Source organism: Rosa chinensis, chromosome 4 (genome assembly GCF_002994745.2).
Source record: "Rosa chinensis cultivar Old Blush chromosome 4, RchiOBHm-V2, whole genome shotgun sequence".
Lineage (NCBI taxonomy): Eukaryota > Viridiplantae > Streptophyta > Magnoliopsida > Rosales > Rosaceae > Rosa > Rosa chinensis.
Window position 1 is genome coordinate 61662918 of NC_037091.1, and position 71130 is coordinate 61734047.

General features: G+C 41.5%; 5 protein-coding genes, 1 long non-coding RNA gene and 1 pseudogene across 12 annotated transcripts; 5 read left to right on the forward strand and 2 right to left on the reverse strand.

The window, feature by feature from the left end:
• Positions 1 to 2562: 2562 nt before the first annotated feature.
• On the reverse strand, positions 2563 to 15216 carry LOC112199718 (phosphate transporter PHO1 homolog 10-like). Its single transcript, XM_040518823.1, is given in 16 exon segments — positions 2563 to 2822; positions 3862 to 3998; positions 4091 to 4372; positions 4560 to 4589; positions 4592 to 4717; positions 4808 to 4852; positions 4932 to 5036; positions 5202 to 5292; positions 5294 to 5458; positions 5532 to 5652; positions 5785 to 5914; positions 6097 to 6168; positions 6297 to 6345; positions 6461 to 6764; positions 11478 to 11732; positions 15027 to 15216. Coding segments are annotated over 16 exon segments (2196 nt in total). The 3' UTR covers positions 2563 to 2728.
• Positions 12072 to 14713, forward strand: LOC112196524. Of its 3 annotated transcripts, none has more exons than XR_005809486.1 (7): positions 12072 to 12304; positions 12847 to 12982; positions 13180 to 13277; positions 13382 to 13488; positions 13649 to 13778; positions 13934 to 14008; positions 14465 to 14713. It is a non-coding gene; the product is annotated as an uncharacterized LOC112196524 (long non-coding RNA). The 3 variants fall into 3 exon arrangements; XR_005809487.1 differs by having other exon boundaries at positions 13382 to 13428; XR_005809488.1 differs by lacking the exon at positions 12847 to 12982.
• A 3125-nt stretch (positions 15217 to 18341) lies between the features above and the next one.
• Positions 18342 to 20476, forward strand: LOC112199719 (annotated as a pseudogene).
• Positions 20477 to 27486: 7010 nt separating this feature from the next.
• LOC112197671 (galactoside 2-alpha-L-fucosyltransferase) lies at positions 27487 to 30164 on the forward strand. Its single transcript, XM_024338436.2, has 2 exons — positions 27487 to 27939; positions 28453 to 30164. Exons 1-2 carry the CDS (start codon positions 27681 to 27683, stop codon positions 29943 to 29945), a joined length of 1752 nt encoding a protein of 583 aa, XP_024194204.1. The 5' UTR covers positions 27487 to 27680; the 3' UTR covers positions 29946 to 30164.
• Positions 30165 to 40700: 10536 nt separating this feature from the next.
• Positions 40701 to 47667, forward strand: LOC112200230. 5 transcript variants are annotated; one of them, XM_024341254.2, is made up of 2 exons: positions 40701 to 41789; positions 47204 to 47667. In XM_024341254.2, the coding sequence occupies exon 1, from the start codon at positions 40874 to 40876 to the stop codon at positions 41762 to 41764; it is 891 nt and encodes a 296-aa protein (XP_024197022.1). In that variant the 5' UTR covers positions 40701 to 40873; the 3' UTR covers positions 41765 to 41789; positions 47204 to 47667. The 5 variants fall into 5 exon arrangements, with proteins under 5 accessions (XP_024197022.1, XP_024197021.1, XP_040375092.1 ...); XM_024341253.2 differs by lacking the exon at positions 47204 to 47667 and adding an exon at positions 42810 to 43173; XM_040519158.1 differs by lacking the exon at positions 47204 to 47667 and adding an exon at positions 42850 to 43172.
• Positions 47668 to 48322: 655 nt separating this feature from the next.
• LOC112197728 (peptidyl-prolyl cis-trans isomerase NIMA-interacting 4) lies at positions 48323 to 49926 on the reverse strand. Its single transcript, XM_024338532.2, has 2 exons — positions 49401 to 49926; positions 48323 to 48570 (listed from the first exon to the last, which is right to left on the reverse strand). Exons 1-2 carry the CDS (start codon positions 49790 to 49792, stop codon positions 48528 to 48530), a joined length of 435 nt encoding a protein of 144 aa, XP_024194300.1. The 5' UTR covers positions 49793 to 49926; the 3' UTR covers positions 48323 to 48527.
• Positions 49927 to 58481: 8555 nt separating this feature from the next.
• Positions 58482 to 60184, forward strand: LOC112198269. The gene has a single exon (XM_024339361.2). It carries the CDS (start codon positions 58613 to 58615, stop codon positions 60020 to 60022), a length of 1410 nt encoding a protein of 469 aa, XP_024195129.1. The 5' UTR covers positions 58482 to 58612; the 3' UTR covers positions 60023 to 60184.
• Positions 60185 to 71130: the final 10946 nt, after the last annotated feature.

Sequence of the window (71130 nt, forward strand, 5' to 3'; positions counted from 1 at the left end):
ATGGATTCTCGATCTAGGAAGAGAGCGAGTTTGGCACAACTTGATCCATTGATCATTGATACTCAAAATCCGTCTCATGAGAATATTCTAGATTGTGGTTATGTCCAAGAGACATCATTGGGAGACGCCTCAATGTTAGAACCAATTCCTGAGAATATAGAGATCTCTACGAATTACACTAGTGTACATGGAGACGTGGAATTATTGAGACCAATGACATCGAACCTTACTCTGTTGAAGAATGCCAACGTAGAGAAAATTGGTCTAAATGGAAAGATGCGATCTAGGTTGAATTGGATTCACTAACGAAGAAGAAGGATTTCGGGCCTGAGATGCCAACACCTCCTAACATAAAACCTGTTGAAATTAATAGGTCTTCGTTAGATAGCGTGATGAGAAAAAGAAATGATAATCTCGCCTTATGGCGCAAGGCTTCTCACAAAAACTCCCTGGAATCGACTACGAGAAGACATATTCTCTCGTAATGGATGTCATTACACTCCACTACCTTGTCAGTTTGGTAGTTTCCAAATAACTGAACATGCAGCTTACGAATGTGGTCACTACGTATCTCTATGGGGATCTAGATACGAAATATAATGAAGGTTCATGTGGACTTCATTTACCCAAATCAAGTGGCTATTGACCATGGAGCGCGTTTGCAATGAGGGTGAAACGCTCACTAAAGTGACTACTTGATTGGGAAGGGATATGATGAACTATGCCCCTGCGTTTTCATGACAAGTTCTGGATTTGCAATTGTCACGGTTTATGTTGATAAACATGATTGGAACCCTTGAGAGTTAAGGGAAACTGATGAACACCTGAAATCCAAGTTTGAGATGAAGGACCTTGGGAGAACACGGTTTTTTCTAGATTTAGAACTTGTAAGTGGGATCCTAAGTGGGATCCGTTTCGTCCGTAGTCTTGACCCTAAGTGGGATCCCATGGTAGTCCGTAGTCTTGACCCTAAGTGGGATCCGTTTCGTCCCAGGGATGATGACGAAAACGTGTTAATAGCAAAAGTGCTTACCTGAGTACAATAGGCGCATTATTGTACTTATCACAATACAAGACCAGACGCCTCAATTGTTACGAACTTGTTGGCTAGATATACCCCCGCGCCAACGCAACGTCATTGGACTAGTATAAACTATAAAGACAATCTTTCGTTACTTAAAATGTACGATAGATATGGGCTTGTTCTATCCCTGTAGAGAGAAAAGAATGACGGAAGAATGAGAAAGGATCTCATTAGCCCAAGTGGCGCCGTCCAAGACGCCATGATCGGCAAAGCTGCCACTGCCAAGGGTGGCCGACGTCATCCTCCTCCCTTACACCAAAACGATGGTGATGTTTGCTGATGCGGGGTATCTCTCTGACCCTTACAAATGTCGCTTCCAAATGGGTTATGTCTTTATCATGGGAAGCACTGCGATATCTTGGAGGTCTACAAAGCAGACCCTTGTTGCTACTTCCTCAAATCATGCAGAGATTATCGCTCTACATGAAGCCATGAGAGAATGCATATGGCTAAGGTCTGTAATTAGACATATTCGAGGAATTTGTGGTTTGAAATCTACCACAGATGAACCTATATGCATTTATGAAGATAATGCAGCTTGTATTGAGCAAATGAAATTAGGTTTCATCAAGGGCAACAACACCAAGCATATATCGCCTAAGTTCTTTTACAATCAGCAACAACAAGCACTTCTAAAGATTGAAGTGAATCAAATCCGATCAGAGGATAATGTAGCGGATTTATTTGCTAAGTCGTTACCTAAATCCACATTCGAGAAACATGTGAAGAACATCGGATTGAGAAAGTTATCCGAACTCCCATGATTGTAGCAATCAGGGAGAGATATTTGACATCAGGGGGAGACATGATATCTACATGTTCGATCTCGAAGAGTGAAGGACGTGTTGTGCTCTTTCTATCCTTCGACCAGGGTTAATTTTGTCCCACATGGTTTTTGTTACCTGGCAAGGTTTTTAGTGAGGCAACGATCAAAGCATCATCACCAAGTTTGAGCGGCACAAGGGGGAGTATTGAAGGATGTCGACATTATGTGTGCCTCTACAAACTAGGGTTTAGAGTTGTAATAGGAGAAGGTTCTAGGTATTCAATGTATTCGGATTCTATTACCTTTTATGTACGTTGTAACTTCCTATATAAGGGCTCCTATTATCAATAATAAAAACACAATTCCAATTCTCCTACAACATAAAGCTGTCAAGCTGTAATTTTTGTATCCCCTTCTATATTTTTCATTCATTTATGCTGTGAATCTAGCTGCATTGAGATTTTCTTGTACTCTTCAATTCTTTTAGTAAACAATTGTAAATGAAATTCCTAAAATTTTTACGTAATGGAATCAGATTGAGCCGTGAATATTACTGTAGCAAAATCAAGTTTAGCAGATGCCTTACTCAAGCCTTGACCAAACACAATTGAGCAAAATCACATAGCTGATCAAGAACGACACACTAGTGAATGTGAAGTTTCTCATTCAAATAAACTATAACCAGATAAAGTTACTGTGAATCACATGAACAGTTGTTCATGATCAATAAAGACCAAGCTAGGCAATTTTCATATGAGCCTATGCTGTCAATGCTGATCGGGGATGGACAAGAATTTACCACATGTTCCCAAAGGCTTGCGGCACAGAATTGTGGAAGCTCAACTTTCATGGTTTGAAGGAGCTAAATTGGTTAATGTTCAATCATCCTCCTCGCCATTGTAACTGAAAGGAAGAGGGACCGACTTGAACTCACGGTACTGACCTACATTGTTTAGGTGCTCATTCTCTAACCTGGTTCAATTTTTACACATTCATTATTAATTGGTTAAGCATAAATTAAACAGCATCAAACAGTCCTTGTGTTTCATAGATGTACAAGAACTAAGATACCAATCAGTTATTTCAGTCTTTTTCACCAATGATGACTGGAGATAGAAATATAACAAGCCTCAATACTGTTACTACATTTTGGAGAAGAAAAAAAAGATTATATATATATATGCTGCAACAAGCCAACAACTCTCTTTTTTTCTCCCCTTTTCTCCTCGTCTGTTGTCCCCTCCTCACCTTTTCTCCCCTTCTCTCCTCTTTTCTGTCTTTTCTCCCCTCTTATGTGACTCCTTTTCTCCCATTTTCTCCCATTTTCTCCTCCTTTCTGTCTTTTCTCCTCTTTTTTGTCGTCCTCTCCTCACCTCTCTCTGCACATCAGCGTCGGTCTCTCACCTCTCTCTACCAAGTCACTCACTCCTCTCCTCAGCACTCTGCTCTCATTCTCTCCACTTTATTGAGGTATGAATTTTTCTAATGAAATTAGAATGTGATTTAGGTTAGAATTTGGGTATTTCTAGTTTTGTTTATGTAAGGGATCATTAATATTGTTGATTCATCTTCTAAGCATGTATCTGAGTTAAAATCTATTCAAGAAGTTGAAGTTGTGGAACAAATTGCTGTTGGGGAACTTGAAACTGGAAAGTGAGCTAACCAGAGACATGCAATTTGCAAAGAGCTGGAGCTACTCAGTGGAGTTCAAGGTATTATTCTATCAAGAACTTGATGAAATTGTACAACTCAACTAGTTCAGTCTTGAAAAACGTGATAGATAATGGACTCAATGGGAAAAATACGTGGAGAGGTTTGGGGGCTTCTAAAGCTCTTAGATCATTTGACAAGTGTTATGCAATTGAGATATACCATTAAAACGAAGTAGAATCTGTCAAATTTTTAAGAATAATTTTTCTTGACAGCATAAGGTCAATTTAGCACACCTCAAATTTAATTCATGGTTCCGTGCCTGACTACATTAGATATGTCGATGAGAGGAAAATAATACCTGAAGAAGCTCCACATGTCACGACGAATGATCTCTAGGCAGGCATAGATGGTTGTTACTGTCATTTTATGAAGGGATGGCAATCTAAATTCCAACACCAACTGCATCCAAGCAAGTCTGAGTATTACATTCAAGACCTGTAATGAGTTCCCAAAAACATAATCAATTAATAGCACAACTTGTAACATGAAACCATACCACTCACAAAATTCATTCATTTAAACATTACTATAGCTGCAAAATACACGCTCTTCTGTGAAACTTGAAGTCTATCTCTCAAAAATTTGTTCTTTGATCGCTTTTGTAGAAGTCCCCAGTCTACTACAATGTCCCAATATGTATTCATCATTGTTGCAACAGCAGAACTGATCAAAGCTAACACCATCCAGGATGTCTTTCCTTTTTTCAGCTCATAAACAGTTCTTACGATAACTGCAACAATCGTCGAAAAGTACTTTAAACCATTGCACAAGTGCTTCAAATCCTTTTCTTCACACAGTCGACGAATGCACTACAAGACAAGATATGCAATCTATAGTGCATCTTTCCACCGAAAATACACGATTCTACAAATTTTAGTATACGGACTGGATGATAAAAATCCAAGTAATATTATGCATCTCAGATCGATACATTTCCATCGTGAATAAAGGTAGCATATGCCCAAAAATCACTATAAACTTAAAATATAATGGGACCTGCAGGAAGCGCATCCAAAATGGTATGACAGATTGACAGCAATAACAATATACAAAGTATTGTAGACGCCGTGCTCATGGCACTTGCTTTGCCTCCTTGAATATTCTCCCAAACCATAGTAGCAGATGTATAACACAAAACTCCTCAAGGCTTGCATCTGAGATCAAACAAGAGCAAAGAAACTACTAAAAAACCAGTCATCAATTATTTCTAATGGTAGCCGATAAGGTACAAGGGATCAGTATACCTGGCTAGTAAGCTGGTCTGCCAAGGAAAAGTCTGAGAATGTCTCCTGTGAAGAAAATCAATTAAGCAAGGCACTTCCATATTTCGGCTAGCTGTCTACTTATTTATGTTCAACTCTGCATTACCGGGTAAAGAGGGGCGCATATGCAGCGGAATAAGGTCCGAGTGAAGAAGAAACGACTTGAACGGTATAGGATGTCGAAAGGGCAGAAGGTGACGACAAGGATCAACTGCAAAGATAAAGGAAATAGTTTGCACAAACTATGAAAGTTTTATATGCAGAAGGTACCATGCTATAGTTCACTGTAAGAAGGTTATGTAACAGAGATCATGTGCAATAACCGAGTTCAACGGATTCTACAAAGTATACTGTTAGTATGTTTTGAAAATCTTACAATAAGTAAGCCCAAAGGAATCATCTGATTGACTGTCTTGTAATGTTTACCACTCGAGTCCATTTCCAAGTGTAAGTTTGCTAGGAACGCCCAATGCAAGTACTGCAAGACCAGTGCTGAGAAGGAAAACTTCTCGGTAACTCAACTCAGTTCCTTTCTCGAAACCAAATATAAATGGATAGTTTATCCGATAACGCCTCCAGAAGTATATATCGCCAGCATACATGAGCAAATGTAGGACAATGTATCCAAATAAACTGCAAGGAAACCCGCTGGCATCTCTGAGAAAAGACGGGTCAAATGAAAAGTAGAAGTACTGACAGTACTTACCTGTAAAGTGGGAAAATGTTTTCCATATACTGTGTGCCCTCCTTCTTATTCATTATTTTTCGAGCTTGTATTCTTAATACAATAGCAACCAGTAGAGCAATTGAGCAGCCAGAAAAGAAACCTAAAAGTCAAAACTGGGAAGTAATCAATGCACACTCCAGAAAACTGTTGACTGGTGGAGCAATACATGTTTTGACATTCATCTTGTACAATGGTGGAGCAAAACTGTCAACTGGCATTAATAGGTGCTTACCCGATAAAAACGATACTTTGTGCTTCTCTCGTTTTGCTTTTGGCCTCAGTAACTTCATACCTTTTCTACAATTTGAGTGTGAAAAATTCTTGATGAAGGTAGCCTCCACCCTCTCCATGAGGTTAGTAACCTATATATAAGGAAATGTAAAAGACCCAGTGAACTGTCAAAGATCCCACCTCTCCAACTAGCTTAGAAGACATTTTGATTAGAATTTTTTTTTTTTGGTGAATATTTTTATATCCCATGAGCATGAGGTAATCGATTATATTGAATACAATGCACAGCGAATACTTCTGATTTCTGACAGACCTCATCAGAATTTCCAAGATCAGAGTTGTCTACTATTTGCATGTATGACCTGGATGCTCTCCTTGATGAGGACTGTGTTAATGCAAAACATAGAAGTAAATGAGCATAGAAGTTTCATTAGACTACTTCGTTTAATTATAATCAATGAGAGTATGCAACTGAAAATTCTGAGACTTATAGGTTTGAAGTGTGTGCCTGACCTTTTCGTACTTCTTCATAATCTTGGAAAATGCAGAGAGGTTCATAAAACTGCTATCCATTCGCAAAAGTATAAGTACATAACAATTTAGCAACCCAAACAGGAAGACCACTATCTAAATTAAATGGGAATGCATGCTGAAAAATTTACTATTTGTCACCTAGCCTGTAGTGCTTTAGAAGTTGAAGCTTATGGTAAAATTCAATAAATGCCATCCTTGGTCGTTCTTCCGCTCTCCTCAGCTCCTCTTTATCAAAGCTCAACTGCTCTTCTTTTGAGTCCTTAAAAATACCTTTGATGGTTGATATTGAAGATTCTAGTGTATTATTAATTCTCACACCCTCAAGAATTTCCAGAGGATCTTGGCTATAGTCATAGGTATGCAACACCTCTCTGCTATCACTTCTAGAAATGTTAGCATGTGGTGGATCAGCAACTGAGGGGGGCATGGTTCTTGCTGATCCTGATCATTTGCTTTTACTTCAGATTCCAATGCCCTAAGCTCAACTCCTGTAAATTTCCCAGAAGATTCTATATTTTAGGAATTAGAAGATCAAATTAACATATAAAATTCTTGGGTGACTAAGAATATTTTTTAAGGAAAAAAGAGAAAAAACCCTAGAGAGAACGCCGTTGGCTGGGATTGTGCCTGTCCGGCTGCGCCTCGGCGCTGGCACAGGCCACTGGCCTTGTCTTTGCACTGTGCGTGTGGCCGGACGGGTTCTGTTGGCTGTGGCCAGGTCTGACACTCGAAGGCTATGGTGCGGAGGTTTTCTTTACCCATTTATTCTCCGATCCGGCGGCACCAGGGTTTGATCTGTCGTTGAGGGTTGGGATCGCAGTTGGGTGGATCCACGAAGCGGCGATGGGACAGGCGGCGGTGCTACCACGATTTGGTGGAGGGATGGAGAGGGGCGGTGTTTGGGCAGGTTTCCTCTCGGGTCTGGATCCCCGATCTGGATCCAGGTAGGGATGGGATTGTGGAGTTCGATGGTGTCCTCCTGTGGTGGTCCGACGACGATGTCAGAGCGGCGGTGGTGGAGACCTGACGTCGATGGCGGAGTGGTGGGCATGGTGGTGCAGACGAGATCTTGGGCTGGGCGTGAAGAATGGAGGCCGACTGCACTTGTGCTCTGGGCTCGGGCTTTGTTGCTTGGGCTAGATGGAGTTTGGGCCTGGGTCTGTGTTTGGGCTCAGGTCCCAAAATGTTTTAATTTTTGTTTTTTGCAAGTTAAATTAGGGTTTAGTTTCTTTTGGTTTGTTTCTCAGCAATAAGTTACTTTCTAGGTTTTATTTTAAGTTTTAGTTGTTGGGTCGGGTGCACTGCAATTTTGGCATAGACAATCTTCTATTCAGCGGTCTAGAGGTCGTTCCTGTTCTGGAGTTAGGTCAGCAGCGGTGGCGAAAATGTCTGGCGGTGGCATACTAGCATAGACAATCATCCTTGGCCTTCTAGTGGGATTGTTCCTGTCTGATCTCGAGTCGGAGGTGATGGCGATTTAGAGCATTTGTGGATTGACGGTGTTGACATTAAGGTGGCAATGGTCTTAGGTTTAATTTAGTCTCAGGTCTGACGGTCCAGCATTTCTGTTTGGTCGGGTTCGAAGTCACAACTAGTGTAGACTTGGTCGATCAAAGGCAGGTCAGGAGGACTCTGGGTGGCGAGTTAGTGTTGACAAAGTTGTGTGCTTGCGCCTATTGTCTTTGACTTTTAATTGTAGTGCAAGTTAAGTCTGTAGTTGAGTCGGGGTTTGTTTGGCTCTGTTAGTCAGTCATGTTGGAGTTCCAGTGTGAAGTCCAGTGGCCATTTCTGTGTATGAGATGATGCCAAAACTCATTGTATCCAGTTCATTATTAATGAAGTTTCTTCTTGATAAAAAAAAAAACATATAAAATTCTTAATGGTTAGTAAATTCCAATGAATTAAAAAACGCTCCTTGAGGCGCGTCTGAGGCCTAAAAAGCGAAAATCAGCACCTAAATTGAGTGAGTTTCGATGATAAGGCGACGAGGCTTCTGAGGCAGCGACCAAGGCTTAAAAAGCGACGCTTGAGGCATCTTAGGTGTACGCGCAGTGTTTTTTTTTTGGGTCTTTTTCCTAGACGACGTCGTTTTGGTTTTTGAGGTTTAAAGACTTCTAGGTAGCGACATTGAGCAGAGTATACATAATCGCCTCCCCTTTTCAGCTTTCGCACTTCCAAAGCTGATGCAAATCTCTTAGAACCCATTATCTTTCTCAACGATTTGGCTGTAAAGGAGACCAAGGAGACTATTTTCGAACTTGGAGTTCGATTATTGGAGTTTGATTTGCAGCCTTCGAGTTCGATTTGGATTTGGATTTGGATTTTGGAGTTCGATTTGCAGACTTGGAGTTCGATTTGGAGTTCGACTTGCAGACAAGATTTGAAGGTACAATTCCAATTGATTTTCACACTTTGAAAGTTTGAATGTTTAGGCTTTGCTTTATAAAGGCTTTGTGAATCATTGTTTTGGGCCCAACCTTCACTCTAACGAACATGGAAACGGACAAAGGCCTAATTATGGATTTTTTTGAGTCTTATGGCCGAGCTTCTGGTCAAGTTATTAACAAAGCTAAATCCCAAGTTTTTATAAGCAAGCATTTACGTCGACGAGGTCAAGCCATTGCATCCTCATTGGGCATCCCTCTGGGTTCAGCTCCTTTCACTTATTTGGGTATCCCTATTTTTCATGGCAAGCCTAGAGTCCCATACTTTAATTCTATAGTTGACAAAGTTCGTGTACGCTTCTCCAGTTGGACAGGTTCTTTGCTTTCAAGGGCTGGACGGCTTCAATTGATTAAGTCTGTGCTATATAGCATGTTTGTGTATAGTTTTCAAGTATATGAATGGCCAGTGTCACTATTAAAAAAGGTGGAAGGTTGGTGTAGGAACTTTTTCTGGTCTGGTTCAATTGATAAGCGTGGAATTCCTTTGATTTCTTGGAAGACATGTTGCTTACCTTATGAGGAGGGTGGCTTGGGTCTTAAACAACTAGTGGTTCTTAATCGTTCTCTTCTCTTAAAGCGTTGTTGGGATGTTTTTTCTTCAAATTCACCGGGTGGTACTTTTATTCGTGCTCGATTTTGGCGGAATGGCAATGTACGTCGCTCTTATGCTGCATCCTCTATCTGGCCTGGTGTGAAAAAGTTTTGGCAGATTGTCTATGATAGTTCAAGGTGGTTGATTGGCTCTGGTTCTAAAGTTTCTTTTTGGAGGGATAAATTCTTGGAGCGGCCTCTCATTGATTTCTTTGAGGGACATATTGGTATGGTGGATGATCTAAATGGTACAGTGGCAGATTTTATTTCTAATGGAGCTTGGAATCTTCCTCCTTTATTACAACTTCACTTCCCAGGTCTTTGCGACCTTATTGAGCAAGTTCCCATTGCTTCTGATCCTTTATCTATTGATGAACTTATTTGGTCTGCAGCATCATCTGGTAAGCTTACTGCAAAGGACTCTTTTCAATTTTTAAGACCGCATGCTCCTTCGGCTTCCTGGAGTAAGTCTATTTGGTCGAAATTCATTACACCCCGTATGTCTTTGTTGGCATGGCAGGTCTTACATGCCCGGGTTCTTTCTGAGGATTTATTGCAAAGGAGGGGTATTGCTCTTGCTTCTAGATGTGGTCTTTGTTGCAAGAATGTGGAGTCTGTTGAGCATATTTTTTTGAATTGCTCCTTTGCTTCAGCAATATGGCTTTTTTTGTTGCATAATTTTGAATTGGGTGCTTTGCCCAGTTCACTATTAAATGTCTACAATTGTGGTCTTCATGCTGGACGTAGTGCTCAACTAAAGGAGTTATGGATGGTGGCTTTTACTACTGCTCTATGGTTCATATGGAATTCTAGAAACAAGGTCAGATTTGACAGTGTAGTGGTTCATGCAACTAATGTGTTTGGGATGATTGTTGGGCATATTCAAGCTTCTAGTCGCCTTGTTACTGGAGTAATGCATAACTCAATTCTTGATCTTCTAGTGTTGAATTGTTTTGGGGCTAGTTGTAATCCTCGCAGTGCTCCTAGAGTTTTTGAGGTTATTTGGCGCCCTCCTCCTTCTGGATGGGTTAAGGTTAACACTGATGGGGCTTGGAGAAGAGGTTTAGGTGTGGGAGGCTATGGTGGTGTTTTCAGGAATGATCAAGGGTGTTTTATTGGAGCCTTCTCTTCTTCTCTTGATATTCAGTTGCAACAGAGGTAATGGCGGTTGTTAAGGCAATTGAGCTTGCTTGGGTGAGAGATTGGAATTATGTTTGGTTAGAGGTGGATTCTCAAATTGTGCTAGACCTTCTTCGTTCTCCCATGTTAGCTCCTTGGCAGCTTCGTGTGCAGTGGAAAAATTGTCTGCACCGGATTTCAATGATGCACTTTCGCTCCTCACATATTTATCGGGAAGGAAATCAAGTAGCCGATGCCCTTGCAGGTTTTGGCACATCATCTTCTGGTATGACTTGGTGGGACACGGCCCCGGATTTTGTTCATTCACTTTATAATAGAGATAGGTCTGGACTTCCTAATTTTCGTTTTCGATAGTTTGGGTTTCACTTTTTATATGAGAGGTTTTGGTGTTTGTACCCCTCTCCTTTTTATCTTCTTCAATAAATAACCTCGTTCTTACGAGGGTTAAACCAAAAATAAATAAAAATAAATAAAGGCTTTGTGAATATAAGATTGTTGAGTGTTACAACTATTAAGATTGTTGCTTTGTATAATTGACTTGTATCTGAAGTTCTGAACCATTAAGATTGTTGCTTTGTATCATTGACTGAATGCATATATGTTGGTTGGTATTGTTCAAATTCCCTGCCCAGATTGTTATTTTATATGTAATTGATAGGATGTTATGTTTAATTGTTTAGTGCAGCAATTAATAATGAGTGAATGACAATTAATAATGTTATTTTGGTTGCTCTTAATGTGGTATATATAAGAGTATGGCTTAATGTTCTTTTGGTTGCTCTTAATGTGACGACAAAAATTTATATCGTAAGGCTTACGCCTTATGCGCCTTATGCCTCAAGGCTGCAAGGCTCTCCCGAAAATACCTCGGGTAAGCCTTTAGCGTTTTAAAACATTGGTAAATTCTTGAACTAAACTTGCTTAACAGTTTCATATGCTCAACTGCTCCACATATGGCAATTCAACAAGAGTAGTTCACATTTACCTGAAGTATCAGGTGCATTTGTGTTCCTTGTAAGAGGCATTGGAGAATCAACATTGTCACGCCTCCCTGAACTTGAGCCATGTTGATGCGGAATCTTCATCTTAATCCTCAGTGCAACCAAAGCGTCCATTTGTTTATTCAACTGACTTGCTTCCTGCTTCACCTCCTCCAATTTTTCCTTGTAAAATGTATTGACCTTGTTGAGCTCTTCGTCAAGTTTTCTAAAGAATGTCACCTCAATTTCTCCTCCTTCCTCTGACGGCCTCAAGAACTTGGTCTTATAACACTACCACAAATGTGGGCTAAGGATACCAATGTATCCCCACGTTTACCCTAATGGTGACAACATAATTTTATTATTACCTATTAATCTCATTCTACCATTTAGTAGCGGAGCATTGCTTTTGATTGGTGTGAATATCTCCCACCAATTACTGCTAATGGTGCATGTCTAATTTTATATAATTTTGAACTTATCACTTGTGAAGATAAACTTGACACGTTGCTTGGCTCAGTCCTAATTAAAGCCTAACAGCAATATACTTTAAAACAATAAGCCTTTTTGGTGATAGCCAAAGCCCAAAGGACTGAAAGAAGAAAATTCTATCTTCTCTATACAGTGTTATCCAGAAAAAAAAAAAAGTAAAGAAAACGAAAACAGTTGAGGTTTTTTGGTTTCTAGATCTGGTTTGTCCTCATGGATCGAATGCCTTCAAGTTCGTTTCAGATTGAATTTTCCTTGGTCCTTACCGCTACAAGACACTGATTTGGAGCGACGAAGTTGCATGCAATCTCAGCTCTCTCTCAATCCTTCTTCCTCACACCAGGTTCAATTTCTTTACTTAATTTCAATTTATTTCTATTTGATTCCCGAAAAAGTGTTGGTGTGCTTAGTCAATCTGTTTGGATCTTGGAAAATTTTAAGAATAAAATCAAGTTTTGAAACTTAGATTTTTATTATCGATGATTGTGTTGGGATTCAATTTTTTGTTCCAATATGTCCTTATTTTTTTGTCATATTTTGTCCTTTCTCATAACACCATCGTTTGGTTCTCTCTGCTTAAACTTTGTATTTTTTGTTTTGGTGCTGGTGTTTGACTACATTAAATAGTGTAATCTTATGTGATTATAGTTCCTCTGGGCTTTTGATAAATATTTCTGGACACCACATTTCTCTACCTCCAATCTATTTCTCACATGTTTTGCCTCTAACTAACTTTGATATATCTAGTGAATTGAATTTCACTGATGCCTTTTTTCCTCTAATTACAGTTTATGTTCCACCAATGGCTGTATCTGGCTATTCCAATAATCTTGCCTATCCTCACATGTCTAATGGCAACACCTATTTTCTTGTGCCTGCATGTAGTTTAAGCCTGTCCTTACTGGAAGTCCCATGGGGTTTGGAAGGTTTACTAATCCAATTAATGCAATGAATGCCCCTGGTGTAGTTGGAGTTGCCATTGAGCTAGTTTTAAACTAGAAATCAAATGCAGAATCACTAGGTCAGATTTCTTAAACTGCACAAGATTATATGAGTTGATATACATGTAGGTGTTAGCATGCTTATTCCTATTATTATATGAGATTGTGATCGATGATCTTGTTTGTGTACCATAACAGATGTGCAATGTTATAGACTTGTTGGGTACTGTCAGTTTGTTATCTGAATACTTGCTCCTGTGTTGTTTCTTCCTTGCAGGTCTAAGGCAATTTCTTGATTGTGATGAACATGAAATTTGATGGAGAGCTTATATATTTGACAACCCATCGGCGTACTTGGGCTCATGGAATTTTTTGGTTATAATTTTTACAATTTCTTTCAACACTTCTACTCTAAATAGCCTACTGCTTATGAATTTGGTTGTGTATCTAACCAAGAGAACTTTGTGTTGTTTTGCAAGGTTATGTGAACATAATTAAATTTCACCTCATGGAGTGAAGGGTGGAGGTTAGAGAAGTACAAAATTAGAAAGCCAGCATTGTTTGTTCTTTAGGTTTCTCATAAATGGTTACTATCAAATTTTAAACTTGAATTTGTAGATCTGACCTTTGTATCAGTCTTAAATTTTATATTCTTTACACCAATTAAATAGAGAATTACTGCCTAACTAGCTAGATCTTTCCAGCTTTTGAGGCCTATTGTTAACTAACTAATATCACTGTATCAGGGTGATGAGGTGGATATAATTGTCAAAGTCAAAGGCTAAACGGCTCCATGGAAAGCTCTCAGAAGGGAAATACAATCACAAGGATATTATCTTGTCCTTGATTCGTCATCACTCTATTTGAACTTTTTAAGTAAGATTCTTAAATGACTGGTCATATGCAATTTCATTGCTAGTTTTAATCTAGTTTGTAGATTTTTAAACTTGATGAGTTATGTGGCGTAGCAAGACTACTTTTAATGTATGTCTTATATGTTAAATTGACATGTAGCATTTATTATTTTCTAGGGGGTTATAATCTGAAACAGAAAGCTGCAAGAGCTTACGAACGAGGAGACAAAAAAATGTTGTTCACTCAATAAGGTACGCCTAAAATCTATTCGATCTTATGTAAATGTGAATAATGATGTATAGTTCTAGTTCAAGAAAACATATTTATGGCCTGAGTATTCCTTGACCGTGGTTGGAATGGCTTTGCATACAATTGCAATAATTTTGAAAGCATAGTCTAATAAGTGGCCTGAGTAAATATGCATCCTCCATAAAAGTGGGCTAATACCACCATTCATATATATGATGGTATAATTGCAAGCGCTCAAAGACTTGATGCATAGTACACTAATGTTCAATATAACCTAGTTTTTAGCTTCAGGTTTCACCTTCTCTGTGTCAACCATGCTGATAGATGTTTAGCTCTAACCAGCTTTAACTACATAGTCAATGTGAATGATAATTTTTTGTTTTCAAGTTTCTTGCCTGAAAGAAATTTCATTGCAGGTGGATACTATCTGGCTAACTTGTGTGTTTTTTTGCTTGCAGGAGAAAGCTATGGACTTTGTAAACTGGACTTGCAGTTCAATGACGGAAGGAGAGAGATGAGAAGCAATTTCTGGTTTCATATGAAAGAAGACAGTAGTCAACTTTGGAGTCTTCTAGTCTAGGAGCATTTGTATTTATATAATATCCAAAATAATTAAGTTTTCCATGATAATTTTTTTTTTTTAAATGAAATATATTGAGTCACCAATAGAATTGGTGTGGTGCTAATTATAGTAATGTATTCAACCACATATTCCACCAATCACAGCATTGGTGTGTTGAGTCATTGTCACCAATGCATGAACAATATCCATCAGTTGAGGCACCAAAAAGATGACAGTGACCCATGGGTGTTTGTCACGGCAACTTTAGCAACCCATAAAACAATAGTGACTGGGCTGGTGAGTATTGCCTTTACACACCATTCATTGGTGGTCTGAAGCACAACACACACCAATAACAAAAGTGTCTAAAGCCCAACTTTGTGGTAGAGTAAAACTGCTTGGAACCACCTCCACGCAATGTGTTCACATCTCTTACTTGGTCCTCGACATCTCCTAGCCTCCTCCATTCAATGTTCCGTCAGGAAGCAGTTTCTGCTCAAAGTCTCTAAAAGATGTCACAGCAGGGTGCTGCTTACTTTGCTTGTACTCTCTTAGCTCTCGCAATATCCTCTTGAGGCCATTATAATCCATGTAGGCTTCTGACCACTCGGGCACCATTTGTTTCTTGAACTCCTTCCCAAACTTCATCTTTTTTACTTTCTTGCAAGTTTAGTTGCTTAAATTATGTCACAGTCTACACACAACGCCATTTTACCAGTTCATACAATGATACAAGTCCAAGGTCATAACATATTCAATCAACGGCTCAAAAAATCATGAAACAGGACAATCTCTATATATATTGTATATGGTAACGCTCAGATGAAGTAAATTTCATTCTTAAATTTAAGTACTGCTCAAAATGAAACCTACAAAGTTGAGGGAGCAAAAGATTACGGATCTAAACACATGTTGCCGCCAAAACCCAATGAGGGATTATACTCACAGACAAACAGGGTTTTTAGAATCATTCATTTTGATACTATTAGCATATTTCAAAAGGAGAAACTAATCAAAGACGTGATAAAAAAAATGGGTTTATTAGGGTAATTTGCGTTAATCGACAGCCATGCATCCACACAGAATCACATTAAGCAAGTTGATTAGACAGTGTGAGTAAATTGATGATACCTGGATTCAGTAAAGTTAACCAGATATGAATGAAGATTGAAGAGTGCAGAATTGAAGTATTCAGAGACCCATCACCGAAAACGCCATTTTAACAGTTTCTTAGTCTTGAAGAACTGGAAAATAAGTCTTGAGCTATGCTGCCAGAGGCACACCGAGTTGAGCAAGTTATGGCTATATATGGATACAAGTCAAGTAACACGTAGTCAATTACATGCGGCTCCGTGACTTAAATTCGTCTGAAATATTATTGCAATAAGCATAGAGTGATCTAGAATTCAGCATCTCGTATTTATTGGAGGGCTGGGTTCGAGTGCAACGCAGTTTTAAAAGTCAGTTCTACACGCGTCACCATTGACGGTGAATCGTATCTTGGAAGAGATGAGGATGATGAATGCCCAATGCGGTGCCCTAGGGATTACATGCAGATTCTCTGTGCTGCGGGTTAGAAAGTGAATCGTAACTTGTGGACTGTCAAATATTTGATTCAGGCCTAGACTTGAGGTGAGGCCCAAGAGGCGATCGTCTCAGGTTTTTGAGTTTGTTCGGGTCTCATTTGATATTTTAAGTTGAGGCCCAAGAATTCGTGGCTTCAAGCTCTTTCATAGTTCGTTTGTGCCTCAAAATTTTCTTTTAATACTGACGATTTTGTGAGGCAAGTATAAAATTGTGGATACTAATTCCTTGTTGCGCGCTAAACTGTTTTGTATTTTATTTTTCGCTACTACTTTTCTTTTCTACTATACATGTGTAGACTAAATTTCATAACTCGCTTGAAGTCTCAAAATTTCAGGTCTAGATTTGAATTGATTATCCATGCTTCTTGTTTTTCCTTTTTTCTCTTTTAAATTATACAACAAGTGATTCTACTTAGTCAAACTCAAAACCTCTCATTTTGTGTATGGTTCTAGAACAAATAATGGTAGATTTTTTTTGAATTGTGGATTTCATTAAACTCATGCCAAGATGACCATTACATATCCTTCTGTTGCCTTAGACTAGACAAATCGAGAAGTTGTAGGAGTATCTACTGTGATACATAGAAGATAGACCATCTATATTCGAACTAATCGCTTACTTAAAAAAGTGAGCTTATAACTATGAACAAGCTCATAGTAAATAGACACAGAACAACACATACAAGTGCATAGCTCCTAAAAAGGGAATTATTGGAAATAAAATAGCAAAACTATCTAAAACCTTAGCAGTCCCACAAGACCGAATCAAGTCCACCAGCAAGGCCTAGAGCCCAAGTTCGACCCATCCCCAAACACCCCCGCAAACGTTGAAGCTGCAGACCACCAATCCGTCGTCACCCTCACCGCCAACGATCTGGGCCCAACCAAAAAGCATCACCACGCCAACAACCCTCACAGATCTTCGCTGAGAGCATGATAGTGACCTAGATCGTCGAAGAGTTGGTGACCCCCCGATCTCGTCACCTATCAACCTTACCCCCACATCGGCCAACACCAGTAAACGCCCATGAAGAGAGAATACTAGATCGGAAACGATCTAGACATCCCAACATCGGCCTCCCCTCTACTTTTCTTGGACCATGCTTGAGCAAAAAAACCCTGCTAGTGAACACTTGGACCTCAGAAATATGAGGAGGAACAACGCCCGTCCGGCTGCATAGGCCACACGCCGACGAGGCCGGAAGCCTGCGCCGATGTGAGTGCGCCGCCAGATGAGACAAGTGTTTGAGAAGGGGATGGAAACCCTAGCTTTTTCTCTTTGTAGTACGATTGTGTCTTAATTCAATCTTTAGTAATTGGGTAATAATGGTAGGCTTTTCAGATTAGGAGACCAACTCATAAAGCCAACAGTCGATAAGCCCAATCCAACAGCAAAGGCGTGTGTTGGTATATGCACATACCTCCCAGGCATAAGTATTGGAAGCACAAGACTCGTATCACCAATGCAGAAGTAAGGAAAGCTCCCAGCTGAGGGTCCCGATAACCCTCGGGGAGATATCGAGAACCCCAAACATCCTACACCGAAAGAAACGGAACCAGACTCCCACAAATCTGCTACATTAAGGTCATCTCTAACAACCCAAAGAGGTAACTGTTTACTATCGCTTTCCATTATCATTATCTTATAACGATACTGACTTAGGCATTGGAGGGTTGAAGGCCGGCACACCTGGCCTTCCCTCTGACCTTATTTGTTGTTTTACAGATAAGCGAGACCGACAGCGATAGTAGCAGACCAAGACATCTTGTGGTTCAGTTGGATCAGACCCTTCTTGAGACAGCTGAAGCAGCGTGCATGCCAAAAATGCATATCATATGTTGACTTCCCTCTGCCGTCTTCAACGCCATTTGTTACGAGTTGAAAACCCAAAAGTCGAGTTGAGTCAGTTTGATATTTGGAAAATCTCCATCTCTCAACCATTTCGATACTCGTACTCACCCAAATAGTAAACAACTCTACTCCTTATCCTTTCTTTTTCCCTTGTTTTTTTGCCACGACTGTGACCAAGTGACTTCGTTGTTAAAAGAAGAGTATGAAGCAAAGTTGAGCTCAAGGTTGATTATGAACGAAATGTCATTGTGGATTTGTAATCCTTTGATACCAAGCATTCATCTTTTTATTAAACTACCTACTATACCTGTAAATGAATTTGATAAAGATCTTCAATGAATTTGATAAAGATCTTCGTTTCAATTTTCGTATCTCTCCCAGTTCTCATCACGCTTTCTCTAGTTGTCCAAAACCCACCTCCTGATCGAATCAATGCATTTGCAGATGCCAGGACTTTGCAAACACCCTCTCCAAATCCCAACTCATCCACCATTGCGGTTTGTGAAAGATCACCTTCATCAAATTTGGCAGGTAACATATTATTCACTGTAATTCAGTGCTCAAATTTATTCCAAAATCTGATCTCAATTTCAACACGCAGACAATGCTTTATATGATGGACTTGCAGCTCCTGGGTTTGATGAAGGGTCTTGTTTAAGCAGATACCAATCAAGTTTATATCGGAAAATCTCACCCCACAAGCCTTCTTCTTATCTTCCCTCTTCTTCGAAGTTATGAAGATCTTCATAAACGATGTGGGCCAAATACCAAACCCTACAAGACATTACTAAAACGACTCAAGGAGAAGTCTAATGGTAAGAGTACTAATGCAACATATGAGTGGAACTATGTGGTTTGGATAGCTAATAAGGCTTGGGAAACAAAATGCTGACTATAGCTGCTGCCTTCCTTTATGCTCTTCTCACAAACAGAGTCCTTTTTCTTGACCCCAGAAAAGACGTGCCTGACCTCTTTTGTGAAACAATTTCCACATAAATCATGGCTACTCCCCAACAGCTTCCCCATCAAAAATCAATTTTACAAGTTTGATCAGAACTCTCCTAGTTGTTTCGGGAATATGTTGAGAAAAACTAATAACACATCAGAATTATCACTACCGTCATCGTATGTATATCTCCATCTATACTTTGATTATGATGATGAAGACAAAATTTTTTCTGTGATCAAGAACAGAGTCTTCTTGTGAAAGTCCCTTGGTTGATTATGAAAATGGATAACTACATTGTTCCATCACTTTTCCAGACGCCATCTTTTGAGCAAGGAGCTTAACAAGTTGTTCCCTCAGAAAGAAACTGTTTTCAACTTGGGAAGGTACCTTTTCCACCCCTCAAACCATGTATGGGGACTAATCACAAGGTACTATCAAGCTTATTTGGCAGAGGCAGACCAGAGGATTGGGATTCAAATTCAAAGTTTTGAACCGCAGGGCTACAGTCGATTTCAGCATGTAATGGACCAAATTTTAGCTTGTGCTTTCAATGAGAAATTGCTGCCTCTAGTGGAGAAGAATAAGCCCATTGTGACAACTCCTCTGAACCCAAAATTGAAATCAATACTGATTACTTGTTTATTACCAGAATGCTTTAAGAAAATGAGGAATATGTATTCGGAATACCCAACTTTGACCGGTGACATAATTGCAGTTTTCCAGCCAACCCATGAAGAGCATCAAAAGACAGATGGAGTGCATGACAGAAAAACCTCGGCAGAAATATTGCTGCTAAGCTTTTCTAATGTGTTGGTCACAAGTGCGGAGTCTACATTTGGGTATGTGGCTCAAAGTGTTCTATTCATTCCTGAAAATCAAATGGTCTAAGATTCGCCTTGTCGTCGGGTCATGTCATTAAAGCCTTGTTTTCATGCTCCCCCAACTTGGGACTGCAAAGCAAAGAAAGAAAGAAATTGATACAGGGGCACTTGTACCTCATGTGAGACATTGTGAGGATTTCAGCTGGGGTCTTCAGGTAGTTGAGAGTCAATAATCTTATGAGTGAATGTAATGTAACATAATCATAACCAAAAAACAAAAAGCAAAAGGAACGTAATGATGTCATTTTCGTTTCTCAACAAGCTTATAGATGAATTTGATGAAGATCTTTGCTTCACTTTTAGTGTCCCTACCTAGTTCTCCTCACCTCTCCCTGGATGTAAGCAATCTAGCACCTCCGGATCAAATCAAGGCATTCATAACTGCCAATTCATCTGGCATTGAGGTTTCCAAAAGATCAGATCCAGATACCACCTTATCCAATTGTGCTGGTAACATAATCACTTTAGTTCAAACGCCTGTAAATTTATTCTTTGTTTGGCAGCTGAGTTTGATCGTTCTACTTCTCACACGCAAAAAATGATTTATCCAAAGGTACCTTCCCAAATCCTCAAAGAAGATGAATTACATGGTGGACTTGTTGCTCCTGGGTTTGATGAAGGGTCTTGTTTAACCAGCTAGGACCTTCAGCTAGTTGAAAGTCGTGCATGATGACTTGTAAGGCTTCTTTTCTTGAATGAATACAGTGTTTAAAGATTAGTTTAGTAAGAAGTATGTGTTTACTTGAGTTATACTCAATGGGATACTTCTACTTTAGAAATAAAAAGAAATGAATTAATTTGCCTTGCACTAACATGGTCAAGAGTTGGGTGTGTTGATTTTCTTACTATGGAGTATTTGGAAAGAAAGAAACTCACGAGTCTGGGAAGGGAAGAGTGCTTTGGCTTTTGATGTTATGCTTAGAGCTACAGCTCGTCTGCAAGAGTTTCGAGCTCACAATACCAAGTCTGCTTTTGCTAGTGTTCGAAGAAGAAGAGTGCAAAAATGGGTGGCTCCTTCAGCAGGGTTGTTAAAAATCAATGTTGATGGCTCCTTTCATAATGAAAGTAGGAAAGGCAGTTTTAGTTTTGTGATCAGAGATTCAAGTGGTGCAATGTTAGCTGGTGGTGTAGGTAATTTGCGCAGACTGATATCATCAGAACATGCCGAAGTTTGGCGTGTAGAAATGCAATGAACTTTGCAATTGATCATGGCTTCGTTCCAGCTTTGTTGGAGACTGATGCACAAGAGGTGCAACGTCAACTCGCTTCCCAGGCTAGCCTCAATACTTCATCTTTGGGACGATTATATGAGGACCTGAATTTACTTTTGGCATCTCATAATAATTTGAAAGTTAGTTATGTTAGTAGAAAGGCAAATGTAATTGCCCATATGTTAGCTGCACATGGTAGTGATCTTGTGCAGGATTATTTTTATGTTTCAGTCCCAAGTTTTCTAGCAGCTGCAAAGCTGCTATTGCAGCTGAAGTTCCAGCTTGGTAATCTGAGTATTATCAATAAAGGGCTTACTTCCTTCTATCAAAAAAAAAAAACATGGTCAAGAGTCGTTGGTAGTGGGATTTGAAATTCTAGAACCTATATAATTTTGTTGAGGATGAAGTGGAGAAAATGAATTAAAACACTTTCTAACAAATTAACATGGCCTCCACTTGAATTGCAACATTTTTATCTTTTTACAGTATACAAGATCAAATTGTTTCTGTTTGCAGAAATAATTAGAAATTTTCTTTCAAATTCAAGCTGATATTCGATCCCCCAACTTCACCCATACAAGTCAAGGTTTATAAAATTTATTTATATCCACTTGAGAAATACAAATTTACTTAATCAGTTAATGAAATAATAAAACAACTTATTAGTAGTAAGTGTCACTAAAGCATCATATTAACCATGATGAAACTAAAAGACTAAGACATATTATACACTCTCAAAACGCCTATTGACCTAAGCCACACAACTGCCTCACATTTAGTCCAAACCACTTATGAAGTAGCTAGAATTGCAAGAAAATAAAACCTTAAAAGATGCCAAAAGTGGCATGCTCTCGTAAACTCTCACTAAGTTCGATGATACTATCTCGTAATCCAATTAAGCCTTCAGATTAAAAAGAAAAAATGTATTAGAAAGCAAAATCAGTCACTTCCGCTTTTTTTCCCCAAATCTACTGATGAGTGGATTTGTATTTAAAGATCTCTATAAAAGAATCGGTTTATGATCCTTTGCCTAGTTAAGGACATAGTTTATGCATTAATTTGAGAAAATCTCTAGCTTGTTCAAGTAAATACAGAATATGTGTCTGGCCCAAACTCTAGGTTACTTGACCTAGTTGTAATAGAGTTTTGAATTAGAGATATTCTCAGAGATATTTATAGATATCCGATTAATTGTATGATTATCTTTCCTTGTACAACCTGATTCTATGTTTTGTAATCCTCTATATAAAGAGGCCCCTATTATCAATGAAAGTATGACTCAATTCTCTCCCAATTCAATTTTCCTTAAACATGTTATCAACATGAAGCCCTAACCCTGAAACCTTAAATTCATAGCCTTCAAACCCTAGCCACCACCCCGCATATATTGAAGCCCTCAATCCCAAGATTCCAGAACCGGTGGCGGAACCACGTGAACCGGTCAAAAAACCACCGAACCGGCCACCGGAAGTATCGAACCAGCCCTCCAAGAAGAAAAAAGAGGATCCCTGCACCGGTTCACCACCTTCCGAACCTCCGATTGCTACCAAATTTTGCCACCAGTAGCGTCTCGATCCCAGGATTTAGGAACCGGAAGCAGAATTTTAAAAACCAGTCTAGAAGTTGCTGAACCGATCTACAGAAAAGCCGGCAGAAGAAGAAAAGAAAGAAGGAAAAAAAAAAGGAAGGAGAAGCCCAGAAGAAGTCAAAGCCTGAAGAAATCAAAGCCCAAAAGAAGTCAAAGCCCAGCCAACTGCCACGTTAGCTCCGGTGCCACATCACCTTCGATGATAGGTCATCGCCGACGTCTTTTTCCAACCACCGCCGGTGACTTTTCCGGCGATCTATTTCAAGGTAATTTTTACTAAAAATTCCCCTTTTTTGAGTTTTTATTCAATTTCTCTTCTTTTTCTCGGAGACTTGCAAACTCCCTTCTTCTACCTTCCTTTCTTCATCATAGAGGAGACCTAATTAAGCCGAACTGTGGGGGTTCGTATTCACTCCAAGCTTGGAGCTTGTAGACTCCTCCAAACTTAGAGTTTATTGAGAAGAAACGATCGACCACAAATATCATTGTTTTGATCTAATCCAACCCCTCTTGGAATCGAATTTCTTGGAAGCGACTACGCTCAGAAATTCCTAATTACTTAGAAGCAACTACCCTCATAAATTCTTCTTGTTTTCGTGGTAGCCTTTTCGCTCTGAAACTAACCCTAATCTTTTGTTGTTTTTTAGGATGAGTAACCTGAACAAGTTGAGCTTCGCTCCACTAGAGACAATAGGCGCAGGATACCAGAAATGGGTCTGTGATGTGTGCCAGCATCTTAAGGCTGATGGGATACTAGATACAATCCGAGAGCCAAGTCAAAACGTGCTTACTCCACAACAAGCTGCCACTTTTAAAGCGAACAGAGCTACGAGAGAGGGCAATAAAGCTAAAGACATAATTCTCATGACAAGGCACAAGAATGACGCGCTCCAGAATAAGTACCTCAATGAAGAAGACCCTAGAAAGCTATGGGTAGAACTCGAGCAGCGATTTGGCAATGTTTATGACTCCCTGCTCCCTGCATGACAACATACTTGTGAAGAACTATAACTCTAGACCCGTGGGAGCAAAGCCAATTCCAAAATCTAATTATAGTCACGCCCCTAAGGGAGGGCGCAAGGAGCAAAACGCTAAGGAAAGGGATAATTATGGACGTTCGGATCCATATTCTCACCCCAAAGAGGAAGGAAACAGCCAAGATAGGCATGCACGGAACTGTGGAGATCAACGTGTAAAGAGAGAGAGAGAGGCAGAGCCTCCGGCTGTGGTGGTGGCGCCACCAAGGATCATAGTTGTCCTTAACGCTCCCCAAGCACGTCTCGATCAAGTTTGCTTGACCATAATGATGCTTGTCTTTAGTGTGGAGCGTCCGGACATTGGGCCAAAGCATGTAATGCACCCTAGAACGTTACTAATGCGTACAAGACGTATCGTGAAGCAAGGGAAGCACATTACATGGAGCAAGAAGATCAAGATGATGATCTCACTCTAAGGGTTGAAGACTTCAAAGGCCAAGATCCAGAGACTGACGATTTTGATTAAGTCTTTTTATTTTCCAAGAGATGTAATAGGCAATTGCCATATATTTTTGTAGTAGATGCCAATGGTTTAGTCTTTGTTCAAAGTAGGCTCATCCTAAATAAGTGTGATGTCTATGAAGGTTTTGAGATTAATGGTACTTAAGCGAGCCTTACTCCACTGACATATCTCTACTCACCTGGTCATATTTATTTTGGAGTTACCGAAAGAAGTCAAACGACTACACCTTTGTTTTGCATTAGCTAGCATTTGGAATAGATTCTCTTAATGGTTAAGAGACAATGATGTACTCTGTTGGCTTATGAATAAAATTTTGAGTTCTTTTCATTATGACTCCATTTTGATTATGAGTATATTACTTTGTAACTACGATAGCTGGGTCATCAGTATTAATTCAAGGACATGGGATAGCCCAAGTTCTCCTTGACAAATGGCACCTTGATTACTATCAAAGAAACTCTCTACGCTCATAGGGCAAATCACACCTACGAATAGCCAACGGATTCCATACGAAAAAGCATGTAGAGAAAGGAAATGAGTTCCTTTGCAATACCTCTAACGATTGCGAATAAAGACACATCTTAGAAAAGTTTATGTGTCTCTCTGGTGAACTCTATGTCACTATTCGAGCTATTAAATCTTATAAAGTTATAAGAGAAGGTGTCTTGGATTTAGATAGATTTTGGCTTTGTCACGACAGGATAGGTCATCCTAGTCATGATATGATGATCCATCTACTAAAGACTTCACACGGACATCCATTCTTTTGAGCGAAACGAAGCACGAAGCAAAGGTTAATTCCTGGACTAAGTGTGATCGCCGCCACAGCCACTGCCTCTGGCATTGCAGCGGTCCACCACCAGCCCAGGGCTGGCACATTCCCTATGCATGATTCCATGGATGGCGTCCATCATGGTGATGACGCCCTTGGTGATGCTGCAATCACCAACTTTGCTTCAAATAGCGTTTCAAACGCTCAGGCCCAACTAAAATCTTCATTGGTTTCTTTTAAAGCCTCTCGCTCGTTTTACGAAGCCTGTTTCTTAAGGAAGTTAGGACTGAGACCATCCGATGGAAAGGATATGAAAATACTCATTCTGTTCTTACATAGAGTCCGTGGGGATTCGGTGGACTATTTCAACCAACTTGCGAACATTTAATATCTCATGATGTTGGCTGACAAGCAAACACGCTGGTCATGTGCTATGCCATTGTCCACTTGGACCTGTATGGGCTCACTTCCCAGATCATCCTATTCAGTCAATTGGATTTGATGATGCTAGAGAGTTTACATAGAATACTTTCGATGGTTATTGCAATGGGACAGATGTTTGACATCATATTCCCATGAACATGCCTAAATGGTCTCGCGAAAACGACTACGATTGTAGCCCGGATATTGGTAATGCGCACCGATCTCCTTATATTCGCTTGGAGTGATGCAATATCTCATGCAGCTATGCTAATTCGTCTACGACCCACTGCCACTCAATCTACCTCTGTGTTACAGCTAGTGACTAAGTACCAGTATCGTACTTACGCATATTTAAGTGTGCCATTTATGTGCCAATTGTGCCGCCGCAACACACTATGATAGGTTCTTACAGACGAATGGGTAACTACATTGGATTTGAGATTCCAACAATCGTCCGTCACTTAATGCCTTTGCTGGGCGATCTCTTTACCGCATGTCTTGCAGATTGTCATTTTGATGAGTCAGTCTTCCCGTTGTTAGGGGGAGATAAGAATACAAATGTTCAGCAGGAACGACAGGAATTGTTGTGGTCTATCCCCACTATGTCTCATCTCGATCCCTGTTAAAGTGACGAGATCACACATCTGCTGCAAATATGCCTGCAAGGAATGACATCCCTAAGAGAGGACGTAGCGCCACCCTACACAGAGGTAGGCATGACACGAACGCCATAGAGAGTGGCACTCTAGCGTCATAGGTCATGGCCCCAGCTAGGATGCATGGAAGGCCCGTGGGTTCGAATGTTACTTTGGCACAACCCAATCCTTGGATCATCGACACTCAAAATCCATCTCATGAGAATCTTCCGGATTATGGTTATCGTTGGGAGACGCCTCAACGTCAGAACCTGTTCTTGAGAATATAGAGCTCTATGAAAATTACACCAGTGTACATGAGACGTGAGATAGAAACTCCATCATAATTGATGATGTAATCGCGCATTTCGTTGCGCATGAGTTTGTTGAGTCTGATGATATCGAACCATGCTCCGTTAATAAATTAATGCCACCGTACATAATTTTGACCTAAATGGAAAGATGAAATCTGGGTTAAGTTGGATTCTCTAACGAAGAGGAAGGTTTTAGAGCCAGTGATGCCAACACTTCCTAACATAAAACTTGTTGACTAATGGATCTTCGTTAGAAAGCGTGATAAGAAAAAGAAATGGTAATCTCGTCTTATGGCACAAGGCTTCTCAACGCCCTAGAATCGATTACGATTAGACATATTCTCTCGTAATGGATGTCATTGCACTCCACTACTGTGTTAGTTTGGTAGTTTCCAAATAACTGAACATGCAGCTTACAAATGTGGTCACTACGTATCTCTCTAGGAATCTAGATACAGAATATACATGAAGGTTCATGGTGAATTTTATTTACCCAAGTCATGTGGCTCTAGACCACAGATCGCGTTTCACAAAGAGGTTGAAACGCTCACTAAACTGACAACTTGATTGGGAAGGGATATATGCTCACGCGTTTCCATAACAAGTTTCGGATTCCATCGCGGTTCATGTTGGACATGATCTTCATTGGAAGCCCTTAAAGAGTTAAGGGAGACCGCTAAACACTTGAAATCCCATTTTGAGATGAAGGATTTTGGGAGAACACGATTAAGTCTCAGTTTGGAATTTGAGCATCGTGTCGATAAATGCTTAGGCATTTTGACAAGGTCAAATCTTCAAGCACCCCCATGATCGACCGTAGTCTTGATCCTGAAAATGATCCTCTTCGTTCGTCCAAAGGATGATGACGAAGATGTGCTAGAGGCAGAACTGTCTTACTTAAGTACAATAGGCGCATTATTGTACTTAGCTTAACGCACAAGACCGGACATCTCATATGTTGTGAACTTGTTAGTTAGATATAGCTTTGCGCCAATGCGACGTCATTGGATTGGTGTAAAAAATATCTTTCGGTACTTGAGATGTACGATTGATATGGACTTATTCTATCCCTACAGAGAGATGATGGATTCGAACCCATCACACACCAGGAATGCTAATCAAATATTTGACTTTTATAAATTATTTTGGCATATAAAAGTCATACGTAACTTGGTCCAGGAACAGAAATACCTTGTAATATAAATCATCGCCACGTTTGGACCGTTGAAGACGAAACGAAACCCGCTCATTTCTAAGACCAGGACTTGGTATAACCACCATCTCCGAAACAGAGCCTCTTCTTCAACCAAGAACTCCGAAATAAAGTCCTCGCAGTCCAGCCCAGCCCTACTTTCTTTCCTTCCGTGTGCTCTTTACAAATCAAACAGCGAGTAATATTACATGGTTTTTGGCGATCTGTTGAGCTCAGGGTTTTCTTTTGTAATGAATCTGATGAAGATCTTTGCTTCTCTTCTGGTGTCTCTCCCAGTTCTCATAACTATCTCTCTTGTTCTTCGCGACCCACCTCCCGATCGGATCAGGGGTTTCGCAGACGCAAGGGTTTTGGAAACGCCGAAGTCTCCGGTTGCCACCTCGTCGAATATTGAGATTTTCCGAAGACCAGCACCTGTCTCAAATATCACCTCGTCAAATTCAGCAGGTAACATATCTTTTTTTCCTTCTTTTGGATTTGATAGGAGTTATGATCCCTGAAATAAATGGACATATATGGTCATGATCAATTTCATACACAACTATAACTATAAAATGTTATCGTTTACGTATCGAAACGTTATCTCTGTTTTATAATTTCATATCTTAGTCATAAACATCATTAAGTTGGTTTGGTAGCTGATGACGATGTGGCGCGAAAATGATGTCACAGAAGGTTCTGATTTCAACCCTAATAATTTTTTACCATCTCGATCGGGTATACTGTTCAAAGTGTACAAAAACGTACCTAAAATTGTTTGAAAAATTCAAATAAGGTGGCTCAAGTCGTTTTATGAGCCCATGATGTTAGTTTAGTAACAAAATTCATACACCTAACAAGTTGATACTGTATGTAAATGACAAAATTTAGTTGACTGAAATTGAAAATTCAAATCCTACTCCATTTTTTTTTTCTGGCTTGCGGAGAACAAAATTTGATCTTTTCAGTTCCCCAATGCAGAAAATGTTTTACCTGAGATTGAATTACCTACCCAAATTCCCAAAGAAGACAAATTATATGATGGACTCCTTGCTCCTGGGTTTGATGAAGGGTCTTGTTTGAGCAGGTACCAATCAAGTTTCTACCGCAAAATCTCAACCCACAAACCATCTTCTTATCTTCTTTCAAGACTCAGAAGCTATGAAGAACTTCATAAACGGTGTGGGCCGAATTCCAAACCCTACAGCGCATCACTGAAACAACTGAAGAAGAAGTTTAATGGTAAGAGCACTGGTGCAACAGATGAGTGCAAGTATGTGGTATGGATAGCTAATAGTGGCTTGGGAAACAGAATACTGAGTATAACCGCAGCATTCCTATATGCTCTGCTCACAAACAGAGTCCTTCTCCTTGACCCTGGAAAGGACTTGCCTGACCTCTTTTGTGAGCCATTTTCAGAAACATCATGGCTTCTCTCCAATCACTTCCCCATTAAAAGCCACTTTGACAAGTTCGATCAGAAATCTCCTCGTTGTTACGGTAACATGTTGAAAAAGACTAGTAATTCATCGGAATTGTCACTACCATCGTCGTACGTATATCTTCATCTAGGCCATGATTATGATCAGCAAGACAAGTTGTTTTTCTGTGATGAAGAGCAGAGTCATCTTGGGAAAGTAGACTGGTTGGTTATGAAAACGGATAACTACTTTGTCCCATCACTTTTCTTGATGCCATCTTTTGAGCAAGAACTTAACAAGTTGTTCCCTGAAAGAGAGACTGTTTTCCACCACTTGGGTAGGTATCTCTTCCACCCTTCAAATCATGTATGGGGGCTAATCACAAGGTACTACCAAGCTTATTTGGCAAAGGCCGACGAGATGGTTGGGATTCAAGTAAGAACTTTCGAGCCGGCTGGGCCTGGTCCTTTTAAGCATGTGATGGATCAAATTTTAGCTTGTGTTTTTAGTGAGAAATTGTTGCCTCGAGTGGATGAGAACAAGCCTATTGTGGACTTCAGTTCATCGTCAGGGACCCCGAAGTTGAAATCGGTACTGATGACTTCTTTAAAACCAGATTACTCTGAGAATTTGAGGAGTATGTATTGGGAACATCCAACTGTGACTGGGGACTTAATTGGGGTTTTCCAACCCAGCCATGAAGGAGAGCAAAGGACTGATGATAAACTGCATGACAGAAAAGCCTTAGCAGAAATGTTTCTACTCAGTTTCTCTGATGTGTTGGTCACAAGTGCATGGTCAACATTTGGGTATGTGGCTCAAGGTCTTGGAGGTCTGAAACCATGGATTCTCTTCAAGCCGGAAAACCAAACAGTCCCAAATCCGCCTTGTCGTCGGCTCCAATCGATGGAGCCTTGTTTTCACGCTCCACCATTGTGGGACTGCAAGGAGAAAAGAGGAACTGATACAGGTGCAATAGTACCTCATGTGAGACATTGTGAGGATATCAGCTGGGGCCTTCAGCTAATTGATACTCATAATGATCACTTATAGAGCTTCAGTCTTTCTCTTGGGGCCTCCAGCTAGTTAATAGTGAATTCATTATCACTTACAGAGCTTCTATCTCTCTTAATTTATTGAATTGTAATGCGACCATAATTAATTTTTCTGCACATGAACGTTAGATCATATGGTTTATTTGATAGCTAGAATCATTTTGCTATAAACTTGAAGCTAGGTCAAGCATCATGCATGCATTCATTATTTACCCAACTTTTAATTTCTGATTGATCCGAGTAGGAGAAGTATAAGGGTAGCGGTGGCTTTTGTCTCTACAAGTATAAAATTATGAATATACAGCGTACGGTCATGTCAAATTTATTGGGTCCTTGATCCAAAGCACAAAATTGAGCAAATGTATTCCCGTCAAATTTATTGGGTCCTTGACCCAAAGCACAAAATTGAGCAAATGTATTCCTACTGATCCCACTAACAAAATTTTATTCTTGTTTAAGGATAATTGAAATTGGGAGAGAATTGAGTCATATTTTCATTGATAATATGAGTCTCTTTATATAGAGGATTACAAGGCATAGAATCAAAGTTGTACAAGGAAACATAATATTACATTGATTGGATATCTCCAAGATTCTCTGATATTATCTCCAATTCTAACTCTATTACCACTAGGTCAAGTAACCTAGAGTTTGGGCCAGCCACATATTCTGGATTTACTTGAACACTCCCCCTTGTGTCGCCCAAACGTGGTGCTCATCTCGTTGCCTCATTAAAAACCTTGTCGAGTAACAAAAACCCTATGGGACAAAAATAACCTCGGTCGAAGGGGAAAAAGAGCACAACACACCCTTCATGTTTCGAGACCATACATGTAGATATCTCCCCATGATGTCTGCATCTCCCCCTGATGACTACGGTCATGGGAGTTCGGATAACTTCTGCAAACGATGCTACCAACATATTTCTCGAAAGTAGAATTTAGGCAATGACTTAGTGAGCAAGCCTGTCATACTGTCCTCAGATCGAACCTAGTTCACTTTGATCTTGAGAAGAGTTTGTTGTTGCTGATTATGCTTGGTGTTGTCGCTTTTGATGTAGCCTTGCTTCATTTGTTCAAAACAAGCAGCATTGTCCTCATAAATGCTCGTAGGCTCATCTGTGGCGGACTTCAAACCACAATTGCTTTGAACATGCGTAATTATGGATCCAATCCATATACATTCACAAATCGCTTCATGAAGAGCAATCATGTCTGCATGGTTCGAAGATATAACGATTAGGGTCTGTTCTGTAGACCTCCAAGATATCACTGTCTTTACCCATGGTGAACACTTAAACATTTTTGGGAATGACCTTTGTGTGGATCAGAGAGATACCAAGTATTAGCAAAACCTTCCAAAATACTAATGTCGTTTTGGGATAGGGATAGAGAATGCAGGCCAGTGTTGGAGACATTTTTGATGTGTGATGGGTCCATCATCTCTCTATAGGGATAAAGCATGCCCATATCAGTCGTACATCTCTAGTATCTAAAGCTATCTTTTACACCAGTCTAATGGCATAGCGTTGGGGCAAAACTATACCTAGCTGACAAGTTCACTGCAAATGAGATGTCCGGTCTTGTGCATTGGTGTAAGTACAATAATGCGCCTATTGTACTTAAATAGGGTATTTTTGCCTCTAGCACATCTTCGTCATCATCCTTTGGACAAAGATGATCCTTTTCAGGATCAAGACTATGGACTATCATGAGGGTGCTTGAAGGCTTGACCTTGTCAAAACGCCTAAGCATTTATCAACACAATGCTCAAATTCCAAACCGAGACATAATCGTGTTCTCCCAAGATCTTTCATCTCAAACTCAGATTTCAAGTGTTCAGCGGTTTCCCTTAACTTTTAAAGGGCTTCTAATGAAGATAATGTCCAACATGAACCGCGGTAGAATTCGAAACTTGTTATGGAAATGCGTGGCCATATCCCTTTCCAATCAAGTAGTCACTTTAGTGAGCGTTTTAACCTTATTGTAAACGCGCTCCGTGGTCTCGAGCCACTTGAATGAAGTTCACCATAAACCTTCATGTATATTCCTTATCTAGATTCCCGTAGAGATACGTAGTGACCACATTCATAAACTGCATGTTCAGTTATTCGAAAACTACCAAAATAACAGGGTAGTAGAGTTCAATGACATCCATTATGAGAGAATATGTCTCATTGTAGTCGATTCCATGGTGTTTTTGTGAACTGCCTTACGCCATAAGGCGAGATTACTATCTATTTTTCTCATCAACGCTTTCTAACGAAGACCCTTTAGTCAATAGGTTTTATGTCAGGAGGTGTTAGCATCACTGGCTCAAAAACCTTCCTCTTCATTAGAGAATCCAACTTAACCTGGATCGCATATTTCCATTTATGTCAATTTTCTCTACATTGGCATTCATTCATCAACTGACCATGGTTTAATATCATCGGACGCAACGAACTCATGCAAAATGAAATGCACGAATACATCATCAATCATGATGGAGTTTCTATCCCACATCTCATGTATACTAGTATAATTTTTAAAGAGCTCTATATTCTCAGGAATAGGTTCTAACGTTGAGGCGTCCCTCAACGATAACCATAATCCGGAAGATTCTCATAAGATGGGAGAAAAACAATAAAAAACTTCAAAAAGAGGAACTAATAGAACCCTTAAAACATACCTTGAAAAGTATAGAAAATTGCCGGAAAAAGTCGCCGGAAATGGCTGGAAATCATGGTCGGAATTTGGTTGCCGGAGCTTGGCGGTGGTCGGCCGGAATTGTTTGGATGTGGGCTGCCCTTCCTTTTCCTTTTTTTTTTCCTTTTCTTCTGGGCCGTGTCCACCTTCTTTCTTTCTTTTTTCCTTTTTTTCTCTTCTAGGCCCGCGTCCACCTTTTTTTTGCCCTGGGCTGGGGCAGGTGCAAGTGTATGTGCAGTAAGCAGGTTCTGGGAGGGTGACCGGCTCAAGGTTTAGGGTTAGGGCTTCATACTGATAACATGTTTAAGGAAAACTGAAATTGGGAGAGAATTGAGTCGTACTTTCATTGATAATAGGGGCCTCTTTATACAGAGGATTACAAGACATAGAATCAGAGTTGTACAAGGAAACGTAATATTACATTGATTGGATATCTCCAAGATTCTCCAATATTATCTCTAATTCTAACCATATTACCACTAGGTCAAGTAACCTAGAGTTTGGGCCAGATACATATTCTGGATTTACTTGAACAATTCATACTCACCCAATTTAAAGTAAAATGTCAATTTTGCCCTTAAGCTAATTAATAAACTACAGTCTGCCACTTCTCTCTCTCTCTCTCTCTCTCTCTCTCTCTCTCTCTCTCTCTCTCTCTCTCTCTCTCTCTCTCTCTCTCTCTCTCTCTCTCTCTCTCTCTCTCTCTCTCTCTCTCTCTCTCTCTCTCTCTCTCTCTCCTCAGTGCCGTTGTAGAGGCTCAATTGGAAGCCACTAGAATCACGTCACCGTCGAGGTTCAAATCCATTCCGGCATCGAGGCTCTATTCGTCATCGTGCAGCACGGTTTCGACTCAAACAGGGACTCGACGTGCAGTATGGACTTCGACTTCGACTCAGACATGCAGCCCAAATTCTGATTCCGGTTTCGACTTCAACATACAGCACGGACTTTGACTCTGATAGCGATTCCAACGCCGACTGCCGGGGGAATAAACTCCGATAGCAATCTTGGAACCGGGCAATCCAATTCCGGGCAATAAACTCCAACAAAGATTCTGGTGTGCCTGTTGGTGTGTTTCTCTAGCTCCCCCCATCTGGAAATCAAATAGCACCGTTGAACTGGGTCTCTCACATTGCATGTCTACAACCGGCGGAGAAGGAAGAAGAGAAGGGAGAGGATCGCCGGATCTCTCACAGTACCGGTAGGTGCATAAAGCATTTTCTAGGTGCCCAAATCATTTTTTTTTTTGGGTAAAATTGGGGCAGAAGGCCCAAAAGGAAAGAAAATGAAAATAAAAAATGTTCTATTATGGGGCAATAGAGGTTTGTTAAAGGTCTATTAAAGGGCATTAGATGTCTATTGGAGGCAATAAATGTTTTGAATTGATGTAATCTCCTCTTTTTTTCCTTAATTAATGTTTTATTTGTCTAATTTTATGGATATTAGTCCCATATTGGTGACCAAAAGGTCTATTGGGGGAAATAAAGGTATATTGAGGGGGCAATAAACCTCTCCGGCTCCATACGAGATCTCCGACAACCTCTTTAAGGACTTCCGGTGAGCTTTCATAAACCTCTATTGCCCCCTAATAGAGGTTTATTGCCCCTCTATTAGGGGCAATAGAGATTTATTGGGGGCAATAAATGTTTATTTGGTGGCAATAAACCTTTCCGACGACCTATAAGATCTCCGACGACCTCTTTGGGGACCTCTGGTGTGGTTTTCAGAGAAGTCGGGTAGGTGGCGGCTGGTGATCGAATTTCGGTGACCGGTGACTGGAATTCAGCGATCGTTGGCCTTAATCTGGCGGCTGGTGACCGAAGTCCCTTGACCGATGACTAGACTCCGGCGAAGTCTCTCTCTCTCTCTCTCTCTCTCTCTCTCTCTCTCTCTCTCTATATATATATATATATATATATATGTAACAAAGGGGTGATGGTAAAATAGTCTAAAAAAAAAAAAGCAAAAAAATAATAATAATAACTTAATTGGGTATTAGGGAAGACCTTATTAGAGTCTTCATGGATAAGGGGAAATTAAAAAAAAAACATAATCGGGTAAGTGGGATAAATGACCCTAGAATTATTGTAAATGGAAAAAATCTTAAATTTATTAGGTGTAATCAAGGTTCTAAAAATCACTAGACGCTAGTCGAGCGGTGACCAAAGGTCTAGCGCCTAGAGGCCCAAGAGGAAGTCTAGGCGGTTTTATTTTTTTTTAATTTTAATTTTAATTTCTTTATAGAAAATACGAATTGATAAAATATTTTACATGCTCTTAATGATTGCTTATAGTATTAGATAATTATCAAGCACCCAATTATAATATGCATAGCTTATCCAGAAGAATCAATGGTCAAGTAGTCAACCACCATGCTACTATCCCAAAAAAAAACTACCACACCACTTAATAATCCACGTGGATTAATCGAGAGAAGCCGTCACGTTTTGCATCTCTCTTCTCTCATCTCACGCGTCGCTCTTCAGTTTCATCCTTTGCTTCCCTTATCGCTCCACTCTCTCTCTAAAAAAAAGAAAAAAAATTCAAAGAATTAGCGTCAATATCCATCAACATGTGTGAATCAGAGTCAAGGAGAGCGAGAGCCAGATCGGTGTAAGGAGAGAGAGAGAGAGAGAGAGAGAGAGAGAGAGAGAGAGAGAGAGAGAGAGAGAGTGAGTGTGTGTGTGTGTGTGTTATATGTCTTTGCTGTCATCCATCAAGGAGAGAATAAGAGAGAGATCACCAAGTTTGGTTATTGGGTTAGAGAAAGAAAAGACATATCAGAGTCTTCTGAAATTCTGGGTTTTGAGAGGAACAAATAGAACATGCTTTCGAGATGTGGGTGTTCAATTTTGATGAGGAAAAAAAAACAGCGCCCAGCGCCCAATTCCAACAGCCTAGACCGCCTAGTGTCCGCCAAGCCTGACTAGGCCCCCGCTAAAGCTGCAAGCAATTATCTCAATCACCTATCCCATAATCGGGGAGGCGAAGGTGCGCTCAGTGCCTAGGCGGCACCTAGTTGGCCATCTAGACCGATTTTTAGAACACTGGGTATAATTGTCAATTTACTATTTTAAGTTTTCAAAATTAATCAATTTGGTTCCCTAGATTTTTAAAATTAATTATTTGCTACTCTAGATTTTTAAAATTAATCAACGTTTGAATGAAGAAATGGAGAAACTAGCCCAGTACCATTTGGTCTAGTGGCATAGTCTCCCCTTTGTAAGTGGGAGGTTGTGAGTTCGACTCACGAAAAACTAGTTGTAGCATTTGAGTTGTTTATCTAATAAAAAAAATGAGAAACTAATATAACAGAGTAAATTGACTAATTTTGAAAAACATAAGGTAGCAAATTGGCTGAAATAATATTTAAGATAACAAATAAACTAACTTTTTTTTTTTTTTTAAGTAATGATAATTTCATTGACATAAAACGCATACCAAGAAGGCCATTATATACCCACCTGCTATCACATAACAATGTACAGAACAAGGATTCGAGGGGGACCCAAAGTGACACATAGGATAGACCAACTATATTTGAACTTATCGCTCACCTATTTAAAGCGAGCCTATAACTATGCCAAACATTTACATAGTTTATAGGCTTAACAAACATAAAAGAAAAACCTATATCTTCTCCTTGCCCTTCAAGTTAGGGTTAGGAGGCTTACATGAAAACAGAACACTCAGGACATCTTTAGCAGGAACTTTCTTTGTTTTAGAGGGATTTTTATTTTTAGATCCCAAAGGCCGGCCTCTATTCTTTTTTCCACCAGGAAGCTCTACTTGTACAGTTTTGGGCATCATTACCTCAGCAGGCACCAACATACCACTTGGTGTCTCCACTAATCCCAGAGATTTTGCGCTAAACTTGGTAGAGAATTCGGGCATTTTTACCTTCTTGGAGGGTGCAACAAGGCTTGTCTTGCCTTCCAGTAAATCAAACATCAGGAATTGTAACTTCTTTGAGGAAGGGAAGGGCCTATCCCTCTTTGCTTGTTGCTCGGTGTCCACAGGTACCAGAGCCATCGAATTATCCTCACTAGCAGGTCTTTTTTATGCACTATAAATAACAATATGTTTGCGTACCTTGCTTGTCTCAGCTCCTCCAAATAGAGGCCTTCCAACAAGCGAAAGGATTGGGGTGGTAATACCCTGAAAGTGAAATGTTTCATCCTTGAATTGATTCTCCTGAAACCTATTGAGCTTCAGCCTGCGTGCTGCCAGTATGGCTGTCAATTCCAACACGACTCGAAACCCACACGAAATAAAGCGGGTTGAACTCACACGATTAAAAAGTGGGTCAACAGCGAGTCAACCAGTCATAACTCATTAAATAAACGGGTCGGCCGCGGGTTTACCCGCCAACACGAAGTGAAGCCGTATAACCTGGTTATGCTATACTTCTTCTTAAAATTTTGGACGTTGAGAGTATTTGATCCTAGGATTGGACAATTTGAAATATTTTGCTTCATCATTATTGAATTTAATTATTTATTGAATTATATATAATTATTTATATTCTTCGTCTTATGGAGTTTTTAGTGAATTTAATCAATTTGTGCATTTTTTTAGTTAAATGGGTCGCAGTATTAACCCTTAATTGTGTCATTTTGTCCAACACAACACGACCTATTTATTAAATGGGTTAAGCGGGTTAGAAACGGATAACCCGTTTAATAAATTGGTTGGGTTTGAGTTTAAATTTTTGACATGATTAATAAATGGGTTGGGTTTGGGTGACATATACCTTGACTCGACATGACCCATTGACAGCCCTAACTGCCAGTGGTGGAGCAGTTGTGGCCGCCGGTGCTACAGTTTCTACATTACAGGCCTCCCCATCATGATAGACCCAATGACATGTCTTACATTTGCCCACTAGGTTTTCAAAGAAGAAGCAGACCTCTTGCTCAACTCCTTTGGCAAACTTTAGGGTTTTTTGCATGACGAAAGGTTTCGAAATTGCATGAGAAACCCTAACCCTAATCTCTCCAGTTGCATCAAAAACCTTCTGATCCAGATCAAGAAATTTCCCTGCAACATTCGCAATGGTTTTCCTCTGCTTATATGTCGGCAGCATATTCCGGATACGAACCCAAAAGAATGAATCTTTCATCTCTACAGATTGCAGGGACGATAGCCTATCATGTTGCTGCAGCAAAACCAAAGCACGATTGAAGCTCCACGAGCCTCCCATTAAAACCTTGTTTCTATCCCCTCAAAGATCAAAAGAGAATAGAAAGCGATCAGGAGTGTGTTGCTGAACATTGAAACCCTTGTTCAAAACCCAAATTTGACGAAAATGCCGTTTCAAGTCCATGGCAGTTGTTGGTTTCGGTGTCAGAGGTCTTGCCAAAAGATATGATTGGGAGTTGCGTTGTGCTCCCCCATCGGACATGGACGAGATGTCCACCACCTCATTGGTACCAATAGCAAGTGAGGCAACAAAGATTTTGGTAACTGAATCAATGTTTGGCATGGTGCAGTAGGAGAGGATTTGCAATTTGTGAAATGGGGTCCAAAGCGTGCCGGAATGGATTGAAAACGATGAATAAACGGCGACAAAAGGAGGCCGGCATTGGCTAGAGTTTTAGTGCGGCAAGAGAGATCGCCTGGGGTTTTCGTCAATACAAATAAGTGACTATGAAAACCTAAGATAATAAGTTAAAAAATAAATAAAACCTAAAGTAATAAATTCACACTACAATAAAACTTACGTCAACAATTTGGCTATTAAGCCGACTTGTTGACATACCCTAAGCGAAATCAAAACCCAAAGAAGAAAAAAAATAAAACAAAACAAACCTGTCGGGTTTTATTTCAAGAAAGAAAAACAAAAAAGGGATTCTTTTCAAGGGTTCCTTTCATTCTTTGCATCGACTTATTGGTCCAATGACGATGCATGCTTTGGGGAAGATATTTTAACGCCTTATTCCAAACAAATAAATTTAGAAATAAAAAATTAAAAAACAAAAAACTGCATACCGACAAGTCTATATATCCTCCTAAAAAAGGAATGGAAAATTTTCCATTATAAGGATATGACCTTACTCCACCTAAGTCCTATCATCCTGTAACCTCGTCTACTACAACCACAAAAGACGAATATAATTTGCTGTTTGTCTGGGTCACTTTCCCCTACCCAAATTATAAAGTAAGATATCACATGATTAACAGATTTGTTACAGGGTCTTTTCAACCATACATATCCTTAGGACAAAAACTAGACAATGATTCGACAATTGAATAAATTGTATGAAAAATAAATTTAAAATATTCATTCAACCACTAATTCCATAATTTGAAAATCATTATTGAGTTTTTGTTACACGTTTTTCATTAGAGAGGCTCCCAGTAAGATTTATATGAGTCATACTTGCGAAACAAAGCTTGACATAAATCATAGAGAGTATGACTATAATTTTATAAGAAGGTAAAATACGGCAATTGGTGTCTTTTTCTATTTATTTATTTTTCAATATTAAATATGAAATTGAATTTTTAAATTAAATATGTTTGGCGATTTTAAGAGAAAATCCTATTCAAACAAAGAATGTTGGTCTTCAGCGTATTCAAGTGAAAGAAGATTCTAAATGTATAATTGATTGCACCAACGACTCTTGTGATCCCCCTTGGAGGATCAAAACAGTTATTCAGGACATTCTCAAGCTCAATGATTTATTTACTTCGTGTTATTTCCATCATATCTTTCTAGAAATAAATTTTACGACAGATGCATTAGTAAATCATAGTCACTCCCTTGGAGACACTCAAATTTGACAAGATAGCCTTATTCTATCTGCTCTCTCGGTTTTAAACTTTGACTTGTTTAGCACGAGATGCCTTATAAGAGATTGTATATAGTTTTTTGCTTTAGTATTTTCTTATTATCAAAAAAAAAAAAACAAAATGAATATGTTTGTTTAACCCAATGGCATCATTCTATAAGATACCTAGGTTAGTGGTGCCACATACTTTAATTTATTATAAAATTAAAGAGTTTAAAGTTGGGACCATTTGAAAGGGAGTACATAAAATCATCTAGGGTTCCTTGCCCATTCCAATGTTCCATTTGTTAGAATTCATGTGTAATGTGTTTGGTTGTAATCTTATACTTTATTTGTTTCACATGCCACGATTGAGTATCTTAATGTGTAGATACTTCACAACTTAAACAATGTTCGAGACGTCTTATCAGCTATACTATTTTCTGTTTTTGTCTTTCTATAAATATTCTCTTTATATATGAATTCAAATTGGTATTCTACTATTATTCTTAATTAGACATGTTTTAACGCAAGTAGCTTAGACATTTATCCATATAATGCTCTAATTGTAATCTCGATCATCGGTATGAAGGAATAATTTTTTTTTCTTTCTCAAAAAGTGTTATATAAATAATTTTTTTAATAAACTTATATATAAATATAATGTTTTTTTATTTTCTTTTAAATTAACTGAGGTGACGTACCGTAGTCGTGTACTAATTAAGTTGACTAATAATGGATTAGAGAAGAATAATGCGCAATTATGTCTGAAATGAACTGTTAATGATTGTGGCAAAGTGGGCCAAGTTACACTGACAAACAAGTGATTATATTCCTGTTATGTGGTTGTAATAGGGGGCAGGTGGAAGCCAATAAAGCCATATCCCTATAATGGAAATTATTACAATTCTATTTTTGGGAAAAATATCTAGTAATAATAACAGAAAAATCTCCTCGAACGGGTGCCAAATATGTTTGCTTTCCCATTGGACCAACCACGCTTCCTAATCTAAAGGGACCGATAACAACAACAGATGTCAATGTACTTCTCCCCACTCGCACACTTGGCAAACGCGCCTCCGTCGACATGTTTCCTTGAAGGCAGTGCACCTCACGCGGCCCGGGGAGCGTGTCAGGTGGAAAGGCAAACTTCCATATGACGTCGTATAGGAGAACGAAGCCCAAGGCAGGCCCCACGTTAAGCTTTTGATTCGGCAGAGCGCCCGACACATTGTGGGCTTTCATTGGATCATGGCGACTCGATTACCCCCGCAATCCGACCCTACTCAGCCATTAGAAAGAGGAGAAAAAACTAATTATAGCTTAGCTGGCTAAGCTAAAGCCAGGAGGGCTGGCTGATCTTGTTGTTTGTTTCAGTGCCGCTGCCGGTTGTGGTTGTGGTTGTGGTTGTGGTTGTGGTTGTGGTGAGATTAGAGAGAGAGAGAGAAAGAGGGAAACAGAGGGAGATGGAAGGCGGAGGAGAATGCAACGGTGGCGGTGAGAAGAAGCCTTCTGTTTTAAATCGGATATTGCTCAAATACCGGCCGATTGCGCCGAAACCGTTCACCGGAGGCACAGCTTTGGATAAGCTGCCCAAGAGAACCAAGAGAAAGTACGTTAGGACGGTCCGCAAATATAAAGAAGATGAAAACGGGAAAGACCAAATGACGGATGAGCAGCGCGTGGAGACACTGCAGCTGTTGCCTCAGATCATAGAGCAGAGTTGTAGTGACCTCTCCAAGCACTGTGGGGGATCTAGCTGTGAGGTTGATGCTATGATCGTTGAAGATAACAATCACTGGTTGAGCTTGAATGGAGCCGGAGATCCGACCGCGGCGGTGGGGAAGAAGCAGGTTGTTGTTGACAGCGTGTCAGATCCATCGGCGGTGATGGATCGGGTGGGAGGAGTGGAGTCGTGGGTGACGGTGGAGTGTGTGAGAGGCACATGCATGATGGCTCCGAGTTCTTCTCAAGGGTTTGGGTTTGGTCTTTCCGGGGTCAGTGCGGACGAGGAGAGAATGAGGAGATTGGAGAGAGACGCATGTCCGGGGTTCATATCGGACGGTTGGAACAGGGTGCAGTGGCTGAACGGAGCGTTTAGGAGGATGGTGATGATGACGACGCAGCAACAACCGTTACCGGAGGTAACGGTGTGGTTATGGATGAATGAGGAGCTCCCGCACACGACGAACTCGGCGTTCACGTGCCAAGTGAAACTGAAATACACGGTGGTGGAGAGTCAGAAAAAGGAGAAGAACTACCACTCGCAGTTGGTGCCTTGTGATTTGTGGAGGATGGACGGCGGAGGATTTGCATGGCGGCTCGACGTTAAAGCTGCCCTCACTCTCGGCGGTTGAACCAAACTCCGTTATATCCGATCAGGTATATAATATAGGTATTACTTATATTTTAAAATTACTATTAGGATGTTGCTATCCACTATCCACTATCAACGAATCCACAACCACTAAGTTAGATTTTTATCTCTCAAGTCTTAATTACTAATGTCCTTTTATTTTGGTGTTGCCAGGTAATATAAATACATTGTAAAAGAGGAAACTCTCGACTGGTCTAGTGTCCATTATTGTTTACTGCTCATTTAAGCATCTGGCTCGTCGTTTTGACCAAAAACATAAAACAGAGAGACAAAACCCAGCTTGTGTTGCTGTCTAGACGGCGTTAGACTGGTCATGGTAAATAGTAAAAGTTAAAAACCTCTTGGAAGATAAAAAAAAAAGAAAAAGAAAGAGGTGTGACAGTTAGATCAACCTTTCTAACTGTAGAGATAGTTCATGTTTAGTGACTATAAATAGATCGTGAATCGGTTATATTATGGGTGTGTTTATTAAACTTAAATGGAGTTTAGAAGGAGTCAGAGAAAGAGTGGGGAAAGGGAGAACGGAGGTGGAGAAGAGTCACTCCTGGTAAGATGTTTGCTACTGCTTGGAATCGGAATAGAAATGCATGGCTATTTTTTAATTGTTGAAAGATGTAAGGGTGTTTTGAATTTTGAGTGATTAGAAAATGTTTTCGAGGGTATTTATGGTATGAAAAATTGACTCCCGGTAAAATTGTCTTCTCTAACTTACTACTTCCTAAGGTGTTAAAGTCTTTCACAAGCTCGTAGATATCAGTTGCTTAAGATTGACGTAACTTGTGATGTGGTTTGAAGGATGTTTATAGAGGAATTTAAGTCGAAATTGAAGTGAGGTTGTCAAACCCCTCTCACTTTTATGGACCAATTACTTTTCGGTATTTTTCAAAGAAAAATATAGGTAAATGAGATATCTTTGACATAAACTAACCATAGAGCAATTAACCTGATATTTTCAACAATAAGTCGTTTTCCTAATATATTTGTTTAAGTTCCTACTTTTTTTTTGCTTGCTATGACATGTGCAGGTAATAATCTTGGGCCTTAACATCTCAAATTTGAGTGTAGGAGAAATTTTTAGGTGTCTTGTCCCTTAAGGAGCATGTTTCCTTGGAGTGGGGAGCAAGGTTGACAGTTGATATAATGATATCAAGATTCAAAGTGTATTTAGGATTTGTGCCTTGGGGATAAGGATGGACAAATACACAATCTGCCTTATCCTCGTGTCCCTGTTAACTTCTCTCGCCTTGCTGTCGAAGGCATTAGGCTCTCCTTTCCCGACCCAACTCCCACAACGGTTTTGTATGGAGGCTTGCTTGACTAGTCTATGAAATATTTTGGCTCGAGAATCCCGAATAGTAAATTTAAGTTTTTTTTATTATTTTCTCCACATTTTGAGCTTCCCGGTCAAAATAGAAAAAACATTTTCGCCTGGGAATTCCAAAAAGTTCAGTTTTTCACTGTTTTATCCACATTTTGAGCTTCCTAGTCAAAATAGAAAAAGCTACACTAGGAAAATATTCCTGGCTAGACTAGGAGAACTCATCAAAAGATGCAATGATGATGTCAACATGACATGGGACCAGGGCCGGCCCTGTGAATTTGGAGGCTCAAGGCAAAAAAAAATTCGAGGCCCCAAAACAAATGCTCAAAACATTATAAAAGAAAACAATATCTCAATTTCAAAGTATCACTGAAATATAACCCGTCTTGCATTTTTAGAAGAAAACCAACAGATACATACAGCAAGAAAACTGGGTAAAGTGGTAGAGCTTTTCTCCCGGGGTTGGCTGCTGAACTCATGAAAGGATATGCAGACCAAGAACTCCAAGCTAGTGTAATGCTTACTACAACAACCTTCAATATCACATTGTCCTTCACCATATAGATTAAAGCTCCAACATCCAGAGGGAATAAGCAATAACCAAGAAGACTTGGGCTCTGAGTGTCCACCCTGAACAAGACCACTTTGTTAAGCTTCTTATTTTATGGGAGAACAATCTCATATTAACATATCTAGCATACAACAATTTAATCAGCTCTAGATATTCATGTGTTGCCGCACTTACCAATTTGTTTACCAAATCTTTTTCACACTAGCAAAGAACACAACTAGCTATCTTGTGATCCACTTATGTTACATATCCACTGCCTATACTCATTCGCCACTAAGCCGATCTCACAACATCATTAGGTGATAGAAGAAAAATAGAAAATCAAAATAGCGCTAGTATACATTCTGTTATAATAACCAATCAACTACCATGATTCGTAATTCCACAAGCTGATAATGATCATGATTTACAGTTTCACAGCCTATATACGATGCTATACAGCTTCACACAACATTTTATGGATCTCCTAGCACCATTAAAATCTCGACATGCAAACCCCAACAGAAACAAATCAATAGGAGTAAAGAGAGAGGAATTATTACCAGTAGGAGTACATTCAATGTCAAAATGACAGCACCAGTAGCAAGTACAGCAAATGCAACAGCGAAAACTTCAGACTAAATTACCAATTCCGTTTCCCATCAGATTACCTATATCATATGCTAATCAAATTAGTCGCAAATGTACTAATAAATTTACATACTTCCTATCAATTCCCTGACAAGCATACAACACATCTCTACAAAAGCCTCTTCGGAAACTTCATTCTCTTCCTCAACCAAATTCACAAACTCCCTAAACGCAATTTCCCGGAGATTCTCCGGATCCTTGGAAACTAACAAAACCCCATTGCTCCAGCCCTTTTCCCCACTTCCCCTTCCCTCCAAAACCCTCGACTTGCCGCCCGATCCGGCGTCGTTTAAACCCAAATTGGGCAACAAAACTGAAGGATCCAACTAGGAATTCACACTTTTCGATCCTCTGATATAATCTTAAGCAAATAAAGAACTGCCCACTTGTTATTTATACTTTCGGGGCCGGTTTTGGATGCGAACTTAGTATAAAGGGAGGCGAAAGTTAGGGCTTGGGAGGACTTACCTTGCGTAGCAAGTCGGCGTTTGGTGGACTCGGTGATGGCGGCGGCGTCTGGGGCGACGGAAGGAGTCAATCTTGAAGTATCGAACATAACAGAGCGTCAGTGTTGGTGTTGCATCTAGGAAGACGCTAAAGCCTCTGTCTCTAGATTGTTTCCTTAACTTCCTTCTTTCTTTCTTTCTTTTTTTTTATCTGCAGGCCTACATAATTTTTTTTTTTTTTTAGGCCCCCAAAATCTGAGGCCCTAGGTGTGGGCCTGCTTCGCCTAGGCTCAGGGCCGGTCCTGCATGGGACGCAGGAAACAATGACCTTCTTGTCTCAAAAACAAAGACATGGCTATGATATCAGCTCATGACCCTTTGTCCGGCTTGGCAATGTCGATGTACAAAGTCCAGCTGAGTCTCAGTCTGCAAGATTTGAAAATGGGGAATCCGTTGGGGTGATGGGAATCCTTCTCGCCCCACTCCTCAATAAGTGAGGCATTTATTTATAATCTTCCTGCCCTGGAGGTGCAATGTATATCAGAGAGTCACCCCCGCACCTGCAATGCCAAATTTGGGGAGGCTCTGCGCATCCTTACTCGCGCAATGCATTTGCTCATCCCTACTTAGGGATAACGTCCTCGTAATCAAGACTTTTTATTGGATTAGGAGAAGGTTTATCATACATCAAGGAGTGCGTTTCCTTGGAGTGGGAGGATAAAACACCTTGAGCAGCTGATGTGGGGAGCACATGCTCTCTAATTCACATCACACTATGCTAGCCTCTTGGTCTTCTTGCGCCCTAGTTTCATAGAACTCGACTTCTTAGGTCTAATAAAAGAAACCTTTTTGGTACTTGATCTCATAAAGTTAATTTAGGGACATCATAAGCCTAACTCTTGAGATATCTCAGCTTTAACTTCAGGATTCTCAATCTCTTCTGTACATGACCTCTTAGATCTCAAATCGAGAGACTTGCGGCTATTGTCTTAGTAGCTAGCTCTTTAAGCTTAATCTTAGAGAACTTTCAAATCCATTTACAATTACCTATAAAATTCATTTCATTCGAAGCTCTTTTGATAAAGTAATTTGGGATTCACATCCAAGACCTCTTAGTTCTCAAATTGAGAGACTTGTGGCCATTGTCTTAGCAGCTAACTCTTTAAGCTAAATCTTAGAGAACTTTCAAGTCCATTTAATATTACCTATAAAACTAGTTGGACAACTTATATTGGGTGATGTAGAGCCCATGTGGCCGCGAGGCATGTACACATGGGATAACCTAGCTCTTATACCATAATAGTAATTTAGGCTTCACATCCAAAATTAATTGTCAAATGATTGAGTTAACCAAATCCTTATAAACCTATAGTCAATATCTCCATTTTCCCATGTGGTATTCATATGCTCAACATCTTTAAGCTCTTACTCCTTTCCACTATCAGCTCTCCTCCGTGGTCTTTGTAAGCTCGTGCACTACGATGGAGCTCTCACCATGAAACTCTCTCTAGGTAGTTGTTTTTAGCAAGCTCTCTTCAAGGGAATTCTCTTTTCCGAGCTCTCTCTAGGGAACCTCCTTAAGCTCTCATCAAGCCGGAGATGTCTTAATAACGGTCGTCTCTTCTAGTAGGTCTACTTAGTAATAGCCAACTCAATCCTTGTGATACTTAACCCTTTTAACAAAAGTCATGTCTTTTCAAAAAAAAAAAAATCACTCAAGTCTCCGTTCAAAAGAGTTTGTTTTAAAGAATTGAATAAATTTTTATTTTGCTTGACCAGCTTATAATGTCTTTTTCTATTGTTCTCACTTCTCAAGTTGATGTACCATCAGACCAGTACCACCATAGAATAATGAAATGGAACTATATATATATTACATTTTACCCTTATTGATGGATTTTTGTTGAATACTTCATTACTGATTAGATAGTTAATTGAATGTGTCAAATTAGCGAGAAATACATATAGGATAGATATGATCAAAATAGGTGCAAGTTTTTGTTCTGAATGGGTGCGCCATAGAATGGAATCCTTACATGCATTACTAGAATGGAATCCTCAAATGCATTACTTACTGGTTTAGAGTATTGAATGTATTCGGTAATCTTTCATTACTTATTTGTAGTTCTCTTTACCTGCTATGTTTTCATTTTTATCAATCTAGCTCCCATCATGATCATGGTTAATCTCATTCAGATGAATTTGAATGCATGTGGCAACCTTGCATTTCCTTCTTATTGTTGAATTAGGTTGGGGGAGGATTGCCTGTCGCTGCTTGACTTTGTTTTGGTGGATCTTTGTATCCCTTGCACTCTTTTGTCAAAAAATGGTTGTGGAAGTAAACAACCTTTTTTCTTGATTATATACTAAACCTTCTCCTTTATTATTCTGCAGTTTGTTCAAGTAGCGATTCAATGTTCATATATGTACGAGTGTTATATTTTCATATAGATGGAGGAGGCTTCCGAGAATCTGAAGAAGCGTTTGAACTAGTGACTGCTCGATGATGAAATCAAACGTATACATATATATTATGTACGTGGTAATAAGGACCTGTAGATTGAATAATTTCTATTACAAGCAACCAATGATTGAAACTAATCAATCATGATATATGAAGAAGCAAGCTAGGTAGAAGTGGAGTGTTGATTGTTGAAGTCCCTAACTAGGTTTATGCTAGAAGGGCCGAACATGGAGAACGATCGAGTGAATTGAAGTTGGAGACTGGTGTAGTAATTGAAAAGAAGACTTAGGAAAATGTTGATTGTTGAAGTTGGATTGAAGTTGGAGTGTTGATTATTGAAGTCCCTAACTAGTTTACGCTAGAAGGGCCGAACATGTAGAATGATTGATTGAATTGAAGTTGGAGAGTGGTGTAGTAATTGAAAAGAAGACTTCAACGCAAATGAAGGGACATGTACGTTCTGTTTCAAATCTGGTATTTAATTTTGTTATTCTTCATCTTCTTCTTTTCCTTTTTCTTTTGATACTTGTGTGTTTGCAGTAGTTATAATTTCTTCATGTACAGCAGCACTCCGTCTTCTGCAGTCCCAGGAATATATGCTGGAATATATCTATATATATGCATGCCATACCTTTTCTCTTTCTTCCTTACTAAGATTTACTGGAGCTCATTATTTGGCAAAACTAATAGTGTCCATATGTTTCCTTCAAAATTCATACATATCTTCATCTTTTCTTTATTTTCAAAAGTTTCTGTTAGGTTGAGAGAATCAAGTAATTGAAAACATCTCCTGGTTTAAACCTTATACTAGCATTGCTAGCTGATCCTTCTAGTACCCTTTGCCTCAACAACGACCATTAATGGTTGCTTCAGGACTTTGCATTAAGATTTGGGATTTGAAATTCATTTTGCGAAGGATGCAAAACCAATGAAAAATCTCTTACAACTGCACACAATTTTTGACAAATATGACAGCATCAATTTTTGTGCAGTCTTAAGTACCAAGTGCTAATCTGGAGGTTAAAATCCCAGGAGGAACTTGTGGAATATGGCAAAAAGGGTCATCTAGTCTGTTTCACAATTTTGATTCTTTGAACTAATTAGAGTTCTCCCTGTGAACTGATCATGTTTGATGCCATAAATATATATAATGTTATTATTCAAACATGTTGCACTGGTCTCCCAACAAAAAAAAAAAAAAAATACACACCATAGGATGTTATAATTTCCCAGTAGGCAATATCTAACTAGTACATATACCTTTCTTATGACCAAACTTTTAGACTTGCTCCATCAGAAATCCCGGTACTTTTAATTCTTTCTGCCTTCACACAAGATAATGTGGTAACCATGCCTGTACACCAGAATAACAAAACAAGCTCAGCAAGTGGGGAGCAATACTATTTAGCACATTTAAAACTAGATAATCCAACCATAATTGGAAACTGAATCCATGGAGTGAGACTCATAATAACTCTCAATTGACATGACTGATATGAGTGTTAGAGAAGAGATGCAATCAAACCCAACAAAATTTCCAAATGAAAGAAGCAATGGACAACAACATCAAAACAATCCCACACACTCTGGCTCCAGGGGGGTAATAGAATATGAAAATGTTTATAAAATTTGGTGTGGTTTGGGCTTATAAAATTTACAATATTTCTACCAAACTCATAAACCTAGAACCTCCGGAGATCACTTAAATGAACAGGAGCACATTTGTTTTCGCCGAAAAGTATGCCATTGAGCTTTGTAAATTTGGAATCCAACACCAAAATCAATGGCAAGTGAATCTCTAAAACAACTGACTAGTGTTGTGCATGAACCGAGACCCTAGAGTGAAACTCTATTATAAAATCAATCCCTCAACACACCTCTTGCCAATAACCTATACAATCAAGACTCAATCACCCCGAACCGACAGTAGCAGAGAAAATTACCTAAACACATCCACCATAACTAAGAACAAATTTCTACAAATTTCAGTATCACAATTAAGTCTTCACAGCTTGCAACAGAACATGCCCTTCCTATTCCACCACATTAGTTTTCCAAAGGAACAAACAAGCACTCTACTCTACTCCAGTGTATAGCAGACAGTATATCAATGTATAGCAGAGAGTAACAAATGCATCAGAAAGACTATAAAGATCTAAAATTGCGAAAAGTATCAACACATACGTGGACTTGAAAGCACCGCTGGTAGCCCCAATCGGAGTGCTGAAGGCCACCTCTTGAAAAGGGCCAGCCATCTTCCCGCGAGGGAACCACCCGAGATCGCCGCCTTTCTTCCCTGAAGGACACTCGGAGTACTCGGCGGCCAACTTAGCGAACTCCGCCGGAGGGACCTTATCGCCGTTTCCGAGCCAGCCGTCCTGCAACTTCTTGTAGGCTTCGTTGATCTTGCCCTGCTTCTCACAAAGTATGTGCCTTGCCTTCACATACGTGCAGGTGCCGAGCCCATCGGAAGCTCCGCCCTTGCCGGACTTTCCTTTTCCCTTAGAGCCGCCGCCCTCGTCGCCGGCTGCGGCTTTTCCCTTGCCTTTTCCTCCGGCCTTGGCGTCCTTGCCCATCTCTAAAACCCTAAAATTTCACGAAATTAACCAAATTTGCAAGGATCTTTCGCCAAAAATCAAATCTTGAAACTGCGGAGGCTCATTTTGTACTTGACCTGAACTCTGGAGAGAAGTCACTGAGATTGCCAACCTAAGATGAAATGCTACCACCTATTTAACCTCAAATTTGTGCGATATTTACGACTTTTGCCTTGTTCGGTTGTACTATGGACCTCGTTATTGGATGAAAACAATAGGCACAAGGGGCCAGGTTTCTGTATTAATTATTCTTGTAGGCCCGTGAAGAAATGACATTTGAATGAACCATTCTCTCTGTCTAACTATGTTTTGTTCCTTCTTTTTTCTATTGAAAATGAATGTTTTTACATTGCTCAATCTCAATGCTTCAATGTATTCTTGAGGTAAGATATATACAAACTTGTATTGTTCTACAAATCCTTATTGTAACTTTGTTGGCTAATAATACTAAACTTAGTAAGCTCTTTTCTAAAATGAAATTGATAATAATTACTAAAAACATTTGTTAATCTATATTATATTTAAGAGAACACACTTTGTTAGTCAGAGTAATTGAAAAAATTCTCAAATTGTTGAAGGAAAACCTAATTTGTGTTTAGCCCAAACTCTAGGTTACTTGACCTAGTGGTAATAGGATTTAATTAGAAGGATCTAGAATCCTAATCAATGTAGAATTACTTTCCTTGTATGATTGAGATTCTATGCATTGTAATCCTCTATATAAAGAGGCCCCTATTATCAATGAGAACACACAGTAAATTCCTCTCAAATTCAGTTTCTCTACAACACGTTATCAGCACGAGCCCTAACCCTGAAACAAATAGCCAAACCCTGATTCAAGAAGCTAAAAACCTTGAATCCGAATACAAATCGTTGAAGCCTTTTCTGCCTCCACCTCACACCTTAAAGGAATCGATCTCAGGAGTCCAGAACCGGCGGCCCCACCCCAAGAACCGGCCGGAAACTTACCGAACCGGCCACCGGAAGCTCCATACAACTCGCAGCAAATATTCCACTGGTTCACCATCTTTCGGACCTTCAAATTTCACCAACTTTTGATACCAGAAGTCCATTGATATGAAGTTTCAGGAACCGGAAGAAAATTTGCAAAAACCGGCCTAAAAAGGCGTGAACCGGCCACTTGAGCTGCTGCATCTTGAACCGGCAGAAAAGAAAAGAAAAGAAAAAGAGAAAGCAAAAGAAGCCCAGAAGCCCAGAAGGACAGAAGCCCAAGCCCAAGCCCAAGCCCAAGCCCAAGCCCACTGACGCAGACCCCACGGCCACGTCAGCACCCTGACCCACTGTCACGTCATCACAGGGACCCACTGCCACATCAGCATTGGTCAACGGTCAACAGTCGACGGTCAACGGTCAATGGCCGGTCAACGCTTTCCGGCCACTTTTCAGGTGACTTTTCTGGTAACTTTCCGGCGACTTTTCCGGCCACTTCCCGGCATTTTCCGGTAACTTTTTCCTGCCAGCTACAGTGCTTTTCCGGGCGACATTTTTCCGGCCATCTTTTAAGGTAAACTTTTCTAAAAGTTCCCATTTTTGAAGTTTTTTTTTATTTCTTCTTCTTTTCTCGGGGACTTCCAACATCCCTTCTTCTACCCCCCTTTCTTCTTCATAGGGGAGACCAATAGCCGAACTGTGGGGGTTCGTGCTCACTCCAAGCTTGGAGCTTGTAGAGTCCTCCAAACTTAGAGTTTGTTGAGAAGAAAACGATCGACCACATATATCGTTGTTTCGATCTAATCCAAAATCCCTCTTGGAATCGGATTTTCTTAGAAGCGACTACGCTCAGAAAATTCCTAATTTCTTGGAAGCGACTACGCTCAGAAATTTAATAGTTTTTCGTGGTAGCCTTTTTCGCTCCGAAACTAACCCTAATCTTGTGTTGTTTTTCAGGATGAGTTACCTGAACAAGTTGAACTTTGTTCCACTCGAGACAACTGGCGCAGGATACCATAGGTGGGTCCGAGATGTGCGCCAACATCTTAAGGCTGATGGAATTCTGGAAACCATCCAAGAGCCTAGTCAGAACGTGCTCTCCATTGAGCAAGCTACTGCTTTTGAAGCAAAACAAGCTAAAGCCATAATTCTCATGACAAGGCACATGAATGACACGCTCCAAAATGAATACCTCAATGAGGAAGACCCAAGAAAGCTATGGGTAGAACTGGAGCAGCGATTTGGCAACGTTCGTGACTCCCTGCTTCCTGATTTAGAAGTGCGATGGCATAGCCTCCGCTTTTGTGATTTCAAGTCTGTGCTTGATTATAACTCGGAAGCTCTTCGTATCAAGTCTCTGATGGAGTATTGTGGCCAAGCCATAACTGATACGATGTTGATCGAGAAGACTCTCTCTACCTTCCCCGTCTCTGCACTGATGATTTCAAAGAATTATCGGATTGATGTAAATGCAGGACGTATCACAAGGTTTCATGAGCTCATTGGCGCCATGAACGTAGCTGAAAAGCACGATAATATCCATGTGAAGAACTATAATGCTAGACCCGTGGGAACTAAGCCTATTCCGGAGTCTAACTATAGTCGCGCCCCCAATGGAGGACGCAAGGAGCGAAACCCTAAGGATAGGGACAATTCTGGACGTTCTGGTCCATATGTTCGCCCTAAAGAGGAAGGAAATCACCAAGAGAGGCGTGCACGGAACCGTGGAGGTCAACGTGTGAAGAGAGAGAGAGGCGGAGCCTCCGACCATGGTGGTAACGCCACCAAGAGGATAGGTTGTCCAAATCGCGCCCCAATGGCGCCTCGATCAAGGGAGCCTGACCATAATGATGTTTGTTTTCAATGTGGATCAACTGAACATTGGGCCAAAACATGTACCGCACCCCAGAATGTTGCAAACGCATACAAGACGTATCGTGAAGCAAGGGAAGCAAATTACATGGCACAAGAAGATCAAGATGGTGATCTAGATCTAAGGGTGGAAGACTACAAGGATCAAGACCCAGAAATTGGCGATTTTGATTAAGTCTTTTTATTTTCCAAGAGATGTAGGCGATTGCCATATTACTTTTTATTGGATTAGATTTTCTTTGATCATAGAAACAATGATGTATTCCGTTGGCTTATGAATAAAATTTCGAGTTCTTTTCATTATGACTCAATTTTGATTCTGAGCATATGACTTTGTGACTACGATGGCTCGACCATCAGTATTAATTCAAGGACATGGAATAACCCAAGTTCCACTTGCCAAATGGCACCTTGATTACAGTTGTCACAGAAACTCTCTACGCTCTTAGGGCAAATAGTACCCTATGAATAGCCAACGAATTCCATGCGAAAATGCATGTAGAGAACGGAAATGAGTTCCTTTGCATTACCTCTAATGATTGCGAACAAAGACGCATCTTAGAGAAGTTTATGTGTCTCTATAGTGGACTTTATGTCACTATTCGAGCTATTAAATCCAATACAGCTATGAGAGAAGATCTCTTGGATTTAGACACATATTGGCTTTGTCACGACAGGATAGGTCATCCTAGTCATGATATGATGATCCTTCTACAAAAAGACTTCACACGGACATCTTTTCTCTCGAGCGAAACGAAGCATGAATCAAAAGTTGATTCTTAGACTAAGTGTGACCGATGTTGCTGCCTAGGGCACTGTCTCCGTCCACCACCAGCCTAGGGCTGGCGTAGTCCCTATCCATGACTCCATGGATGGCGTCCATCATGGTGATGACGCCCTAGGTGATGCTGCAATCACCAACTTGCTTCAAAATAGTGTTTCAGACGCTCAGGCCTAACCAAAATTCTCATTGGTTGCTTCTAAAGCCTCTCGCTCGTTTTACTAAGCCTGTTTCTTAGGGAAATTAGGACTGAGACAGTCCTATGCAAAGGATATGACAATACTCATTCTGTTCTTACAAAGAATCCGTAGGGATTTTGTGGATTGATTCAACCAACTGGTGGACGCTTAAATATTTCATGATGTTGGTTGACACGCAAACACGCTGGTCACGTGTTGTGCCATTGTCCACCTATTGATACTGCTTACGCTACACTCCTAGCACATATCATATGACAATGGGCTCACTCCCCAAATCATCCTACTCAGTCAATTGGATTTGACTATGCTAGTGAGTTTACATCGAAGACTTTCGATGGTTATTGCATTTGGGACTGATGTTGGACATCATATTCCCATGAGCACACCCAAATGGTCTCGCGGAAACGACTACGATGGTAGTCCGGACATTGGTAATGCGCACCAATCTCCTTACATCCGCTTGGGGTGATGCAATATCACATGCAGCTATGCTAATTCGTCTACGACCTACCGCCACTCAATGTACCTCTGCGTTACAGCTAGTGACTGGATACATGTCTTTTGTACTTACGCACATTTGAGTGAGCCATTTATGTGCCAATTGCACCGCCACAACGCCCTATGATGGGTCCTTACAAGACGAATGGGCAACTACGTTGGATTTGAGCTTCCAACAATCGTCCGCCACTTAAATGCCCTTGCTAGGCGATCTCCTTACCGCTAGATTTGCGGATGTCACTTTGATGAGACAGTCTTCCCGTCGTTAGGGGGAGATAAGAACACGAATGTTCAACAGGAACGACAGGAATTGTCGTAGTCTGTCCCCACTATGTCTCATCTTGATCCCTATTAAAGTGACGAGATCACACAAATATGCTGCAAACATGCCTGCAAGGAAGGACGTCCCTACGAGAGGACGTAGCGCCACCTTACACGGAGGTAGGCATGGCGCCAACGCCAAAGAGAGTGGCACTCTGGCGTTACAGGCCATGGCCCCAGCTAGGATGCGTGGGAGGCCCGTGGGTTCGAAGGATACTTTGGCACATTCCAATCCTTTGATCATCAAGACTCAAAATCCGTCTCATGAGTATCTTCCGGGTTATGGTTATCGTTGGGGGACGCCTCAACGTTAGAACCTATTCCTGAGAATATAGAGCTCTATGAAACTTACACTAGTGTACATGAGACGTGGGATAGAACTCCATCAGAATTGATGATGTAGTTGCGTATTTTGTTGCGCATGAGTTTTTGAGTTAGATGATATCGAACCACGCTCCGTTGATGAATGAATGCCAACGTAGAGAGAAATTTGGCCTAAATGGAAAGATGCGATCCAGGTTAAGATGGATTCTCTAACGAAGAGGAAGGTTTTCGAGCTAGAGATGCCAACACCTCCTAACATAAAACCTGTTGACTAATGGGTCCTCGTTAGAAAGCGTGATGAGAAAAAGAGATGGCAATCTCGCCTTATGGCGCAAGGCTTCTCACAAAACGCCTTGGAATCGACTACGATGAGACATATTCTCTCGTAATGGATGTCATTGCACTCCACTACCCTGTCAGTTTGGTAGTTTCCGAATAACTGAACATGCAGCTTACAAATGTGGTCACTACGTATCTCTATAGGGATCTAGATACGGAATATACATGAAGGTTCATGGCGAACTTTATTTACCCAAGTCAAGAGGTTCTAGACCACGGAGCGCGTTTACAATAATGTCGAAACGCTCACTAAAGTGACTACTTGATTGGGAAGGGATATGCCCACGCGTTTCTATAACAAGTTTCGGATTCTATCGCGGTTCATGTTGGACATGATCTTCATTAGAAGCCCTTAAAGAGTTAAGGGAAACCGCTGAACACTTGAAATCTGAGTTTGAGATGAAGGATTTTGGGAGAACACGATTATGTCTCGGTTTGGAACTTGAGCATCGTGTCGATAGATGCTTAGGCATTTTGACAAGGTCAAGCCTTCAAGCACCCCCATGATCGTCCGTAATCTTGATCCTGAAAAGGATCCTCTTCGCCGAAAGGATGATGACGAAGATGTGCTAGAGGCAAAAGTGCCTTACTTAGTACAATAGGCGCATTATTGTACTTATCTCAATGCACAAGACCAGACATCTCATATGTTGTGAACTTGTTAGCTAGATATAGCTCTGCGCCAACGCGACGCCATTGGATTGGTGTAAAAGATATCTTTCGATATTTGAGATATACGATTGATATGGGCTTGTTCTATCCCTACGAAGAGATGATGGATTCGGACCCATCACACACCAGAAACGCCGCCAACGCTGGCATGCGTTCTCTATCCCCATTCCAAAATGACATGTGTTTTGGAAGGTTTTGCTGATGTTGGGTATCTCTCTGACCCACACAATGGTCATTCCCAAACTGGTTAAGTGTTCACCATGGGAAAAGACGGTGATATCTTGGAGGTCTACAGAACAGACCGTAGTCGCTATATCTTCGAACAATGCAGAGATCATTGCTCTTCACGAAGTGGTTCGTGAATGTATATGGATTGGATCCATAATTACGCATGTTCGAACAATTGTTGTTTGAAGTCTACCACAGATGAGCCTACGAGCATTTAAGATAATGCTACTTGTTTTGAACAAATGAGGCAAGGCTACATCAAAAGCGATAACACCAAGCATAATCAGCAACAACAGACACTCCTCGAGATCAAAGTGAACTAGGTTCGATCTGAGGACAGTGAGGCAGACTTGTTTACTAAGTCATTGCCCAATACCACGTTCGAGAAACATGTGGCAAGAATTGGCTTGCGGAAATTATCTGAACTCCCATGATCGTAGTCATCAGGAGGAGGTGCAGACATCAGGGGGAGATGTCTACATGTTCGTCTCGAATTGTGAAGGGTGTGTTGTGTTCTTTTCCCCTTCGACCGAGGTTATTTTTGTCCCACTGGGTTTTTGTTACTTGGCAAGGTTTTTAACGAGGCAACGAGAAAAGCACCGCGTTTGGGCAACACAAGGGGGAGTGTTGAAGGAAAACCTAATTTGTGTTTAGCCCAAACTCTAGGTTACTTGACCTAGTGGTAATAGGATTTAATTAGAAGGATCTAGAATCCTAATCAATGTAGAATTACTTTCCTTGTATGATTGAGATTCTATGCATTGTAATCCTCTATATAAAGAGGCCCCTATTATCAATGAGAACACACAGTAAATTCCTCTCAAATTCAGTTTCTCTACAACACAAATTACCTTATATCATAGATTATATTAAATTAATTTTTAATAAATATATAATCAACAAACTAATAGAATAAAAAAAAAAGGATATTTTCACAAACAATGTATGAAGTATGGATGATTCTATATTTTTGTGTATGAACTTTGAAAACTATCAGATTGGTGTATGAACTTTGCATTTCAACATCATTTTGGTATATCAGGTTAACACCGTTAATTTGTTGCCGTTAAGTTGGACAATAAAATAAAATATATCATGCAAACGTTAACGGAAAAGTAAAAAAAATAATAATAATAATAATTGTTCTAGGGGATATTTAACGGAAAAGTTAACGGTGTACACTAAATTGAAATATTTGAGCAAACTTGGTATACCATTGTGATATATATGAAAGTTGGTATACCAAAGTATAGAAATGCCAATAGTTGGTGCATGGTTTGTGATGTTTTCCCAAAAAAAAAAAAAACACTTTCTTTATAGATAATTACCCGACCACTATGTTTACTTGTCTGGAATCCACTTTTAATATAGACAATCATCCACTATATGCATATAACTTTCTATCACAAAACTTAAAAGTGGCTTAAAAATAACTCAGAAATAAAAAGGGGCTAAATGAATCATGAATTTTAAAATGAGGGGTTTTAAAGCATTTCCTCTTTAATTTACTAAACTCTTTTGTAAAATGAAATTAGTAATGATCACTGAAGACATTTGTTGATATGATGTGGGAGAACAAATGAACTACGCAAACAATTTCTTGACATTAGTTTTCTCCAACATCTCATTCAATCACATGCTAAAAAATAAGTTATATCGAGTTTCTACTACCTATTTCTTATGAGTTCGAATTGAGAAATGATTATTCAGTTAATTTACTTACAAGAAATTTAGGTTTTATCTTCATGCTAGAAGTGAGCTAGCTAGTCATATAATTTCACTTATAGATATTGTGATCCTAATATCATGATATAATGCTTTATTTGAAACGTGAAATCATAGTCGGAGGGAAAGATTTCATGTTTTAACTATCACGCCAATGTGTAGCAAGCGTATCACGTGATTCATGTACCTTCATTTTAATATTACATGACTCACCATATTAACGTTTTTAAAAAAAAATTAGAATTTCAACAAAAAAAATTTATATGTCAGCGATTTTATAAATGACATGATCAAACAATTGTAAAAGTAACTTGACAAAAAAAAAAAAAAACAATTGTAAAAGTACGAAATATATTACTAAAATTATAACGGAATAATATTTCAGTTCAACTATGTATATCCTCTCTTGGATTGATTCTTGACACAGGTTACCAAAACAAGAAAAAGACCCTCTAGAAAACGGAGTCAGAAAGATTTATATACCTTCCTTGTGTTTAAGACTGATCATTTTTTTCAAAGTTTCAAACTTTCAGCTTTAAGACCTAAAAGATGATTCTTCACACACATTTTCACCGTTCTTCTCTCAAAAGACGGGGACAAACATACCAAAAATTCTACTATGGACCAAAGTCTAGGTAGACCATAGGCAAAATGAGGGGCAAAATGGGGCATTTGAGTGCAAAAAATGCTGATTTTTTGCCTTGGTGCAGGTGTCCAAACAATAACATACAAACCCAGATCTTTTGTTCTTTATTTGCAAAACTATCATCAAAACTCTCTCTCTTACAAATTCACAGCCTTTCAATCTGAAAACGTGTCACAATTTAACTGGTTGCAGTTCATACATAACCTCATCCACTCTCACAGAGCTTCTCCTCCTCCGCAGCCATGGATACAGCTTCTGCTACTGCAATGAAAGCTCTCAACCTCCTTGCAACTCCAACGAAGCAAAGAGCAACGGCCTCAACTAACTTAACCTCTCAAACTCCACCCACTAAACCAAACTCACACACTCTTCATCTCCAAAGCTCAAACCCCAGAACCAGAGCTATCTTTCTCACTCGCTGCTCCACAAAGCCGGACACATACACTGACAACCAGGAAGACCAAAATTCGACCGTTGAGCCCAATTTAAATTCAAAACCCCTAAACCCTTCCCCGCTCACGTCAGTTGATCCACTTTCTTCTCCTATATCATCATTTCCTTCGTCTTCCACCAAAGGACTGGTGTTCGATTTGGGTGTGGAGAATTCATGGGACGGAGCAGGAGTTGGGTCCCCAGTCGTGAAGCGATTCCTCGGCGACGAGGAAGAGAGGTGGTACATGTGGTATAACGGGCGGTCCAATTCGAATCCGGGTTCGGATTCGATCGGGTTAGCGATTTCGAGCAATGGGGTTCACTGGAATCGAGGCAGAGGAGCGGTTCAGTCGAGCCAGGATGTTGGTTTGGTGATGAGTAGCGGCAAAGATTGGTGGGCGTTTGATACTTTAAGCATTAGGCCTTCTGAGGTTGTGGTAATGTCAAGCTCAAAGGTCAGAGCTTCTAGTGCTGTGTATTGGCTCTATTATACTGGTTATAGTCCCGAGAAGGTAGAGATTTCCGAGGTTCCTATCGGTTTGGAGAATCCGGAACAGTCCGGGCAGGTGTTCAAGTCTTTGCTTGGCTTGGCAATAAGCCAGGATGGGAGGCATTGGGCTAGAATTGAAGGGGAGCATCATAGTGGAGCTTTGTTTGATGTAGGGATGGAGAAGGATTGGGATTCTTCATTCATTGCTGGGTCTCATGTTGTGTTTCATGAGAGAGGGGATCTTAGAATGTATTACCATTCATTTGATTTGGAGAATGGGCACTATGGCATTGGGATTGCAAGGTCTAGGGATGGGATGAAGTGGGTCAAGTTGGGGAAGATAATTGGGGGAGGGAGGAGTGGTGGGTTTGATGAGTTGGGGGCAATGAATCCTTGTGTGGTTAGGAAAAGGGGAAGTGGCGAATATTTGATGGCATATGAAGGTGTTGTTGGGAATGGAGGGAGGAGTATTGGGTTGGCAGTTTCAAGAGATGGGTTGAAGGATTGGACAAGGTGTGGAGATGAGGCCGTGCTGAAGTCATCTGAGAAATCAGGATGGGATAGCAATGGAGTTGGGTCACCATGCTTGGTTCAAATGGATGGGGAAGAAGATGAGTGGAGGTTGTATTATAGAGGTGTTGGGATTGGGGGGAGGACAGGGATTGGAATGGCTGTTTCAGAAGGGAGTGATTATAGAAGTTTTAGAAGATGGGCAGGATTTCATTTGTAAGATTGATTGATATACATGTTCATTGTCATACTTGTGTTACCATGAATGAGTATAGTGTCAGAATGAGTGAATCAAATCTTCCAATCATTCTCATTTTGATGTCCATTAGTTTATGGATTAGCTCTACTTGAATAATGACTCCTAAACTTTTTTTTTGATCAAGATGACTCCTAAACTTGGGTTGCCTCAAATCAGTAATACCAAATGTTTTATGTGCATAAACCAGAGTCAGTGAGCAAGCCATTAAGTTCAAACAATTAGAGTGGTAGTGAACAGTGGGATCACTGTTTCCCCTGTATATTGTGATTTTGCTTTTTTTTTTTTTGGCCAAACAAAACAGTAAAATTTTATCATGAAAATGAAGAAGAAGATCGAAATGGGGAATGTATAGCCAAAATTCCATTTTTTTTTTGATAAAATGAATTAAATAACAAATCAACATGTCAAGAACAAAAAGCATAGAAAGAATGAAACCATATCTTGTCATTATTCTAAGGGTTAAATACTGCTTATTCCCTATATTTATAGGGTTTCATCGTTTCAGTCCTTGACCTTCGAATTTCACCTAAAAAGTCTCTGAACTCCCAATTTCCTCCCAATTGGTCCCTGCCATCAAACATCCGTCAAAAACTTCGTTATCTTCTGCTAAAAAGTCTATTATACCCTCAATTACTTTAAAAAAATATATATATTTATCTTCCTCTTTCTTTTTTTTATTCTTTTTTTTTACCTCTTATTCTTCCGACTCTCTCGCCTCCTTCTTTTCATCTCCTCATCAAGATGGTTCCAATCCACAAACCTTCAAGAGGTGAAATAAAAAAAGAAATAAAAGAGAGAGAAAAAAAATAAATAAATAAAAAAAGTAAGTGAGGGCATAATAGACATTTTCAGCAACTGTAACAGAAAATTTTGACGGCAGGGGCCGATTGGGAGGAAATTGAGAGTTCAGGGACTTTTTAGGTGAAATTCGAAGGTCAGAGACTAAAACGATGAAACCCTATAAGTGTAGGAGTAAATAGTATTTAATCCTTATTCTTATCATGAACAAAGTTGCAATTGCATCCGTCAAAACATGATGAAATGGAAGAGTCTGCAATGAACCAACAAAATTGTAGACCAAGGGGGCCCACTGACGTGGCCATTTTACATCCTCACGAATTGCTTACTTATGGTTGACCATGAATTGAACGTTAACTGTAAATGTATCGGCGTCATGGTGAAACAAGCTGGGTGTAATGGTATTTTCGCAGTCAAAATATCTCCATATGTAGCTAGTCAATTTGCCTCTCACGCCTCACAAAGATCTGCCTCACGCCTCATAAATATTTGCCCTTATCGATATCTCTTTCCCCTTACAGCTGATTAGAAGTAGAGAGAGCAAAGCTATCCCGTAATCAGGCAATCATCATTGAGGGTCATTACCGCCGACTATGGCTATCTCATCCTTGTTATCCAGATGGATCTTGATTTTTGTTATTCAGTTTGATTTTGGTTGGAGAAGAGAAGATATATGGTTTGTCAGCAGTATCAGTAAGGTGATGGCGCAATGGACACGTCGATCCCGAAAGCCTCACCTAACTACCAGAGATAAATTTCGTCGGTACGGGTTTGTTCCAAAATTGTATAAATTCTTTTACTTTTGGATATTTGTACAGGTTCATGAATCAAATATGTAGTTTCATTTGTTAGTATTGATTTAAAATGTTGTATTATTGGTGTTAATGTTTAAAGTTCAGCGGTAGCTAAACCTTTGCTAACGCTGGTCCGATGGGCAGACCGCTATCTATGATACTCTTTAGAGCTCCCGCTACCTATCTATGATACTCTTTAGAGCTCTAGCTACCTGTCAAGTGAAATACAGAGGGCGTCAAAGGGAGACCGCGCTGGGCGGTCTTCTCTTCTCCGATGCCTAAGTTAGTCAATGTATTTGTGTTGACAAAGTAACAGTAGGTAAGTATTAAATGCGTAATCAATAAGGAGAGAAGAGAGAACCTTTTATAGGTGAAGAAAGAGCTGATCTTCTTCATGTTTTCGATGTGGGACTGACATGCTTCAGTCCCCAGCTTCTGGAGCTTCTGATGTTGTCTTGGCGCGGCGCGTGGCGGCGCGTCAGTGGTGATCTGGGGGCAAGCCGGGGCTCAGGCGGTAGCCTGCTTGGCTGTGTTCCGGTAGGTCACTCCTTTGGGGGGAGTTGGTACCGCTAGCGGTAGCATGAGCGTGGTTCATTATAGCTAATTATGCTTGCAAATGCCTATGTAAGTACAAGTCCCCCAAGTCCTCAGTCAAGTAGGGCAATCTTGGTTGGGGAGTTGCCTAGCGGTTCGAAGCGTTGCTTCCGCCAGTCTTGCAAAAGCATAATTAGCGTCAGTGCATTGTCAACCATGGACTTACTGAGAAAACGCTTTATACCCTTCCGGGTAGGCCTCTGCTAGGCCCCCTAGGGAGTCCCCCACTCCGCGACTAAGATAGACCTCCGTTTGGCCTGTGTATTGTTTGTTGAGGGGAGTTGCGCTGAGCAGAGGGTGTTGGGTAGCGAACCCAATCTTTGATACCCAAGTGGCGGGGGTCAACATGCCTGATCAGGGCCGTCGAAGACTGTTGACGCATCCCCCTACCTGTCCCGGAGGACCATGTTTTGACTGCAACGCCGCGTTGCGGTTGTTGTGAAAGTGAGGCGTTGCCTCGGGAATCACCGCTGGCGGAAGTCCCTCCGCTGATGATAAGTGGCCGGTAATGTCGCGAGGACCTGCCTGGCGGTAGCCTGGTGCATGGTGTTGCGGTCAGCGGTGACGGTCTTCCCAGATGTTGAGGGAGAAGTCTCGCTAGCGGAGATGTCCTTATTGGAGACTAGCTCGCTTGGAAGATGAAAAGTGAGAAGTTCTGCTAGCGGAGTTGAGCTTAGCGGAGACTATCTCACTTGCAAGATGGAAAGAGAGAAGTTCAGCTAGCGGAGTTGCGCTTAGCGGAGACTACTCGCTTGCAAGATGGAAAGAGAGAAGTTCCGCTAGCAGAGTTGCGCTTGGTAGAGACTATCTTGCTTACAAGATGGAAAGAGAGAAGTTCCGCTAGCGGAGTTGCGCTTAGCGAAGACTATCTCGCTTGCAAGATGGAAAGAGAAGTTTCGCTAGCGGAGTTGCGCTTAGCAGAGAGTATCTCGCTTGCAAGATAGAAAGAGAGAAGTTCCGCTAGCGGAGTTACGCTTAGCGTAGACTATTTCGCTTGCAAGATGGAAAGGGAGAAGTTCCGCTAGCGGAGTTGCGCTTAGCGGAGACTATCTCAATTGCAAGATGGAAAGAGAAGTTCCGCTAGCGGAGTTCCGCTTAGCGGAGACTATCTCGCTGAGTGCTTCGATGATTGACGATTTTCCTTTTCGATGGTTACCTTGGACAGACACTTCGTGTGATGGTGCCCAACAAGTGACCTTCATGTATTGGATTAGCGTGTGCGATAACGTCTCTTCAGTACGCCCGTCATCTCGTCATTAATGACAGTAATTATTGATTTTGTAATTGAGGCGTCGCCTCGGTTAATCTGGAGAGTAAGTGCGTTTGTGGGGCATGTGTACGGTTGTGGTGCGATGTCGTTTTTTCAGCGAACGACATAGATTAGTTTGATGTTGACATAAAAGAGAGGGAAACCTTGTGTTTTGGCACTTTGCACCTTGAACTAGTATCGTCGTCTTCGAGCTTGGTTTTTTGCGTTCCGAGAAGGTTGCTACGATTCAGTGAAGTTGTCGATCTCTGAAGCGCGGTGATCTTCTGCAGTGAAGAGAAGCGCCTTCGGTCGCACCAAAGTCTTCACCTTTGAGGTTGGTACTCTGAACCCCATCCCTGTTTTATTGGATTTATGTGTTTGCTTTTGTCAGTTTTTGGGTTTTTGGATTTGGGGTACTATCTCTTCCTCCCCGGTGTGCTCTGAGGGTGTAAAGCGAGTTTTGGGGATGGGTTTTGGTGTTGGATAGAGAGTTGGGGTTTAGGGATTTGCTGGATGGTCAAATTTGGGTCGAGTATATGGGTGCATTTTGTTTTTGTTTTGGTATTTTCTGGGCAATTGTTATTGATGCTCCTGGATGAAACTGATAAAGGGATAGCTTAGATCTTGTGCGAACTAACTGGTTTGGGTTTTAGGGTTGTGGGATGGCTAGCGTCGTAGATATCTCGAGCGGTGAGGATTCCGGGTCTGACGAGTCGCTCAACATGGCGGATAGGGTGTTTATTGATTCATTGCATCCGTCTGCCCCTGCAGGAACCTCCTGGTCCGAACCGCTAGACATTGCACCTCTACATACCATACCCTGGGAAGTTGCCATGGGTCGTGCTGGTCGTCCTGAGAGTTCTAGGGCAGGAGAGGATGCCGCTACTCGCAAAAGGCGGGAGGATAGGATGGCGAGTAATAGCGCCGCTAGAGGCACCGCTGATGGGGTGTGAGAGGCTGGCGGGGAAGAGGTTGAGTCAGCCTGGTTTCTCCACGACGGTACAGCGATTGACGAGGCGGGAGGGCCGATGACGGTGGCCGCCATCAACCGTGTGAAGCGGGTGTTCCGCCTACCAGGCTTTATGAAGCTGCGACCGACACTGAAAGATGAGAGAGCGTCGGTCCTGCCAGCCGGTCACACAGCCGTGCATGAGGCGATCTTCCGCTAGGGAGTGACATTCCCGCTACTGCCAAATCTCTAGATTTTGGTTTGCGAATTTGGCCTCGCTTTTGGGCAGATTTGTCCTAACATGTGGCGATTGCTGATGGCGCTCAACTCGCTATGGCGCCTGTCCGGTTGTAAGGGTCCAACCATGGCGGAGGTGCTGCACTTCTACGAGTTGGTGTACGTGAAGAGCCAAGGATGCAGTGGGCAAGTGAATCTGAGTCACCGCCAGGGGGCGCCCAAGCTAATAGAGAATTTGAAGGATTCAATGTAACCTTGTGGGGGACCTTCTGTGTTGCCACCACCTGATGGGAATATCAGGCGAACGATGGAGAGCCGACCTTCAGGATTAAGTCAGAATTCCAACCTATCCGAGGTTGTCGGTCTGCCGCCTTTTAGAGTTGATTTTTGTTGCGTAATAATTCCCTGTTGTAATGACCACTCAGTTGTTTTTTTGTGTAGCGGGCCTACGCTATAGCCTGACGCGGGAAGAAGAGTGCCGCTTGGCAAGGATCCACGGCTGCTGGCAGAACCGCAATTTGCTAGATATTCGCCTATTTACCGACTGGGAGCTGTTGGTCGATCAGCAGTTGACACGAGCCCTTGGTAAGTACCTTTTGTTAATGTATGCCTTAGTTCAATTTTCGTCAAGCTAACCCGTTGTTTTTGTACAGACTTTCTGCCGGGTAACAAAGCGAGCCGCGAGGCGTTCGAAAAAGCCATGGACCGTGCCGAGATCAACAACTTCTTGGAGAGCATGTACGCCTCTGGGCTAGAGGCCCAACAAACTATCGTCGACCCTCAGACATTGGCGCTGAGCCCATCTGAGGTTCTCGTGGTGTTGCCGATGCCGCATCACTCACACCTCGGCCCAGACGGCTTGCCCGTGGTGTAGGAGGGAGCTGGCGGAAGCAATGTCCTTGCTGCGCCAGTGCAGCAGAAAGAGAGGGTGCCTCCGACAAAGGAGCCAGTGACTATTGCGAGGCTGGAGCCGCAGATGGGAGCGCTCCCCGTCGCCGCTAGTGTGACACGGGTGGTACACCAAGGGAAGCAGCGACAAAACGACCCGGTCGACGAGGATGATGCGGCCGATGTGGAGACCATTAGGGTCCGCCAGCGGAAGAAGGCAAGGCAGGCCCCCTCGAAGGCGACTGTGACAGCTGGGCCGGAGGTGCAGACGAGCGACCTCGACTCGTTTACCGCATATGCCGAATTCCTGACGGAGCCTGAGCGGGAGTTTATCTTCCACCTCTGCGAGCGGCTTGGTTTCGGCGGGCTGGAGGGAATCGTGCTTTCAACCTCCATTGATCAGTCGCCCTACAGCTCGGCCTTCGGGCACTTGTCCGTTAGGCTACATGAGATGTTCTTGGCAGCCTCAAAGCAGCCCCGGGTGGAGCGGCAGCTCAGGGAGGAGATTGTGGGTCTCCAGAGGGAGCGGGCGGAGGCCAATGACAGGTTGGCAGATGCGGAGCGGCGCCTGACCAAGGCAGAATGAGATGCCGCTAATGCCCGCGGCAAGCTGTCTGTCGCAGTTGAGCGGGACGTGGAGCAGAATGACCACGTCTCCAAGCTAGAGCAAGACATAGCCCTGCTGAATGATCAAGTGGCGGCAAAGGTGAAGAAAGTTGAGATCCTTCAGCGGGATTCTGCCGCTAAGTCTGCTAAGGTGAAGAGGCTGGAGGATGAGGTTGCTCGTCTGGGAGCGGAGGGGAATCGTGCGGCGTTTGCCGCTGTGGAGGCTTTTAATCAGTCGGCGGAGTACAAGAAAGCGTTGACTGAGGCGGCAAAGGCCGGTGCTATTGCCAACGTGGAGCTGCTGAAGCAAAAGGGTGCCATTGACTGGGTCAAGGCGTCCCAACCGGTTGGGTCGTCCAGTCAGAACGCACCGCCAGCGCAGGGTGTGGTTCGCGTCGAGGCTGAGGTTGCCCGTTCAGGTAGTGGGGAGAGTGGTGTGCGTCCGGCGGATGACTCTCAGCAGACCCCGCCTCCTACTCAGTCCGAGGTCTCCCGTGCTGGCTTTCTGGCCGCCCACACCCGAGCGGATGATACCATTATATAGCCGAGCCCTACCGCTCGTGGGTATGATCAGACGAGCCGTCAGTCCGAGCAACAACCGCCGCCGGAGGGCGAGACTGCCGCTGATGCCCCTCATCTATGAAGATAGCTCCACAGCCTGAAGTAGTGCCGCTGAGGCCTTTATCTTTGTTTTTTTTTTTTTTTTTTTGCGCCGCTAAGGCCTTTTGTAACTCAACAATATTCTTGGGCGGGGAGTCCTGACCCCTAAAATGCAATTGGTATTTTGCTTCTGAGATGAACGTGTTTATTGATTGTATTGTTTGCATGATTATGGACCACTAGAGTTTTGACTGCTGTTTTGTGACTCAATGAAACATTAAAGGGATTAAAATTGTTCCAAGTGCACGGTATAGCGGACATAGTCCGCTGAACTTTGTTGGCTTGCCCTTTAATTCTTGTGCTTGGACTTGGCGACAATGGTTTGAATAATTCCTCGTTTCATTGATAGCTGATATGTCAGCATTTTACAAAAAGCGGGGTTGTACCCGTTGCGTAGCTTCCCTTAGGTAAATATTGTGTAAAAAATTTAGCTAAGTCAAGATGCTCTAGGGTAGCGGGATGTCTACTTGTAGTAATACCGAAGGTGTTCGGTATTCCAAGGGTGGGTCGTTGTGATGCCATCCTTGTCCATCAGGTAGAAAGTGTCGGGGCTAGTGACTTCCACAATTTTGTATGGACCCTCCCAAGTTGGGCGGAGTTTGTTGGCGGTGGAATGACTTCCTTCATTACCCAGTCCCCCAGTTGGAGGTTCCGGGCTTTGACCCTGGCGTTGTAGAAACGCGATACCCGCTGCTTGTTTTGCAAATTGTGCAAATGGGCCTTGTGTCGTTTTTCCTCTAGGAGGCCTCTGTCGAGGTTGACGCCCTCGCCGTTGGTCTCGGGGCAGTAGCCCTCGACCCTAGCGGTAGGTTGAGTTACCTCAATGGATAGGACGACCTCAGTTCTAAACATCATGCAGAATGGTGTTTCGCTAGTGGCGGAAGTTGGGGTAGTTCTGATGGCCCACAGAACTTCTGGAAGCTTCTCCGCCCATAAACCCTTGGCGTCGTCGAGTTTCTTTTTTAGCAGTTTCTTGATTATCTTGTTTGCTGGTTCGACCTGGCCGTTAGTTTGGGGGTGGGCGACAGATGCGAAACTCATCCGGGTGCCCAGGCTAGCGGTGAAAGATATGACTTCCTTGTTGTTGAACTGTGTGCCGTTGTCTGTGATGATTGTGTGGGGGACACCATAGCGGCAATAGATGTTCTTCTAGAGGAAGTGAGTTACCTTGGCGGTGGTGATTGCCGTCAGTGGCTCCGCCTCTATCCACTTGCTGTTATAGTCGATGGCAATAATGATGTATTTAAACTAGCCCTTGGCGGTTTGGAATTTTCCCATTAAGTCCAAGCCCCACATGGAGTGAATCCATGGACCAATGATGATTGACAGTGGTTCAGCCGGGGCATGTGGAAGATCAGCATACTGTTGACATTTGTTGCAAGATCTCGATACCCTCCTTGCGACGTCACCTAGCGTAGGCCAAAAGTAGCCTTATCGCATTGTCCGATTGGCCAAGGATCTGGCGCCCAAGTGGTTTCCACATTCCCCGCCATGTATCATTGCCAGAACGACCTTTCCTTCCTCTGGGGTTAGACACCGGAGGTTGGGGTGGGTGAACCCCTAGCAATAAAGCTTGCCATTTTGGATGTTGTAGCGGGTTGCTCACCGCTTAAGCTGTCGTGCTTTGACCTTGTCCTCTGGCAATGTTCCATGGCACTTGTATTCGATGATCTCGTCCATCCAACTAGGATTGACCTCAATGTCGAAGATTTCCGCTAGGGTTTTTGTGATGCTTGGCTTGTCAAGACATTCCACCCTTGTGTCCGTCGGACTTTGGTGTGGCTGAGCAGTTGCTAGTCTGGCCAGTGAATCGGCTTTGGCATTCTTTTCCCTGGGGATCTGCGTGATGGTGTGAAATTTAAATTTTTTGAGGAGCGTCTTGACATAACCCAAGTATGCAGCCAACTGTTGATCCTTAGCCTGGAAACTGTCGTTGACCTGGTTGACGACTAACTGGGAGTCGCTGAATATGTTGACACTGTCAGCTCCTGAGTCGATGGTGAGGAGTAGGCCTGCGATGAGCGCTTAGTACTCTGCCATGTTGTTTGAGGCCTTGAAGTTGAATTTTAATGCGTATTCCATGTTTAGTCTCCCTGGCCCCGTTAAGATGACTGCGGCGCCACTGGCCTTGGTGCAAGCGGAGCCTTCCACGTGTAGGTTCCAGTCTAACTGCTGGGGAGCTGGTTGCTTAACGGTTACCATTTCCGTGCTGGGTTCAATCTGTCGCTCGGAGAGCTCAGCAATGAAGTCTGTCACCGCCTGGCCTTTCATGGCAGTTCTTGGTTTGTAATCAATGTCAAACTCGCTGAGCTCGATGGCCCACTTGCTGAGGCATCCTGAGTGTTCAGGGTTCTGCATTACTTGTCTCAGCGGTTGATTTGTTAAGACATGAATTGTGTGGGCCTGAAAATACTGGCAGAGGCGCCTAGCGACGACAATGAGTGCAAGAGAGAGCTGCTCCAGGGGGGATATCTTGTTTTTGCCACGTTCATGCCTCTGCCGGCGTAGAATACTGTGAGCTCATCCTGGCCTTCCCGCCGGACAATGGCGCAGCTTACCGTTGTCTGTGATACCGCTAGGTATATGTATAATGTCTCCCCCTGCACAGGAATAGAGAGGAGCGGAACTGTCGCCAAGTACTCTTTCAAGCTTTGGAACGCTGCCTCACAGTCTGGGTTCTAGTCGATGACCTTCTTGTGGGTTGTCTTCAGGACTTTGAAAAATGGGAGACATCTGTCGGTGAGTCTAGAGATAAACCGAGAAAGGGCTGTTAGTTTGCCCTGGAGACTCTGAACGTGTTTCTTCCACTCTGGAGCCTTCATGTTAAGGATGGCCTATACCTTGTCAGGGTTGGCCTTTATGCCCCGTTCACTAACTATGTAACCTAGAAATTTGCTGGCGGTGACTCCGAAGAAGTATTTTTCTGGGTTAAGGCGCATACCATAGGCCAAGAGAATGGCGAATATAATTCTGAGGTTTGCCACATGTCCACTAGCTTTTATGCTTTTTACCAACATATCGTCCACGTAGACCTCGATGATTTTGCCCAAATGTTCAGCAAACATAGCATTCATCAGCCGCTGGTAAGTTTCCCTAGCGTTCTTCAAACCGAAAGGCATGACATTGTAGCAGTATAGGCCCTTGTCGGTGGTGAAGGAGGTGCACTATTGGTCACCAGGGTGCATTTTGATCTGATTGTAGCCGGAGAAGGCATCCATCATGCTGAGTATATCTCGTGCCCAGCGGTTGCATCGACCAGTTGGTCTATGCGAGGTAGCGGGAAACTGTCCTTAGGGCATGCCTTGTTGAGGCCCTTGAAGTCGACACACATTCGCCACTTTCCGCTGGGTTTTTTGACCATGACCAAGTTGGAAATCCACTGAGGGTAATTTACTTGGCGGATGAATCCAATGCTCTGGAGCTTGGCAACCTCTTCCCCTATTGCACGGTATCTCTCCTCATCAAAGGCTCTTCGCCGCTGCTTGACAGGGTAGGCGGATAGCTTGATACTTAATTTGTGAGTGATGATCTCGGGGGAGATGCATGACATGTCATTGGAGGACCATGCAAAGACGGCGACATTGTCACGTAGAAACTGGGTGAGTTCAGCCACTACCTCTGGATCTAGCTGAGTGCCGATGCGAACTGTCCGCTCAGGGTGCTCGTCGGATATGCTAATAATTCGTAAGGATGTTTCTGGGTTGACGGGCTCCTTTTTGACATACTTCTTCTCGTCATCCCTGGGGTCCTCAAAGATGTCTGGTGCCGCTACATGATTTCCCACTGTTAGGATTTCGTGGCGGCGCGCTGATCGTGCCATGGTTGTGGAATAGCACTCTCGTGCTAGTTGTTGACTTCCCTTTACACAGCCTGTTCCGTTGGGAGTGGGGAACTTCATGAGGAGCATGTACCCGGCGATGATGCACTTGAGTTTGTTAAGTGTCGGTCGACCAATGATGGCATTATATGAACTGAAGCAGCCCACAATGATGAACTCTGCATGGATTTCCGCTGTACGTGGACCGGCGCCGATAACTAGTCGCATGTAGTCAGAACCCAATGGTTGTGTGACGTCACCGGAGAAGCTAAGCAATGGCTCATGATCCTGTAGTAACTTTCTATTCCGTCGAAGTTTGTCGTAGCACATGTTGAAGATGACATTTACAGCGGACCCACTGTCGACAAGGATCCTTCCCACTGACCATTTATCGAGTACGGCGTCGATCAAGAATGGACCGTCGTGGGGTAGATGTACTCCGCGCTCCTAATGGGCTCCTAACCAGATTTTGGGAGT

Bases quoted from the DNA above. Each gene is read 5' to 3' on its own strand.
- LOC112200230 (XM_024341254.2), top strand. From the start codon at position 40,874: ATGGAAGGCGGAGGAGAATGCAACGGTGGCGGTGAGAAGAAGCCTTCT.
- LOC112197671 (XM_024338436.2), top strand. From the start codon at position 27,681: ATGGTTTTTGGCGATCTGTTGAGCTCAGGGTTTTCTTTTGTAATGAAT. The intron at 27,940-28,452 runs GTAACATATCTT...TCCCCAATGCAG, and splicing joins CACCTCGTCAAATTCAGCAG to AAAATGTTTTACCTGAGATT.
- LOC112198269 (XM_024339361.2), top strand. From the start codon at position 58,613: ATGGATACAGCTTCTGCTACTGCAATGAAAGCTCTCAACCTCCTTGCA.
- LOC112197728 (XM_024338532.2), bottom strand. From the start codon at position 49,792: ATGGGCAAGGACGCCAAGGCCGGAGGAAAAGGCAAGGGAAAAGCCGCA. The intron at 48,571-49,400 runs GTATGTGTTGAT...TCTGGTGTACAG, and splicing joins AGCGGTGCTTTCAAGTCCAC to GCATGGTTACCACATTATCT.